We start from the raw sequence: 72,089 nt of genomic DNA on the forward strand, positions 1-72,089 counted from the left end.
CTTGCAGCACCTAGCAGCCACCATGCAACACCATAGCAACCATGTAGCAACGCCTAGCAACCAGCTACCAACACCATTGCAATGCCTAATAACAACATTGCAACCACCTAGCAATGCCTAGCGGCACTACAGCAACCGCCTAGCAGCACCATAGCACCAAAGTAGCAACATCATAGCAATCACCTAGCAGTGCACAGACCAGCCACTTTATTAGTAGCACAGGCTCTTCCTCGGTCAGCAGAATAGGCCCATCTCAAAATTTCTTCAGGAATTTTCGTTTCTAGTTATTATTTATTATGGGCCTATTCATGTAATGAAAGGCCCATATTGTTCTTCACCTAGTAAACTACATTTTGCCAATTTGCGCTGATCCCGTGAAAGGCACGGAGCTCACTTTGGTGCCAAATCGTAGGGCTTACTTAGCTGCACGGATTGACATATAGTTTGTCTCCGTACTGCTTACGGATTGCGTGCAATTGCCTCTCAAAGTCGAAAAAAAAACTTTATTATTATTATGGGCCTATTCATGTAATGAAAGGCCCATATTGTTCTTCACCTAGTAAACTACATTTTGCCAATTTGCGCTGAGCCCGTGAAAGGCACGGAGCTCACTTTGGTGCCAAATCGTAGGGCTTACTTAGCTGCACGGATTGACATATCGTTTGTCTCCGTACTGCTTACGGATTGCGTGCAATTGCCTCTCAAAGTCAAAAAAAAAACTTTATTATTATTATGGGCCTATTCATGTAATGAAAGGCCCATATTGTTCTTCACCTAGTAAACTACATTTTGCCAATTTGCGCTGAGCCCGTGAAAGGCACGGAGCTCACTTTGGTGCCAAATCGTAGGGCTTACTTAGCTGCACGGATTGACATATCGTTTGTCTCCGTACTGCTTACGGATTGCGTGCAATTGCCTCTCAAAGTCGAAAAAAAAACTTTATTATTATGGGCCTATTCATGTAATGAAAGGCCCATATTGTTCTTCACCTAGTAAACTACATTTTGCCAATTTGCGCTGAGCCCGTGAAAGGCACGGAGCTCACTTTGGTGCCAAATCGTAGGGCTTACTTAGCTGCACGGATTGACATATCGATTGTCTCCGTACTTCTTACGGATTGCGTGCAATTGCCTCTCAAAGTCGAAAAAAAAACTTTATTATTATGGGCCTATTCATGTAATGAAAGGCCCATATTGTTCTTCACCTAGTAAACTACATTTTGCCAATTTGCGCTGAGCCCGTGAAAGGCACGGAACTCACTTTGGTGCCAAATCGTAGGGCTTACTTAGCTGCACGGATTGACATATCGTTTGTCTCCGTACTCCTTATAGATTGCGTGCAATCGCCTCTCAAAGTCGAAAAAAAACTTTATTATGGGCCTATTCATGTAATGAAAGGCCCATATTACTCTTCACCTAGTAAATTACATTTTGCCAATTTGCGAGGAGCCCGTGAAAGGCACGGAGCTCACTTTGGTGCCAAATCGTAGGGCTTACCTAGCCGGACGGATTGACATATCGCTTGTCTCCGTCCTCCTTACGGATTGCGTGCAATTGCCTCTCAAAGTCGAAAAAAAACTTTATTATGGGCCTATTCATGTAATGAAAGGCCCATATTGTTCTTCACCTAGTAAACTACATTTTGCCAATTTGCGCTGAGCCCGTGAAAGGCACGGAGCTCACTTTGGTGCCAAATCGTACGGCTTACTTAGCTGCACGGATTGACATATCGTTTGTCTCCGTACTGCTTACGGATTGCGTGCAATTGCCTCTCAAAGTCGAAAAAAAACTTTATTTATTATTATGGGCCTATTCATGTAATGAAAGGCCCATATTGTTCTTCACCTAGTAAACTACATTTTGCCAATTTGTGCTGAGCCCGTGAAAGGCACGGAGCTCACTTTGGTGCCAAATCATAGAGCTTGGTTAGCTGGACGGATTGACATATTGATTGTCTCCGTAATCCTTACGGATTGCGTGCAATTCCCTCTCAAAGTCGAAAAAAAACTTTATTATTTATTATTATTCTTCCGTGATTTTCGGCAATTAATGCGGGTCGTACCGTAGCGTGCAGCCAGGTAATCTATATATCAAAAGTGAGTCCTTCATGGTGTGAGGTGTGCTATTACTTTTCTGCGCAGAATATGTTACCATGGCGACGTTATTCACGTTAAAACACACTTAAAATCCCATAGGAATGCATTGAATGCTAACTTTTACCTAGCATTAGCCTGACTAACCATGTGAATAGTAGTAAGGCGCATCTTTTTACATGGGAGTGAATGGCCCATTGGCTTCAATGCATTTTAGTCAAAGTTGTCCCACTCGGCCAGCGTTCATACCAGAGCAACAAGACTTGGTATTCAACCTTAGGCCTCATCACCCAACACCCCAAGTCCAACACCTTGACCCGCACTCGTCTTTCATCCCTCGTTCTCTCCCATTGACTTCAATGCATTTCAGTCATAGTTTTACCACTCGGCCAGCATTCATACCATAACAACAAGACTCGGTATTCAAGCTTAGGCCTCATCACCCAACACATTAAGACCACCATCTTGACCCGCACTCGTTTTTCATCCCTCGTTCTCTCCCATTGACTTCAATGCATTTCAGTCAAAGTTTTCCCACTGGGCCAGTGTTCATACCACAGCAACAAGGCTCGGAATTCAACCTTAGGCCTCATCACCCAACACCCCAAGTCCAACATCTTGCCCCGCACTCGTCTTTCATCCCTCGTTCTCTCCCATTGGCTTCAATGCATTCCAGTCAAAGTTGTCCCACTCGGCCAGCATTCATACCACAGCAACAAGACTCGGTATTCAACCTTAGGCCTCATCACCCAACACCCCAAGTCCAACATCCTGACCCGCACTCGTCTTTCATCCCTCGTTCTCTCCCATTGACTTCAATGCATTTCAGTCAAAGTTTTCCCACTCGGCCAGCGTTCATGCCACAGCAACAAGACTCGGTATTCAACCTTGGGCCTCATCACCCAACACCCCAAGTCCACCATCCTGACCCGCACTCGTCTTTCATCCCTCGTTCTCTCCCATTGACTTCAATGCATTTCTGTCAAAGTTTCCCTATTTGTCCACTGCTCCTGTCACTGCTACAAGACTAAATAATTAAATCAATAAGTAAAGGCACCTGCTCTTCCTCGGTCAGCAGAATAGGCCCATCTCAAAATTTCATCAGGAATTTTCGTTTCTAGTTATTATTATTATTCTTCCGTAGATTTTCGGCAATTAATGCGGGTCGTACCGTAACGTGCAGCCAGGCAATCTATATATCAAAAGTGAGTCCTTGGTTGTGTGAGGTGTGCTATTACTTTTCTGCGCAGAATATGTTACCATGGCGACGTTATTCACGTTAAAACACACTAAAAATCCCATAGGATTGCATTAAATGCTAACTTTTACCTAGCATTAGCCATGTGAATAGTAGTAAGGCGCATCTTTTTTCATGGGAGTGAATGGCCCATTGGCTTCAATGCATTTTAGTCAAAGTTGACCCACTCGGCCAGCGTTCATACCAGAGCAACAAGACTTGGTATTCAACCTTAGGCCTCATCACCCAACACCCCAAGTCCAACATCTTGACCCGCACTCGTCTTTCATCCCTCGTTCTCTCCCATTGACTTCAATCCATTTCAGTCAAAGTTTTCCTATTCGGCCAGTGTTCATACCACTGCAACAAGACTAGGTATTCAACCTCAGGCCTCATCACCCAACACCCCAAGACCACCATCTTGACCCGCACTCGTCTTTCATCCCTCGTTCTCTCCCATTGACTTCAATGCATTTTGGTCAAAGTATTCCCACTGGGCCAGCGTTCATACCACGGCAACAAGACTCGGTATTTAACCTTAGGCCTCATCACCCCACACCCCAAGTCCAACATCTTGACCCGCACTCGTCTTTCATCCCTCGTTCTCTCCCATTGACTTCAATGCATTTCAATCAAAGTTTTGCCACTTGGCCAGTGTTAATGCCACAGCAACAAGACTTGGTATTACACCTCAGGCATCATCACCAAACACATAGCAACTGCCTAGCAACCACCTAGCAACACCTTAGCAACTACCTACAATTGCATAGCAACACCATAGCAACCATCTAGCTATGCCTAGCAACCAGCTACTGAGACCATAGCAATGCCTTCTGACATCATAGCAACCCACTTGCAGCACCTAGCAACCACCTAGCCATACCATAGCAACCACCTAGAATTGCATAGCAACACCATAGCAACCATCTAGCTATGCCTAGCAACCAGCTACTGAGACCATAGCAACACCTTCTGACATCATAGCAACCCACTTGCAGCACCTTGCAACACCTTGCAACACCTTAGCAACCACCTAGAATTCCATAGCAACACCATAGCAACCATCTAGCTATGCCTAGCAACCAGTTACTGAGACCATAGCAACGCCTTCTGACATCATAGTAACCCAATTGCAGCACCTAGCAACCACCTAGCAACACCTTAGCAACCACCTAGAATTGCATAGCAACACCATAGCAACCATCTAGCTATGCCTAGCAACCAGCTACTGAGACCTTAGCAACGCCTTCTGACATCATAGCAACCGACTTGCAGCACCTAGCAACCACCTAGCAACACCATAGCAACCACCAAAAAATGCATAGCAACACCATAGCAACCATTTAGCTATGCCTAGCAACCAGCTACTGAGACCATAGCAACACCTTCTGAGGCCATAGCAACCACCTTTCAGCAGCTAGTAACCACCTAGCAACACCATAGCAACCACCAAAAAATGCATAGCAACACCATAGCAACCATTTAGCTATGCCTAGCAACCAGCTGCTGAGACCATAGCAAGGCCTTCTGATGCCATTGCAAACACCTTGCAGCACCTAGCAACCACCATGCAACACCATAGCAACCATGTAGCAACGCCTAGCAACCAGCTACCAACACCCTTGCAATGCCTATTAACAACATTGCAACCACCTAGCAATGCCTAGTGGCACTACAGCAACCGCCTAGCAGCACCATAGCACCAAACTAGCAACATCATCGCAATCACCTAGCAGTGCACAGACCAGCCACTTTATTAGTAGCACAGGCTCTTCCTCGGTCAGCAGAATAGGCCCATCTCAAAATTTCTTCAGGAATTTTCGTTTCTAGTTATTTATTATTATTATGGGCCTATTCATGTAATGAAAGGCCCATATTACTCTTCACCTAGTAAACTACATTTTGCCAATTTGCACTGAGACCGTGAAAGGCACGGAGCTCACTTTGGTGCCAAATCGTAGGGCTTACTTAGCTGCACGGATTGACATATCGTTTGTCTCCGTACTGCTTACGGATTGCGTGCAATTGCCTCTCAAAGTCGAAAAAAAACTTTATTATTTATTATTATTATTTATTATTCTTCCGTGATTTTCGGCAATTAATGCGGGTCGTACCGTAGCGTGCAGCCAGGCAAGCTATATGTCAAAAGTGAGTCCTTCATAGTGTGAGGTGTGCTATTACTTTTCTGCGCAGAATATGTTACCATGGCGACGTTATTCACGTTAAAACACACTTAAAATCCCATAGGAATGCATTGAATGCTAACTTTTACCTAGCATTAGCCATGTGAATAGTAGTAAGGCGCATCTTTTTTAATGGGAGTGAATGGCCCATTGACTTCAATGCATTTCAGTCAAAGTTGTCCCACTCGGCCAGCGTTCATACCAGAGCAACAAGACTTGGTATTCAACCTTAGGCCTCATCACCCAACACCCCAAGTCCAACATCTTGACCCGCACTCGTCTTTCATCCCTCGTTCTCTCCCATTGACTTCAATGCATTTCAGTCATAGTTTTCCCACTCGGCCAGCATTCATACCATAACAACAAGACTCGGTATTCAAGCTTAGGCCTCATCACCCAACACATTAAGACCACCATCTTGACCCGCACTCGTTTTTCATCCCTCGTTCTCTCCCATTGACTTCAATGCATTTCAGTCAAAGTTTTCCCACTGGGCCAGTGTTCATACCACAGCAACAAGGCTCGGAATTCAACCTTAGGCCTCATCACCCAACACCCCAAGTCCAACATCTTGCCCCGCACTCGTCTTTCATCCCTCGTTCTCTCCCATTGGCTTCAATGCATTCCAGTCAAAGTTGTCCCACTCGGCCAGCATTCATACCACAGCAACAAGACTCGGTATTCAACCTTAAGCCTCATCACCCAACACCCCAAGTCCAACATCTTGACCCGCACTCGTCTTTCATCCCTCGTTCTCTCCCATTGACTTCAATGCATTTCAGTCAAAGTTTTCCCACTCGGCCAGCGTTCATGCCACAGCAACAAGACTCGGTATTGAACCTTGGGCCTCATCACCCAACACCCCAAGTCCACCATCCTGACCCGCACTCGTCTTTCATCCCTCGTTCTCTCCCATTGACTTCAATGCATTTCTGTCAAAGTTTCATTATTTGGCCACTACTTCTGCCACAGCTACAAGACTGAATAATTAAATCAATAAGTAAAAGCAACAGCTCTTCCTCGGTCAGCAGAATAGGCCCATCTCAAAATTTCTTCAGGAATTTTCGTTTCTAGTTATTATTTATTATTCTTCCGTAGATTTTCGGCAATTAATGCGGGTCGTACCGTAGCGTGCAGCCAGGCAATCTATATATCAAAAGTGAGTCCTTGGTTGTGTGAGGTGTGCTATTACTTTTCTGCGCAGAATATGTTACCATGGCGACGTTATTCACGTTAAAACACATTAAAAATCCCATAGGAATGCATTAAATGCTAACTTTTACCTAGCATTAGCCATGTGAATAGTAGTAAGGCGCATCTTTTTTCATGGGAGTTAATGGCCCATTGGCTTCAATGCATTTCAGTCAAAGTTGTCCCACTCGGCCAGCGTTCATACCACAGCAACAAGACTCGGTATTCAACCTCAGGCCTCATCACCCAACACCCCAAGTCCAACATCTTGACCCGCACTCGTCTTTCATCCCTCGTTCTCTCCCATTGACTTCAATGCATTTCAGTCAAAGTTGTCCCACTCGGCCAGCGTTCATACCACAGCAATAAGACTCGGTATTCAACCACAGGCATCATCACCCAACACCTTAAGACCACCATCCTGACCCGCACTCGTCTTTCATCCCTCGTTCTCTCCCATTGATTTCAATGCATTTCAGTCAAAGTTTTCCCACTCGGCCAGCGTTCATACCACAGCAACAAGACTAGGTATTCAACCTCAGGCCTCATCACCCAACACCCCAAGACCACCATCTTGACCCGCACTCGTCTTTCATCCCTCGTTCTCTCCCATTGACTTCAATGCATTTCTGTCAAAGTTTCATTATTTGGCCAATACTTCTGCCACAGCAACAAGACTAAATAATTAAATCAATAAGTAAAAGCACCAGCTCTTCCTCGGTCAGCAGAATAGGCCCATCTCAAAATTTCTTCAGGAATTTTCGTTTCTAGTTTATTATTATTATTCTTCCGTGATTTTCGGCAATTAATGCGGGTCGTACCGTAGCGTGCAGCCAGGCAATCTATATATCAAAAGTGAGTCCTTGGTTGTGTGAGGTGTGCTATTACTTTTCTGCGCAGAATATGTTACCATAGCGACGTTATTCACGTTTAAACACATTAAAAATCCCATAGGAATGCATTAAATGCTAACTTTTACCTAGCATTAGCCTGACTAACCATGTGAATAGTAGTAAGGCGCATCTTTTTTCATGGGAGTGAATGGCCCATTGACTTCAATGCATTTCAGTCAAAGTTGTCCCACTCGGCCAGCGTTCATACCACAGCAACAAGACTCGGTATACAACCTTAGGCCTCATCACCCAACACCGCAAGTCCAACATCTTGACCCGCACTCGTCTTTCATCCCTCGTTCTCTCCCATTGACTTCAATGCATTTCAGTCAAAATTGTCCCACTCCGCCAGTGTTCATACCACAGCAACAGGACTCGGTATTCAACCTTAGGCCTCATCACCCAACACCCCAAGTCCAACATCTTGACCCGCACTCGTCTTTCATCCCTCGTTCTCTCCCATTGACTTCAATGCATTTCAGTCAAAGTTTTCCCACTGCGCCAGCGTTCATGCCACAGCAACAAGACTCGGTATTCAACCTTAGGCCTCATCACTCAACACCGCAAGTCCAACATCTTGACCCGCACTCGTCTTTCATCCCTCGTTCTCTCCCATTGACTTCAATACATTTCAGTCAAAGTTGTCCCACTCGTCCAGCGTTCATACCACAGCAATAAGACTAGGTATTCAACCACAGGCATCATCACACAACACCTTAAGACCACCATCCTGACCCGCACTCGTCTTTCATCCCTCGTTCTCTCACATTGACTTCAATGCATTTCAGTCAAAGTTTTCCCACTGGGCCAGTGTTCATACCACAGCAACAAGACTCGGTATTATACCGTAGGCCTCATCACTCAACACCACAAGTCCACCATCTTGACCCGCACTCGTCTTTCATCCCTCGTTCTCTCCCATTGACTTCAATGCATTTCAATCAAAGTTTTGCCACTTGGCCAGTGTTAATGCCACAGCAACAAGACTTGGTATTAAACCTCAGGCCTCATCACCAAACACATAGCAACTGCCTAGCAACCACCTAGCAACACCTTAGCAACTACCTACAATTTCATAGCAACACCCTAGCAACCATCTAGCTATGCCTAGCAACCAGCTACTGAGCCCATAGCAACACCTTCTGACAACATAGCAACCACCTAGCAACACCTTAGCAACCACCTAGAATTGCATAGCAACACCATAGCAACCATCTAGCTATGCCTAGCAACCAGCTACTGAGACCATAGCAACGCCTTCTGACATCATTGCAACCCATTTGCAGCACCTAGCAACCACCTAGCAACACCTTAGCAACCACCTAGAATTGCATAGCAACACCATAGCAACCATCTAGCTATGCCTAGAAACCAGCTACTGAGACCTTAGCAACGCCTTCTGACATCATAGCAACCCAATTGCAGCACCTAGCAACCACCTAGCAACACCTTAGCAACCACCTAGAATTCCATAGCAACACCATAGCAACCATCTAGCTATGCCTAGCAACCAGCTACTGTGACCATAGCAACGCCTTCTGACAACATAGCAACCACCTAGCAACACCTTAGCAACCACCTAGAATTGCATAGCAACACCATAGCAACCATCTAGCTATGCCTAGCAACCAGCTACTGAGACCATAGCAACGCCTTCTGACATCATAGCAACCAACTTGCAGCACCTAGCAACCACCTAGCAACACCTTAGCAACCACCTATAATTGCATAGCAACACCATAGCAACCATCTAGCTATGCCTAGCAACCAGCTACTGAGACCATAGCAACGCCTTCTGACAACATAGCAACCACCTAGCAACACCTTAGCAACCACCTAGAATTGCATAGCAACACCATAGCAACCATCTAGCTATGCCTAGCAACCAGCTACTGAGACCATAGCAACGCCTTCTGACATCATAGCAACCCGCTTGCAGCACCTAGCAACCACCTAGCAACACCTTAGCAACCACCTAGAATTGCATAGCAACACCATAGCAACCATCTAGCTATGCCTAGCAACCAGCTACTGAGACCATAGCAACGCCTTCTGACATCATAGCAACCCATTTGCAGCACCTAGCAACCACCTAGCAACACCTTAGCAACCACCTAGAATTGCATAGCAACACCATAGCAACCATCTAGCTATGCCTAGCAACCAGCTACTGAGACCATAGCAACGCCTTCTGACATCATAGCAACCCACTTGCAGCACCTAGCAACCACCTAGCAACACCTTAGCAACCACCTATAATTGCATAGCAACACCATAGCAACCATCTAGCCATGCCTAGCAACCAGCTACTGAGACCATAGCAACGCCTTCTGACATCATAGCAACCAGCTTGCAGCACCTAGCAACCACCTACCGATACCTTAGCAACCACCTAGAATTGCATAGCAACACCATAGCAACCATCTAGCTATGCCTAGCAACCAGCAACTGAGACCATAGCAACGCCATCTGACATCATAGCAACCGACTTGCAGCACCTAGCAACCACCTACCAACACCTTAGCAACCACCTATAATTGCATAGCAACACCATAGCAACCATCTAGCTATGCCTAGCAACCAGCTACTAAGACCTTAGCAACGCCTTCTGACATCATAGCAACCCACTTGCAGCACCTAGCAACCACCTAGCAACACCATAGCAACCACCAAAAAATGCATAGCAACACCATAGCAACCATTTAGCTATGCCTAGCAACCAGCTGCTGAGACCATAGCAAGGCCTTCTGATGCCATTGCAAACACCTTGCAGCACCTAGCAACCACCATGCAACACCATAGCAACCATGTAGCAACGCCTAGCAACCAGCTACCAACACCCTTGCAATGCCTAATAACAACATTGCAACCACCTAGCAATGCCTAGCGGCACTACAGCAACCGCCTAGCAGCACCATAGCACCAAACTAGCAACATCATAGCAATCACCTAGCAGTGCACAGACCAGCCACTTTATTAGTAGCACAGGCTCTTCCTCGGTCAGCATAATAGGCCCATCTCAAAATTTCTTCAGGAATTTTCGTTTCTAGTTATTATTTATTATTATTCTTCCGTGATTTTCGGCAATTAATGCGGGTCGTACCGTAGCGTGCAGCCAGGCAATCTATATATCAAAAGTGAGTCCTTGGTTGTGTGAGGTGTGCTATTACTTTTCTGCGCAGAATATGTTACCATGGCGACGTTATTCACGTTAAAACACACTAAAAATCCCATAGGAATGCATTAAATGCTAACTTTTACCTAGCATTAGCCATGTGAATAGTAGTAAGGTGAATCTTTTTTCATGGGAGTGAATGGCCCATTGACTTCAATGCATTTCAGTCAAAGTTGTCCCACTCGGCCAGCGTTCATACCACAGCAACAAGACTCGGTATTCAACCTTAGGCCTCATCACCCATCACCCCAAGTCCAACATCTTCACCCGCACTCGTCTTTCATCCCTCGTTCTCTCCCATTGACTTCAATGCATTTCAGTCAAAGTTTTCCCACTCGGCCAGCGTATATACTACAGCAACAAGACTCGGTATTCAACCTTAGGCCTCATCACCCAACGCCCCAAGTCCACCATCTTGACCCGCACTCGTCTTTCATCCCTCGTTCTCTCCCTTTGACTTTAATACATTTCAGTCAAAGTTTTCCCACTCGGCCAGCGTTCATACCACAGCAATAAGACTCGGTATTAAACCACAGGCATCATCACACAACACCTTAAGACCACCATCCTGACCCGCACTCGTCTTTCATCCCTCGTTCTTTCCCATTGACTTCAATGCATTTCTGTCAAAGTTTCATTATTTGGCCAATACTTCTGCCACAGCAACAACACTAAATAATTAAATCAATAAGTAAAAGCACCAGCTCTGCCACGGTCAGCGGAATAGGCCCATCTCAAAATTTCTTCAGGAATTTTCGTTTCTAGTTATGGGCCTATTCATGTAATGAAAGGCCCATATTACTCTTCACCTAGTAAACTACATTTTGCCAACTTGCGCTGAGCCCGTGAAAGGCACGGAGCTCACTTTGGTGCCAAATCGTAGGGCCTGCTTAGCTGGACGGATTGACATATCTTTTGTCTCTGTACTCCTTACGGATTGCGTGCAATCGCCTCTCAAACACGAAAAAAAAACTTTATTATTATTATTCTTCCGTGATTTTCGGCAATTAATGCGGGTCGTACCGTAGCATGCAGCCAGGTAATCTATATATCAAAAGTGAGTCCTTCATGGTGTGAGGTGTGCTATTACTTTTCTGCGCAGAATATGTTACCATGGTGACGTTATTCATGTTAAAACACACTAAAAATCCCATAGGAATGCATTGAATGCTAACTTTTACCTAGCATTAGCCTATACCTAACTAACCATGTGAATAGTAGTAAGGATCGTCTTATTTCATGGCAGTGAATGGCCCATTGACTTCAATGCATTTCAGTCAAAGTTGTCCCACTCGGCCAGCGTTCATACCACAGCAACAAGACTCGGTATTCAACCTTAGGCCTCATCACCCAACACCCCAAGTCCAACATCTTGACCCGCACTCGTCTTTCATCCCTCGTTCTCTCCCATTGACTTCAATGCATTTCAGTCAATGTTTTCCCACTCGGCCAGTATTCATTCCACAGCAACAAGACTCGGTATTCAACCTTAGGCCTCATCACCCAACACCCCAAGTCCAACATCTTGCCCCGCACTCGTCTTTCATCCCTCGTTCTCTCCTATTGACTTCAATGCATTTCTGTCAAAGTTTTCCTCCTCGGCCAGCGTTCATACCACAGCAATAACACTCGGTATTCAACTTCAGGCCTCATCACCCAACATCCCAAGTCCAACATCTTGCCCCGCACTCGTCTTTCATCCCTCGTTCTCTCCCATTGACTTCAATGCATTTCAGTCAAAGTTTTCCCACTGGGCCAGCGTTCATACCACGGCAACAAGACTCGGTATTTAACCTTAGGCCTCATCACCCCACACCCCAAGTCCAACATCTTGACCCGCACTCGTCTTTCATCCCTCGTTCTCTCCCATTGACTTCAATGCATTTCAGTCAAACTTGTGCTATTCAGCCACTGTTCATGCCACATCATCAACACTTAATATTAAACCTTAGGCCTCATCACCAAACGCCTACCAGCACCGTAGCAACCACCTAGCGATGCCTAGCAACACCATAGCAACCACCTATAATTACATAGCAACTGCATAGCAACCACATAGCAATGCCTAGCTACCAGCTACTGACACCATAGGAACGCCATCGCACAACCTAGCAACCACCTTGCAGCACCTAGCAACCACCTAGCAACACCATAGCAACCACCTACAATTGCATAGCAACACCATAGCAACCACCTAGCTATGCCTAGCAACCACCTAGCAACCAGCTACTGAGACCATAGCAACGCCATCTGACATCATAGCAACCCACTTGCAGCACCTAGCAACCACCTAGCAACACCTTAGCAACTACCTACAATTTCATAGCAACACCTTAGCAACCATCTAGCTATGCCTAGCAACCAGCTACTGAGCCCATAGCAACACCTTCTGACAACATAGCAACCACCTAGCAACACCTTAGCAACCACCTAGAATTGCATAGCAACACCATAGCAACCACCTAGCTATGCCTAGCAACCACCTAGCAACCAGCTACTGAGACCATAGCAACGCCATCTGACATCATAGCAACCCACTTGCAGCACCTAGCAACCACCTAGCAACACCTTAGCAACTACCTACAATTTCATAGCAACACCTTAGCAACCATCTAGCTATGCCTAGCAACCAGCTACTGAGCCCATAGCAACACCTTCTGACAACATAGCAACCACCTAGCAACACCTTAGCAACCACCTAGAATTGCATAGCAACACCATAGCAACCATCTAGCTATGCCTAGCAACCAGCTACTGAGACCATAGCAACGACTTCTGACATCATAGCAACCCATTTGCAGCACCTAGCAACCACCTAGCAACACCTTAGCAACCACCTAGAATTGCATAGCAACACCATAGCAACCATCTAGCTATGCCTAGCAACCAGCTACTGAGACCTTAGCAACGCCTTCTGAAATCATAGCAACCACCTTGCAGCACCTAGCAACCACCTAGCAACACCTTAGCAACCACCTATAATTGCATAGCAACACCATAGCAACCATCTAGCTATGCCTAGCAACCAGCTACTGAGACCATAGCAACGCCTTCTGACATCATAGCAACCCACTTGCAGCACCTAGCAACCACCTAGCAACACCTTAGCAACCACCTAGAATTGCATAGCAACGCCATAGCAACCATCTAGCTATGCCTAGCAACCAGCAACTGAGACCATAGCAACGCCATCTGACATCATAGCAACCCACTTGCAGCACCTAGCAACCACCTAGCCACACCTTAGCAACCACCTATAATTGCATAGCAACACCATAGCAACCATCTAGCTATGCCTAGCAACCAGCTGCTGAGACCATAGCAAGGCCTTCTGATGCCATTGCAAACACCTTGCAGCACCTAGCAACCACCATGCAACACCTTAGCAACCACCTATAATTGCATAGCAACACCATAGCAACCATCTAGCTATGCCTAGCAACCAGCTACTGAGACCATAGCAACGCCTTCTGACATCATAGCAACCCACTTGCAGCACCTAGCAACCACCTAGCAACACCTTAGCAACCACCTAGAATTGCATAGCAACGCCATAGCAACCATCTAGCTATGCCTAGCAACCAGCAACTGAGACCATAGCAACGCCATCTGACATCATAGCAACCCACTTGCAGCACCTAGCAACCACCTAGCCACACCTTAGCAACCACCTATAATTGCATAGCAACACCATAGCAACCATCTAGCTATGCCTAGCAACCAGCTGCTGAGACCATAGCAAGGCCTTCTGATGCCATTGCAAACACCTTGCAGCACCTAGCAACCACCATGCAACACCTTAGCAACCACCTATAATTGCATAGCAACACCATAGCAACCATCTAGCTATGCCTAGCAACCAGCTACTGAGACCATAGCAACGCCTTCTGACATCATAGCAACCCACTTGCAGCACCTAGCAACCAGCTACCAACACCCTTGCAATGCCTAATAACAACATTGCAACCAGTTAGCAATGCCTAGCGGCACTTCGGTAACCACCTAGCAGCACCGTAGCAACTAACTTGCAAATCTTAGCAATCACCTAGCAGTACACAGACCACCCATTTTATTAGTAGCACAGGCTCTGCCACGGTCAGCGGAATAGGCCCATCTCAAAATTTCTTCAGGAATTTTCGTTTCTAGTTATTATTTATTATTATTCTTCCGTGATTTTCGGCAATTAATGCGGGTCGTACCGTAGCGTGCAGCCAGGCAATCTATATATCAAAAGTGAGTCCTTGGTTGTGTGAGGTGTGCTATTACTTTTCTGCGCAGAATATGTTACCATGGCGACGTTATTCACGTTAAAACACACTTAAAATCCCATAGGAATGCATTGAATGCTAACTTTTACCTAGCATTAGCCTGACTAACCATGTGAATAGTAGTAAGGCGCATCTTTTTTCATGGGAGTGAATGGCCCATTGACTTCAATGCATTTCAGTCAAAGTTGTCCCACTCGGCCAGCGTTCATACCACAGCAACAAGACTCGGTATTCAACCTTAGGCCTCATCACCCAACACCCCAAGTCCAACATCTTGACCCGCACTCGTCTTTCATCCCTCGTTCTCTCCCATTGACTTCAATGCATTTCAGTCAAAGTTGTCCCACTCGGCCAGCGTTCATACCACAGCAACAAGACTAGGTATTCAACCTAAGGCCTCATCACCCAACACCCCAAGTCCACCATCTTGACCCGCACTCGTCTTTCTTCCCTCGTTCTCTCCCATTGGCTTCAATGCATTCCAGTCAAAGTTGTCCCACTCGGCCAGCGTTCATACCACAGCAATAACACTCGGTATTCAACTTCAGGCCTCATCACTCAACTCCTTAAGACCACCATCTTCACCCGCACTCTTCTTTCATCCCTCGTTCTCTCCCATTGACTTCAATGCATTTCAGTCAAAGTTTTCCCACTGGGCCAACGTTTATGCCACAGCAACAAGACTAGGTATTAAACCTTAGGCCTCATCATCCAACACCACAAGTCCAACATGTTGACCCGCACTCGTCTTTCATCCCTCGTTCTTTCCCATTGACTTCAATGCATTTCTGTCAAAGTTTTCCCACTGGGCCAGCGTTCATACCACAGCAACAAGACTCGGTATTCAACCTTAGGCCTCATCACCCAACACCCCAAGTCCACCATCTTGACCCGCACTCGTCTTTCATCCCTCGTTCTCTCCCATTGACTTCAATGCATTTCAATCAAAGTTTTGCCACTTGGCCAGTGTTAATGCCACAGCAACAAGACTTGGTATTACACCTCAGGCCTCATCACCAAACACATAGCAACTGCCTAGCAACCACCTAGCAACACCTTAGCAACTACCTACAATTTCATAGCAACACCTTAGCAACCATCTAGCTATGCCTAGCAACCAGCTACTGAGACCATAGCAACACCTTCTGACATCATAGCAACCCACTTAAAGCACCTAGCAACCACCTAGCAACACCTTAGCAACCACCTTGAATTGCATAGCAACACCATAGCAACCATCTAGCTATGCCTAGCAACCAGCTACTGAGACCTTAGCAACGCCTTCTGACATCATAGCAACCCACTTGCAGCACCTAGCAACCACCTAGCAACACCTTAGCAACCACCTATAATTGCATAGCAACACCATAGCAACCATCTAGCTATGCCTAGCAACCAGCTACTGAGACCATAGCAACGCCTTCTGACATCATAGCAACCAACTTGCAGCACCTAGCAACCACCTAGCAACACCTTAGCAACCACCTATAATTGCATAGCAACACCATAGCAACCATCTAGCTATGCCTAGCAACCAGCTACTGAGACCTTAGCAACACCTTCTGACATCATAGCAATCCACTTGCAGCACCTACCAACCACCTAGCAACACCTTAGCAACCGCCTAGAATTGCATAGCAACACCATAGCAACCATCTAGCTATGCCTAGCAACCAGCTACTGAGCCCATAGCAACACCTTCTGACAACATAGCAACCACCTAGCAACACCTTAGCAACCACCTAGAATTGCATAGCAACACCATAGCAACCACGTAGCAACACCTAGCAACCAGCTACCAACACCGTTGCAATGCCTAATAACAACATTGCAACCACCTAGCAATGCCTAGCGCCACTTCAGCAACCGCCTAGAAGCACCATAGCACCGAACTAGCAACATCATAGCAATCACCTAGCAGTGCACAGACCACCCATTTTATTAGTAGCACAGGCTCTACCACGGTCAGCGGAATAGGCCCATCTCAAAATTTCTTCAGGAATTTTCGTTTCTAGTTATTTATTATTATTCTTCCGTGATTTTCGGCAATTAATGCGGGTCGTACCGTAGCGTGCAGCCAGGCAATCTATATATCAAAAGTGAGTCCTTGGTTGTGTGAGGTGTGCTATTACTTTTCTGCGCAGAATATGTTACCATGGCGACGTTATTCACGTTAAAACACACTTAAAATCCCATAGGAATGCATTGAATGCTAACTTTTACCTAGCATTAGCCTGACTAACCATGTGAATAGTAGTAAGGCCGCATCTTTTTTCATGGGAGTGAATGGCCCATTGACTTCAATGCATTTCAGTCAAAGTTGTCCCACTCGTTATTTATTATTATTCTTCCGTGATTTTCGGCAATTAATGCGGGTCGTACCGTAGCGTGCACCATAGCAACCATCTAGCTATGCCTAGCAACCAGCAACTGAGACCATAGCAACGCCATCTGACATCATAGCAACCGACTTGCAGCACCTAGCAACCACCTACCAACACCTTAGCAACCACCTATAATTGCATAGCAACACCATAGCAACCATCTAGCTATGCCTAGCAACCAGCTACTGAGACCTTAGCAACGCCTTCTGACATCATAGCAACCCACTTGCAGCACCTAGCAACCACCTAGCAACACCATAGCAACCACCAAAAAATGCATAGCAACACCATAGCAACCATTTAGCTATGCCTAGCAACCAGCTGCTGAGACCATAGCAAGGCCTTCTGATGCCATTGCAAACACCTTGCAGCACCTAGCAACCACCATGCAACACCATAGCAACCATGTAGCAACGCCTAGCAACCAGCTACCAACACCCTTGCAATGCCTAATAACAACATTGCAACCACCTAGCAATGCCTAGCGGCACTACAGCAACCGCCTAGCAGCACCATAGCACCAAACTAGCAACATCATAGCAATCACCTAGCAGTGCACAGACCAGCCACTTTATTAGTAGCACAGGCTCTTCCTCGGTCAGCATAATAGGCCCATCTCAAAATTTCTTCAGGAATTTTCGTTTCTAGTTATTATTTATTATTATTCTTCCGTGATTTTCGGCAATTAATGCGGGTCGTACCGTAGCGTGCAGCCAGGCAATCTATATATCAAAAGTGAGTCCTTGGTTGTGTGAGGTGTGCTATTACTTTTCTGCGCAGAATATGTTACCATGGCGACGTTATTCACGTTAAAACACACTAAAAATCCCATAGGAATGCATTAAATGCTAACTTTTACCTAGCATTAGCCATGTGAATAGTAGTAAGGTGAATCTTTTTTCATGGGAGTGAATGGCCCATTGACTTCAATGCATTTCAGTCAAAGTTGTCCCACTCGGCCAGCGTTCATACCACAGCAACAAGACTCGGTATTCAACCTTAGGCCTCATCACCCATCACCCCAAGTCCAACATCTTCACCCGCACTCGTCTTTCATCCCTCGTTCTCTCCCATTGACTTCAATGCATTTCAGTCAAAGTTTTCCCACTCGGCCAGCGTATATACTACAGCAACAAGACTCGGTATTCAACCTTAGGCCTCATCACCCAACGCCCCAAGTCCACCATCTTGACCCGCACTCGTCTTTCATCCCTCGTTCTCTCCCTTTGACTTTAATACATTTCAGTCAAAGTTTTCCCACTCGGCCAGCGTTCATACCACAGCAATAAGACTCGGTATTAAACCACAGGCATCATCACACAACACCTTAAGACCACCATCCTGACCCGCACTCGTCTTTCATCCCTCGTTCTTTCCCATTGACTTCAATGCATTTCTGTCAAAGTTTCATTATTTGGCCAATACTTCTGCCACAGCAACAACACTAAATAATTAAATCAATAAGTAAAAGCACCAGCTCTGCCACGGTCAGCGGAATAGGCCCATCTCAAAATTTCTTCAGGAATTTTCGTTTCTAGTTATTTATTATTATTCTTCCGGGATTTTCGGCAATTAATGCGGGTCGTACCGTAGCGTGCAGCCAGGCAATCTATATATCAAAAGTGAGTCCTTGGTTGTGTGAGGTGTGCTATTACTTTTCTGCGCAGAATATGTTACCATGGCGACGTTATTCACGTTAAAACACACTTAAAATCCCATAGGAATGCATTGAATGCTAACTTTTACCTAGCATTAGCCTGACTAACCATGTGAATAGTAGTAAGGCCGCATCTTTTTTCATGGGAGTGAATGGCCCATTGACTTCAATGCATTTCAGTCAAAGTTGTCCCACTCGTTATTTATTATTATTCTTCCGTGATTTTCGGCAATTAATGCGGGTCGTACCGTAGCGTGCAGCCAGGCAATCTATATATCAAAAGTGAGTCCTTGGTTGTGTGAGGTGTGCTATTACTTTTCTGCGCAGAATATGTTACCATGGCGACGTTATTCACGTTAAAACACACTTAAAATCCCATAGGAATGCATTGAATGCTAACTTTTACCTAGCATTAGCCTGACTAACCATGTGAATAGTAGTAAGGCGCATCTTTTTTCATGGGAGTGAATGGCCCATTGACTTAAATGCATTTCAGTCAAAGTTGTCCCACTCGGCCAGCGTTCATACCACAGCAACAAGACTCGGTATTCAACCTTAGGCCTCATCACCCAACACCCCAAGTCCAACATCTTGACCCGCACTCGTCTTTCATCCCTCGTTCTCTCCCATTGACTTCAATGCATTTCAGTCAAAGTTGTCCCACTCGGCCAGCGTTCATACCACAGCAACAAGACTAGGTATTCAACCTAAGGCCTCATCACCCAACACCCCAAGTCCACCATCTTGACCCGCACTCCTCTTTCTTCCCTCGTTCTCTCCCATTGGCTTCAATGCATTCCAGTCAAAGTTGTCCCACTCGGCCAGCGTTCATACCACAGCAATAACACTCGGTATTCAACTTCAGGCCTCATCACTCAACTCCTTAAGACCACCATCTTCACCCGCACTCTTCTTTCATCCCTCGTTTATTATTATTATTCTTCCGTGATTTTCGGCAATTAATGCGGGTCGTACCGTAGCGTGCAGCCAGGCAATCTATATATCAAAAGTGAGTCCTTCATGGTGTGAGGTGTGCTATTACTTTTCTGCGCAGAATATGCTACCATGGCAACGTTATTCACATTAAAACACACTTAAAATCCCATAGGAATGCATTGAATGCTAACTTTTACCTAGCATTAGCCTGACTAACCATGTGAATAGTAGTAAGGCGCATCTTTTTTCATGGGAGTTAATGGCCCATTCACTTCCATGCATTTCAGTCAAAGTGGTCCCACTCGACCAGCGTTCATACCACAGCAACAAGACTCGGTATTCAACCTTAGGCCTCATTACCCAACACCCCAAGTCCACCATCTTGACCCACACTCGTCTTTCATCCCTCGTTCTCTCCCATTGACTTCAATGCATTTCAGTCAAAGTTGTCCCACTCCGCCAGTGTTCATACCACAGCAACAGGACTCGGTATTCAACCTTAGGCCTCATCACCCAACACCCCAAGTCCACCATCTTGACCCGCACTCGTCTTTCATCCCTCGTTCTCTCACATTGACTTCAATGCATTTCAATCAAAGTTTTGCCAACTAGCCAGTGTTAATGCCACAGCAACAAGACTTGGTATTCAACCTTAGGCCTCATCACTCAACACCTTAAGACCACCATCTTCACCCGCACTCGTCTTTCATCCCTCGTTCTCTCCCATTGACTTCAATGCATTTTAGTCAAAGTTTTCCCACTGGGCCAGCGTTCATGCCACAGCAACAAGACTCGGTAATCAACCTTAGGCCTCATCACCCAACACCCCAAGTCCAACATCTTGACCCGCACTCGTCTGTCATCCCTCGTTCTCTCCCATTGACTTCAATGCATTTCAATCAAAGTTTTGCCAATTAGCCAGTGTTAATGCCACAGCAACAAGACTTGGTATTCAACCTCAGGCCTCATCACCAAACACCTAGCAACTGCCTAGCAACCACCTAGCAACACCTTAGCAACTACCTACAATTTCATAGCAACACCTTAGCAACCATCTAGCTATGCCTAGCAACCAGCTACTGAGCCCATAGCAACACCTTCTGACAACATAGCAACCACCTAGAATTGCATAGCAACACCATAGCAACCATCTAGCTATGCCTAGCAACCAGCTACTGAGACCATAGCAACGCCTTCTGACATCATAGCAACCCATTTCCAGCACCTAGCAACCACCTAGCAACACCTTAGCAACCACCTAAAATTGCATAGCAACACCATAACAACCATCTAGCTATACCTAGCAACCAGCTACTGAGACCTTAGCAACGCCTTCTGACATCATAGCAATCCACTTGCAGCACCTACCAACCACCTAGCAACACCTTAGCAACCGCCTAGAATTGCATAGCAACACCATAGCAACCATCTAGCTATGCCTAGCAACCAGCTACTGAGACCTTAGCAACGCCTTCTGACGCCATAGCAAACACCTTGCAGCACCTAGCAACCACCATGCAACACCATAGCAACTGCCTAGCAATCACCTAGCAACACCTTAGCAACTACCTACAATTTCATAGCAACACCTTAGCAACCATCTAGCTATGTCTAGCAACCAGCTACTGAGCCCATAGCAACACCTTCTGACAACATAGCAACCACCTAGCAACACCTTAGCAACCACCTAGAATTGCATAGCAACACCATAGCAACCATCTAGCTATGCCTAGCAACCAGCTACTGAGACCATAGCAATGCCTTCTGACATCATAGCAACCCGCTTGCAGCACCTAGCAACCACCTAGCAACACTTTAGCAACCACCTAGAATTGCATAGCAACACCATAGCAACCATCTAGCTATGCCTAGCAACCATCTAGCAACCAGCTACTGACACCATAGCAACGCCTTCCGACACCATAGCAACCACCTAGCAACACCTTAGCAACCATCTAAAATTGCATAGCAACACCATAGCAACCACCTAGCTATGCCTAGTAACCACCTAGCAACCAGCTACTGAGACCATAGCAACGCCTTCCGACACCATAGCAACCACCTAGCAACACCATAGCAACCACCGAAAATTGCATAGCAACACCATAGCAACCATCTAGCTATGCCTAGCAACCAGCTACTAAGACCATAGCGACGCCTTCTGACATCATAGCAACCACCTTGCAGCAGCTAGCAACCACCTAGCAACACCATAGCAACCACCAAAAAATGCATAGCAACACCATAGCAACCATTTAGCTATGCCTAGCAACCAGCTGCTGAGACCATAGCAAGGCCTTCTGATGCCATTGCAAACACCTTGCAGCACCTAGCAACCACCTAGCAACACCTTAGCAACCACCTAGAATAGCATAGCAACACCATAGCAACAATCTAGCTATGCCTAGCAACCAGCTACTGAGTCCATGGCAATGCCTTCTGACACCATAGTAACCACCTTGCAGCACCTAGCAACCACCTAGCAACACCTTAGCAACCACCTAGAATTGCATAGCAACACCATAGCAACCATCTAGCTATGCCTAGCAACCAGCTACTGAGACCATTGCAACACCTTCTGATGCCATAGCAAACACCTTGCAGCACCTAGCAACCACCATGCAACACCATAGCAACCACCTATAATTGCATAGCAACAACATAGCAACCACGTAGCAATGCCTAGCATCCAGCTACCAACACACCTGCAATGCCTAATAACAACATTGCAACCACCTAGCAATGCCTAGCGGCACTTCGGTAACCACCTAGCAGTACCGTAGCAACTAATTTGCAAATCTTAGCAATCACCTAGCAGTACACAGACGAGCCATTTTAATAGTAGCACAGGCTATTCCACAGTCAGCGGAATAGGCCCATCTCAAAATTTCTTCAGGAATTTTCGTTTCTAGTTATGGGCCTATTCATGTAATGAAAGGCCCATATTGTTCTTCACCTAGTAAACTACATTTTGCCAATTTGCGCTGATCCCGTGAAAGGCACGGAGCTCACTTTGGTGCCAAATCGTAGGGCTTACTTAGCTGCACGGATTAACATATCGTTTGTCTCCGTACTGCTTACGGATTGCGTGCAATTGCCTCTCAAAGTCGAAAAAAAAACTTTATTATTATTATTTATTTATTATTCTTCCGTGATTTTCGGCAATTAATGCGGGTCGTACCGTAGCGTGCAGCCAGGCAATCTATATATCAAAAGTGAGTCCTTGGTTGTGTGAGGTGTGCTATTACTTTTCTGCGCAGAATATGTTACCATGGCGACGTTATTCACGTTAAAACACACTTAAAATCCCATAGGAATGCATTGAATGCTAACTTTTACCTAGCATTAGCCATGTGAATAGTAGTAAGGCGCATCTTTTTTAATGGGAGTGAATGGCCCATTGGCTTCAATGCATTTCAGTCAAAGTTGTCCCACTTGGCCAGCGTTCATACCAGAGCAACAACACTTGGTATTCAACCTTTGGCCTCATCACCCAACACCCCAAGTCCAACATCTTGACCCGCACTCGTCTTTCATCCTTCGTTCTCTCCCATTGACTTCAATGCATTTCAGTCAAAGTTTTCCCACTGGGCCAGCGTTCATACCACAGCAACAAGACTCGGTATTCAACCTTAGGCCTCATCACCGAACACCCCAAGTCCACCATCTTGACCCACACTCGTCTTTCATCCCTCGTTCTCTCCCATTGACTTCAATACACTTTAGTCAAAGTTTTCCTACTCGGCCAGTGTTCATACCACAGCAACAAGACTAGGAATTCAACCTTAGGCCTCATCACCAAACACCTTAAGACCACCATCTTCACCCACACTCGTCTTTCATCCCTCGTTCTCTCCCATTGACTTCAATGCATTTCAGTCAAAGTTTTCCCACTCGGCCAGTGTTCATACCACAGCAATAAGACTGGGTATTCAACCTCAGGCCTCATCACTCAACACCCCAAGTCCACCATCTTGACCCGCACTCGTCTTTCATCCCTCGTTCTCTCCCATTGACTTCAATGCATTTCAGTCAAAGTTTTCCCACTCGGCCAGTGTTCATACCACAGCAATAAGACTTGGTATTCAACCTCAGGCCTCATCACCAAACACCTAGCAACTGCCTAGCAACCACCTAGCAACACCTTAGCAACTACCTACAATTTCATAGCAACACCTTAGCAACCATCTAGCTATGCCTAGCAACCAGCTACTGAGCCCATAGCAACACCTTCTGACAACATAGCAACCACCTAGCAACACCTTAGCAACCACCTAGAATTGCATAGCAACAGCATAGCAACCATCTAGCTATGCCTAGCAACCAGCTACTGAGACCATAGCAACGCCTTCTGACATCATAGCAACCCGCTTGCAGCACCTAGCAACCACCTAGCAACACCATAGCAACCATCTAGCTATGCCTAGCAACCAGCTACTGAGACCATAGCAACGACTTCTGACATCATAGCAACCCACTTGCAGCACCTAGCATCCACCTAGCAACACCTTAGCAACCACCTAGAATTGCATAGCAACACCATAGCAACCATCTAGCTATGCCTAGCAACCAGCTACTGAGACCATAGCAACACCTTCTGAGGCCATAGCAAGCACCTTTCAGCAGCTAGTAACCACCTAGCAACACCATAGCAACCACCAAAAAATGCATAGCAACACCATAGCAACCATTTAGCTATGCCTAGCAACCAGCTGCTGAGACCATAGCAAGGCCTTCTGATGCCTTTGCAAACACCTTGCAGCACCTAGCAGCCACCATGCAACACCATAGCAACCATGTAGCAACGCCTAGCAACCAGCTACCAACACCATTGCAATGCCTAATAACAACATTGCAACCACCTAGCAATGCCTAGCGGCACTACAGCAACCGCCTAGCAGCACCATAGCACCAAAGTAGCAACATCATAGCAATCACCTAGCAGTGCACAGACCAGCCACTTTATTAGTAGCACAGGCTCTTCCTCGGTCAGCAGAATAGGCCCATCTCAAAATTTCTTCAGGAATTTTCGTTTCTAGTTATTATTTATTATGGGCCTATTCATGTAATGAAAGGCCCATATTGTTCTTCACCTAGTAAACTACATTTTGCCAATTTGCGCTGATCCCGTGAAAGGCACGGAGCTCACTTTGGTGCCAAATCGTAGGGCTTACTTAGCTGCACGGATTGACATATAGTTTGTCTCCGTACTGCTTACGGATTGCGTGCAATTGCCTCTCAAAGTCGAAAAAAAAACTTTATTATTATTATGGGCCTATTCATGTAATGAAAGGCCCATATTGTTCTTCACCTAGTAAACTACATTTTGCCAATTTGCGCTGAGCCCGTGAAAGGCACGGAGCTCACTTTGGTGCCAAATCGTAGGGCTTACTTAGCTGCACGGATTGACATATCGTTTGTCTCCGTACTGCTTACGGATTGCGTGCAATTGCCTCTCAAAGTCGAAAAAAAAACTTTATTATTATTATGGGCCTATTCATGTAATGAAAGGCCCATATTGTTCTTCACCTAGTAAACTACATTTTGCCAATTTGCGCTGAGCCCGTGAAAGGCACGGAGCTCACTTTGGTGCCAAATCGTAGGGCTTACTTAGCTGCACGGATTGACATATCGTTTGTCTCCGTACTGCTTACGGATTGCGTGCAATTGCCTCTCAAAGTCGAAAAAAAAACTTTATTATTATGGGCCTATTCATGTAATGAAAGGCCCATATTGTTCTTCACCTAGTAAACTACATTTTGCCAATTTGCGCTGAGCCCGTGAAAGGCACGGAGCTCACTTTGGTGCCAAATCGTAGGGCTTACTTAGCTGCACGGATTGACATATCGATTGTCTCCGTACTTCTTACGGATTGCGTGCAATTGCCTCTCAAAGTCGAAAAAAAAACTTTATTATTATGGGCCTATTCATGTAATGAAAGGCCCATATTGTTCTTCACCTAGTAAACTACATTTTGCCAATTTGCGCTGAGCCCGTGAAAGGCACGGAACTCACTTTGGTGCCAAATCGTAGGGCTTACTTAGCTGCACGGATTGACATATCGTTTGTCTCCGTACTCCTTATAGATTGCGTGCAATCGCCTCTCAAAGTCGAAAAAAAACTTTATTATGGGCCTATTCATGTAATGAAAGGCCCATATTACTCTTCACCTAGTAAATTACATTTTGCCAATTTGCGCTGAGCCCGTGAAAGGCACGGAGCTCACTTTGGTGCCAAATCGTAGGGCTTGATTAGCTGGACGAATTGACATATCGTTTGTCTCCAGGCTCCTTACGGATTGCGTGCAATTCCCTCTCAAAGTGGAAAAAAAAACTTTATTATTATTTATTATTCTTCCGTGATTTTCGGCAATTAATGCGGGTCGTACCGTAGCGTGCAGCCAGGCAAGCTATATATCAAAAGTGAGTCCTTCATGGTGTGAGGTGTGCTATTACTTTTCTGCGCAGAATATGTTACCATGGCGACGTTATTCAGGTTAAAACAAACTTAAAATCCCATAGGAATGCATTGAATGCTAACTTTTACCTAGCATTAGCCTGACTAACCATGTGAATAGTAGTAAGGCGCATCTTTTTTCATGTGAGTGAATGGCCCATTGACTTCAATGCATTCCAGTCAAAGTTGTCCCACTCGGCCAGCGTTCATACCACAGCAACAAGACTTGGTATTCAACCTTAGGCCTCATCACCCAACACCCCAAGTCCAACATCTTGACCCGCACTCGTCTTTCATCCCTCGTTCTCTCCCATTGACTTCAATGCAATTTAGTCAAAGTTTTCCTACTCGGCCAGGGTTTATGCCACAGCAATAAGACTCGGTATTCAACCTCAGGCATCATCACCCAACACCATAAGACCCCCATCCTGGCCCGCACTCATCTTTCATCCCTCGTTCTCTCCCATTGACTTCAATGCATTTCAATCAAAGTTTTGCCACTTAGCCAGTGTTAATGCCACAGCAACCAGACTTGGTATTAAACCTCAGGCCTCATCACCAAACACCTAGCAACTGCCTAGCAACCACCTAGCAACACCTTAGCAACTACCTACAATTTCATAGCAACACCATAGCAACCATCTAGCTATGCCTAGCAACCAGCTACTGAGACCATAGCAACACCTTCTGAGAACATAGCAACCACCTAGCAACACCTTAGCAACCACCTAGAATTGCATAGCAACACCATAGCAACCATCTAGCTATGCCTAGCAACCAGCTACTGAGACCATAGCAACGCCTTCTGACATCATAGCAACCCACTTGCAGCACCTAGCAACCACCTAGCATCACCTTAGCAACCACCTAGAATTGCATAGCAACACCATAGCAACCATCTAGCTATGCCTAGCAACCAGCTACTGAGACCTTAGCAACACCTTCTGACAACATAGCAACCACCTAGCAACACCTTAGCAACCACCTACAATTGCATAGCAACACCATAGCAACCATTTAGCTATGCCTAGCAACCAGCTACTGAGACCATAGCAACGCCTTCTGACATCATAGCAACCCACTTGCAGCACCTAGCAACCAGCTAGCAACACCATAGCAACCACCTAGAATTGCATAGCAACCATCTAGCTATGCCTAGCAACCAGCTACTGAGACCTTAGCAACGCCTTCTGACATCATAGCAACCCACTTGCAGCACCTAGCAACCACCTAGCAACACCTTAGCAACCACCTAGAATTGCATAGCAACACCATAGCAACCATCTAGCTATGCCTAGCAACCAGCTACTGAGACCATAGCAACGCCTTCTGACATCATAGCAACCCACTTGCAGCACCTAGCAACCACCTAGCAACACCTTAGCAACCACCTATAATTGCATAGCAACACCATATCAACCATCTAGCTATGCCTAGCAACCAGCTACTGAGACCTTAGCAACACCTTCTGACAACATAGCAACCACCTAGCAACACCTTAGCAACCACCTACAATTGCATAGCAACACCATAGCAACCATTTAGCTATGCCTAGCAACCAGCTACTGAGACCATAGCAACGCCTTCTGACATCATAGTATCCCACTTGCAGCACCTAGCAACCAGCTAGCAACACCATAGCAACCACCTAGAATTGCATAGCAACCATCTAGCTATGCCTAGCAACCAGCTACTGAGACCTTAGCAACGCCTTCTGACATCATAGCAACCCACTTGCAGCACCTAGCAACCACCTAGCAACACCTTAGCAACCACCTAGAATTGCATAGCAACACCATAGCAACCATCTAGCTATGCCTAGCAACCAGCTACTGAGACCATAGCAACGCCTTCTGACATCATAGCAACCCACTTGCAGCACCTAGCAACCACCTAGCAACACCTTAGCAACCACCTATAATTGCATAGCAACACCATATCAACCATCTAGCTATGCCTAGCAACCAGCTACTGAGACCTTTGCAACACCTTCTGACAACATAGCAACCACCTAGCAACACCTTAGCAACCACCTACAATTGCATAGCAACACCATAGCAACCATTTAGCTATGCCTAGCAACCAGCTACTGAGACCATAGCAACGCCTTCTGACATCATAGTATCCCACTTGCAGCACCTAGCAACCAGCTAGCAACACCATAGCAACCACCTAGAATTGCATAGCAACCATCTAGCTATGCCTAGCAACCAGCTACTGAGACCTTAGCAACGCCTTCTCACATCATAGCAACCCACTTGCAGCACCTAGCAACCACCTAGCAACACCTTAGCAACCACCTAGAATTGCATAGCAACACCATAGCAACCATCTAGCTATGCCTAGCAACCAGCTACTGAGATCATAGCAACGCCTTCTGACATCATAGCAACCCACTTGCAGCACTTAGCAACCACGTAGAATTGCATAGCAACACCATAGCAACCATCTAGGTATGCCTAGCAACCAGCTACTGAGACCATAGCAACGCCTTCTGACATCATAGCAACCCACTTGCAGCACCTAGCAACCACCTAGCAACACCTTGGCAACCACCTAGAATTGCATAGCAACACCATAGCAACCATCTAGCTATGCCTAGCAACCAGCTACTGAGACCTTAGCAACGCCTTCTGACATCATAGCAACCACCTTGCAGCACCTAGCAACCACCTAGCAACACCTTAGCAACCAGCTATAATTGCATAGCAACCATCTAGCTATGCCTAGCAACCAGCTACTGAGACCATAGCAACGCCTTCTGACATCATAGCAACCCGCTTGCAGCACCTAGCAACCACCTAGCAACACCTTAGCAACCACCTAGAATTGCATAGCAACACCATAGCAACCATCTAGCTATGCCTAGCAACCAGCTGCTGAGACCATAGCAAGGCCTTCTGATGCCATTGCAAACACCTTGCAGCACCTAGCAACCACCATGCAACACCATAGCAACCATGTAGCAACGCCTAGCAACCAGCTACCAACACCCTTGCAATGCCTAATAACAACATTGCAACTAGCTAGCAATGCCTAGCGGCACTTCGGTAACCACCTAGCAGCACCGTAGCAACTAACTTGCAAATCTTAGCAATCACCTAGCAGTACACAGACCACCCATTTTATTAGTAGCACAGGCTCTGCCACGGTCAGCGGAATAGGCCCATCTCAAAATTTCTTCAGGAATTTTCGTTTCTAGTTATGGGCCTATTCATGTAATGAAAGGCCCATATTACTCTTCACCTAGTAAATTACATTTTGCCAATTTGCGCTGAGCCCGTGAAAGGCACGGAGCTCACTTTGGTGCCAAATCGTAGGGCTTACTTAGCTGCACGGATTGACATATCGTTTGTCTCCGTACTGCTTACGGATTGCGTGCAATTGCCTCTCAAAGTCGAAAAAAAAACTTTATTATTATTTATTTATTATGGGCCTATTCATGTAATGAAAGGCCCATATTACTCTTCACCTAGTAAATTACATTTTGCCAATTTGCGCTGAGCCCGTGAAAGGCACGGAGCTCACTTTGGTGCCAAATCGTAGGGCTTACTTAGCTGCACGGATTGACATATCATTTGTCTCCGTACTGCTTACGGATTGCGTGCAATTGCCTCTCAAAGTCGAAAAAAAAACTTTATTATTATTTATTATGGGCCTATTCATGTAATGAAAGGCCCATATTGTTCTTCACCTAGTAAACTACATTTTGCCAATTTGCGCTGAGCCCGTGAAAGGCATGGAGCTCACGTTGGGGCCAAATCGTAGGGCTTACCTTGCCGGACGGATTGACATATCGTTTGTCTCCGTACTGCTTACGGATTGCGTGCAATTCCCTCTCAAAGTGGAAAAAAAACTTTATTATTTATTATGGGCCTATTCATGTAATGAAAGGCCCATATTACTCTTCACCTAGTAAACTACATTTTGCCAACTTGCGCTGAGCCCGTGAAAGGCACGGAGCTCACTTTGGTGCCAAATCGTAGGGCCTGCTTAGCTGGACGGATTGACATATCTTTTGTCTCTGTACTCCTTACGGATTGCGTGCAATCGCCTCTCAAACACGAAAAAAAAACTTTATTATTATTATTCTTCCGTGATTTTCGGCAATTAATGCGGGTCGTACCGTAGCATGCAGCCAGGTAATCTATATATCAAAAGTGAGTCCTTCATGGTGTGAGGTGTGCTATTACTTTTCTGCGCAGAATATGTTACCATGGTGACGTTATTCATGTTAAAACACACTAAAAATCCCATAGGAATGCATTGAATGCTAACTTTTACCTAGCATTAGCCTATACCTAACTAACCATGTGAATAGTAGTAAGGATCGTCTTATTTCATGGCAGTGAATGGCCCATTGACTTCAATGCATTTCAGTCAAAGTTGTCCCACTCGGCCAGCGTTCATACCACAGCAACAAGACTCGGTATTCAACCTTAGGCCTCATCACCCAACACCCCAAGTCCAACATCTTGACCCGCACTCGTCTTTCATCCCTCGTTCTCTCCCATTGACTTCAATGCATTTCAGTCAATGTTTTCCCACTCGGCCAGTATTCATTCCACAGCAACAAGACTCGGTATTCAACCTTAGGCCTCATCACCCAACACCCCAAGTCCAACATCTTGCCCCGCACTCGTCTTTCATCCCTCGTTCTCTCCTATTGACTTCAATGCATTTCTGTCAAAGTTTTCCTCCTCGGCCAGCGTTCATACCACAGCAATAACACTCGGTATTCAACTTCAGGCCTCATCACCCAACATCCCAAGTCCAACATCTTGCCCCGCACTCGTCTTTCATCCCTCGTTCTCTCCCATTGACTTCAATGCATTTCAGTCAAAGTTTTCCCACTGGGCCAGCGTTCATACCACGGCAACAAGACTCGGTATTTAACCTTAGGCCTCATCACCCCACACCCCAAGTCCAACATCTTGACCCGCACTCGTCTTTCATCCCTCGTTCTCTCCCATTGACTTCAATGCATTTCAGTCAAACTTGTGCTATTCAGCCACTGTTCATGCCACATCATCAACACTTAATATTAAACCTTAGGCCTCATCACCAAACGCCTACCAGCACCGTAGCAACCACCTAGCGATGCCTAGCAACACCATAGCAACCACCTATAATTACATAGCAACTGCATAGCAACCACATAGCAATGCCTAGCTACCAGCTACTGACACCATAGGAACGCCATCGCACAACCTAGCAACCACCTTGCAGCACCTAGCAACCACCTAGCAACACCATAGCAACCACCTACAATTGCATAGCAACACCATAGCAACCACCTAGCTATGCCTAGCAACCACCTAGCAACCAGCTACTGAGACCATAGCAACGCCATCTGACATCATAGCAACCCACTTGCAGCACCTAGCAACCACCTAGCAACACCTTAGCAACTACCTACAATTTCATAGCAACACCTTAGCAACCATCTAGCTATGCCTAGCAACCAGCTACTGAGCCCATAGCAACACCTTCTGACAACATAGCAACCACCTAGCAACACCTTAGCAACCACCTAGAATTGCATAGCAACACCATAGCAACCACCTAGCTATGCCTAGCAACCACCTAGCAACCAGCTACTGAGACCATAGCAACGCCATCTGACATCATAGCAACCCACTTGCAGCACCTAGCAACCACCTAGCAACACCTTAGCAACTACCTACAATTTCATAGCAACACCTTAGCAACCATCTAGCTATGCCTAGCAACCAGCTACTGAGCCCATAGCAACACCTTCTGACAACATAGCAACCACCTAGCAACACCTTAGCAACCACCTAGAATTGCATAGCAACACCATAGCAACCATCTAGCTATGCCTAGCAACCAGCTACTGAGACCATAGCAACGACTTCTGACATCATAGCAACCCATTTGCAGCACCTAGCAACCACCTAGCAACACCTTAGCAACCACCTAGAATTGCATAGCAACACCATAGCAACCATCTAGCTATGCCTAGCAACCAGCTACTGAGACCTTAGCAACGCCTTCTGAAATCATAGCAACCACCTTGCAGCACCTAGCAACCACCTAGCAACACCTTAGCAACCACCTATAATTGCATAGCAACACCATAGCAACCATCTAGCTATGCCTAGCAACCAGCTACTGAGACCATAGCAACGCCTTCTGACATCATAGCAACCCACTTGCAGCACCTAGCAACCACCTAGCAACACCTTAGCAACCACCTAGAATTGCATAGCAACGCCATAGCAACCATCTAGCTATGCCTAGCAACCAGCAACTGAGACCATAGCAACGCCATCTGACATCATAGCAACCCACTTGCAGCACCTAGCAACCACCTAGCCACACCTTAGCAACCACCTATAATTGCATAGCAACACCATAGCAACCATCTAGCTATGCCTAGCAACCAGCTGCTGAGACCATAGCAAGGCCTTCTGATGCCATTGCAAACACCTTGCAGCACCTAGCAACCACCATGCAACACCTTAGCAACCACCTATAATTGCATAGCAACACCATAGCAACCATCTAGCTATGCCTAGCAACCAGCTACTGAGACCATAGCAACGCCTTCTGACATCATAGCAACCCACTTGCAGCACCTAGCAACCAGCTACCAACACCCTTGCAATGCCTAATAACAACATTGCAACCAGTTAGCAATGCCTAGCGGCACTTCGGTAACCACCTAGCAGCACCGTAGCAACTAACTTGCAAATCTTAGCAATCACCTAGCAGTACACAGACCACCCATTTTATTAGTAGCACAGGCTCTGCCACGGTCAGCGGAATAGGCCCATCTCAAAATTTCTTCAGGAATTTTCGTTTCTAGTTATGGGCCTATTCATGTAATGAAAGGCCCATATTGTTCTTCACCTAGTAAACTACATTTTGCCAATTTGCGCTGAGCCCGTGAAAGGCACGGAGCTCATTTTGGTGCCAAATCGTAGGGCCTGCTTAGCTGGACGGATTGACATATCTTTTGTCTCTGTACTCCTTACGGATTGCGTGCAATCGCCTCTCAAACACGAAAAAAAAACTTTATTATTATTATTCTTCCGTGATTTTCGGCAATTAATGCGGGTCGTACCGTAGCATGCAGCCAGGTAATCTATATATCAAAAGTGAGTCCTTCATGGTGTGAGGTGTGCTATTACTTTTCTGCGCAGAATATGTTACCATGGTGACGTTATTCATGTTAAAACACACTAAAAATCCCATAGGAATGCATTGAATGCTAACTTTTACCTAGCATTAGCCTATACCTAACTAACCATGTCAATAGTAGTAAGGATCGTCTTATTTCATGGCAGTGAATGGCCCATTGACTTCAATGCATTTCAGTCAAAGTTGTCCCACTCGGCCAGCGTTCATACCACAGCAACAAGACTCGGTATTCAACCTTAGGCCTCATCACCCAACACCCCAAGTCCAACATCTTGACCCGCACTCATTTTTCATCCCTCGTTCTCTCCCATTGACTTCAATGCATTTCAGTCAAAGTTTTCCTACTCGGCCAGCGTTCATACCACAGCAACAAGACTCGATATTCAACCTTAGGCCTCATCACCCAACAACCCAAGACCACCATCCTGACCCGCACTCGTCTTTCATCCCTCGTTCTCTCCCATTGACTTCAATGCATTTCAGTCTAAGTTGTCCCACTCGGACAGCGTTCATACCACAGCAACAACACTCGGTATTCAACCTTAGGCCTCATCACCCAACACCCCAAGTCCAACATCTTGCCCCGCACTCGTCTTTCATCCCTCGTTCTCTCCCATTGACTTCAATGCATTTCAGTCAAAGTTGTCCCACTCGGCCAGCGTTCATACCACAGCAACAAGACTCAGTATTCAATCTTAGGCCTCATCACCCAACACCCCAAGTGTACCATCTTGACCCGCACTCGCCTTTCATCCCTCGTTCTCTCCCATTGACTTCAATGTATTTCAATCAAAGTTTTGCCACTTGGCCAGTGTTAATGCCACAGCAACAAGACTTGGTATTACACCTCAGACCTCACCATCAAACACATAGCAACTGCCTAGCAACCACCTAGCAACACCTTAGCAACTACCTACAATTTCATAGCAACACCTTAGCAACCATCTAGCTATGCCTAGCAACCAGCTACTGAGCCCATAGCAACACCTTCTGACAACATAGCAACCACCTAGCAACACCTTAGCAACCACCTAGAATTGCATAGCAACACCATAGCAACCATCTAGCTATGCCTAGCAACCAGCTACTGAGACCATAGCAACTCCATCTGACATCATAGCAACCCACTTGCAGCACCTAGCAACCACCTAGCAACACCTTAGCAACCACCAATAATTCCATAGCAACACCATAGCAACCATCTAGCTATGCCTGGCAACCAGCTACTGAGCCCATAGCAACACCTTCTGACAACATAGCAACCACCTAGCAACACCTTAGCAACCACCTATAATTCCATAGCAACACCATAGCAACCATCTAGGTATGCCTAGCAACCAGCTACTTAGACCTTAGCAACACCTTCTGAGGCCATAGCAACCACCTTTCAGCAGCTAGTAACCACCTAGCAACACCATAGCAACCACCAAAAAATGCATAGCAACACCATACCAACCATTTAGCTATGCCTAGCAACCAGCTGCTGAGACCATAGCAAGGCCTTCTGATGCCATTGCAAACACCTTGCAGCACCTAGCAACCACCATGCAACACCATAGCAACCATATAGCAACGCCTAGCAACCAGCTACCAACACCCTTGCAATGCCTAATAACAACATTGCAACCACCTAGCAATGCCTAGCGGCACTACAGCAACCGCCTGGCAGCACCATAGCACCAAACTAGCAACATCATAGCAATCACCTAGCAGTGCACAGACCAGCCACTTTATTAGTAGCACAGGCTCTTCCTCGGTCAGCAGAATAGGCCCATCTCAAAATTTCTTCAGGAATTTTCGTTTCTAGTTATTATTTATTATTCTTCCGTAGATTTTCGGCAATTAATGCGGGTCGCACCGTATCGAGTAGCCAGGCAAGCTATATGTCAAAAGTGAGTCCTTCATGGTGTGAGGTGTGCTATTACTTTTCTGCACAGAATATGTTACCATGGCAACGTTATTCACGTTAAAACACACGAAAAATCCCATAGGAATGCATTAAATGCTAACTTTTACCTAGCATTAGCCATGTGAATAGTAGTAAGGTGCATCTTTTTTCATGGGAGTGAATGGCCCATTGGCTTCAATGCATTTCAGTCAAAGTTGTCCCACTCGGCCAGCGTTCATACCACAGCAACAAGACTCGGTATTCAACCTCAGGCCTCATCACCCAACACCCCAAGTCCAACATCTTGACCAGCACTCGTCTTTCATCCCTCGTTCTCTCCCATTGACTTCAATGCATTTCAGTAAAAGTTTTCCCACTGGGCCAGCGTTCATAACACAGCAACAAGACTCGGTATTCAACCTTAGGCCTCATCACCCAACACCCCAAGTCCACCATCTTGACCCGCACTCATCTTTCATCCCTCGTTATTATTTATTATTCTTCCGTAGATTTTCGGCAATTAATGCGGGTCGTACCGTATCGAGCAGCCAGGCAAGCTATATGTCAAAAGTGAGTCCTTCATGGTGTGAGGTGTGCTATTATTTTTCTGTGCAGAATATGTTACCATGGCGACGTTATTCACGTTAAAACACACTAAAAATCCCATAGGAATGCATTAAATGCTAACTTTTACCTAGCATTAGCCATGTGAATAGTAGTAAGGCGCATCTTTTTTCATGGGAGTGAATGGCCCATTGGCTTCAATGCATTTCAGTCAAAGTTGTCCCACTCGGCCAGCGTTCATACCACAGCAACAAGACTCGGTATTCAACCTCAGGCCTCATCACCCAACACCCCAAGTCCAACATCTTGACCCGCACTCGTCTTTCATCCCTCGTTCTCTCCCATTGACTTCAATGCATTTCAGTCAAAGTTGTCCCACTCGGCCAGCGTTCATACCACAGCAACAAGACTCGGTATTCAACCTCAGGCCTCATCACTCAACACCCCAAGTCCATCATCTTCACCCGCACTCGTCTATCATCCCTCGTTCTCTCCTATTGACTTCAATGAATTTCAGTCAAAGTTTTCCCACTCGGCCAGCGTTCATACCACAGCAACAAGACTAGGTATTCAACCTTAGGCCTCATCACGCAACACCTTAAGTCCGCCATCTTGACCCGCACTCGTCTTTCATCCCTCGTTCTCTCCCATTGACTTCAATGCATTTCAATCAACGTTTTGCCACTTGGCCAGTGTTAATGGCACAGCAACAAGACTTGGTATTAAACCTCAGGCCTCATCACCAAACACATAGCAACTGCCTAGCAACCACCTAGCAACACCTTAGCAACTACCTACAATTTCATAGCAACACCTTAGCAACCATCTAGCTATGCCAAGCAACCAGCTACTGAGACCTTAGCAACACCTTTTGACATCATAGCAACCAACTTGCAGCACCTAGCAACCACCTAGCAACACCTTAGCAACCACCTTGAATTGCATAGCAACACCATAGCAACCATCTAGCTATGCCTAGCAACCAGCTACTGAGACCTTAGCAACGCCTTCTGACATCATAGCAACCCACTTGCAGCACCTAGCAACCACCTAGCAACACTTTAGTAACCACCTACAATTGCATAGCAACACCATAGCAACCATCTAGCTATGCCTAGCAACCAGCTACTGAGACCTTAGCAACGCCTTCTGACATCATAGCAACCCACTTGCAGCACCTAGCAACCACCTAGCAACACCTTAGCAACCACCTAGAATTGCATAGCAACACCATAGCAACCATCTAGCTATGCCTAGCAACCAGCTACTGAGCCCATAGCAACACCTTCTGACAACACAGCAACCACCTAGCAACACCTTAGCAACCACCTAGAATTGCATAGCAACACCATAGCAACCATCTAGCTATGCCTAGCAACCAGCTACTGAGACCATAGCAACGCCTTCTGACATCATAGCAACCCACTTGCAGCACCTAGCAACCACCTAGCAACACCTTAGCAACCACCTATAATTGCATAGCAACACCATAGCAACCATCTAGCTATGCCTAGCAACCAGCTACTGAGACCTTAGCAACGCCTTCTGACATCATAGCAACCTACTTGCAGCACCTAGCAACCACCTAGCAACACCTTAGCAACCACCTATAATTGCATAGCAACACCATAGCAGCCATCTAGCTATGCCTAGCAACCAGCTACTGAGACCATAGCAACGCCTTCTGACATCATAGCAACCAACTTGCAGCACCTAGCAACCACCTAGCAACACCTTAGCAACCACCTATAATTGCATAGCAACACCATAGCAACCATCTAGCTATGCCTAGCAACCAGCTACTGAGACCTTAGCAACGCCTTCTGACATCATAGCAATCCACTTGCAGCACCTACCAACCACCTAGCAACACCTTAGCAACCGCCTAGAATTGCATAGCAACACCATAGCAACCATCTAGCTATGCCTAGCAACCAGCTACTGAGACCTTAGCAACGCCTTCTGACGCCATAGCAAACACCTTGCAGCACCTAGCAACCACCATGCAACACCATAGCAACTGCCTAGCAATCACCTAGCAACACCTTAGCAACTACCTACAATTTCATAGCAACACCTTAGCAACCATCTAGCTATGTCTAGCAACCAGCTACTGAGCCCATAGCAACACCTTCTGACAACATAGCAACCACCTAGCAACACCTTAGCAACCACCTAGAATTGCATAGCAACACCATAGCAACCATCTAGCTATGCCTAGCAACCAGCTACTGAGACCATAGCAACGCCTTCTGACATCATAGCAACCCGCTTGCAGCACCTAGCAACCACCTAGCAACACTTTAGCAACCACCTAGAATTGCATAGCAACACCATAGCAACCATCTAGCTATGCCTAGCAACCATCTAGCAACCAGCTACTGACACCATAGCAACGCCTTCCGACACCATAGCAACCACCTAGCAACACCTTAGCAACCATCTAAAATTGCATAGCAACACCATAGCAACCACCTAGCTATGCCTAGTAACCACCTAGCAACCAGCTACTGAGACCATAGCAACGCCTTCCGACACCATAGCAACCACCTAGCAACACCATAGCAACCACCGATAATTGCATAGCAACACCATAGCAACCATCTAGCTATGCCTAGCAACCAGCTACTAAGACCATAGCGACGCCTTCTGACATCATAGCAACCACCTTGCAGCAGCTAGCAACCACCTAGCAACACCATAGCAACCACCAAAAAATGCATAGCAACACCATAGCAACCATTTAGCTATGCCTAGCTACCAGCTACAGAGACCATAGCAACACCTTCTGAGGCCATAGCAACCACCTTTCAGCAGCTAGTAACCACCTAGCAACACCATAGCAACCACCAAAAAATGCATAGCAACACCATAGCAACCATTTAGCTATGCCTAGCAACCAGCTGCTGAGACCATAGCAAGGCCTTCTGATGCCATTGCAAACACCTTGCAGCACCTAGCAACCACCTAGCAACACCTTAGCAACCACCTAGAATAGCATAGCAACACCATAGCAACAATCTAGCTATGCCTAGCAACCAGCTACTGAGTCCATAGCAATGCCTTCTGACACCATAGTAACCACCTTGCAGCACCTAGCAACCACCTAGCAACACCATAGCAACCACCAAAAAATGCATAGCAACACCATAGCAACCATTTAGCTATGCCTAGCTACCAGCTACTGAGACCATAGCAAGACCTCCTTATGCCATAGCAAACACCTTGCAGCACCTAGCAACCACCATGCAACACCATAGCAACCACGTAGCAACACCTAGCAACCAGCTACCAACACCGTTGCAATGCCTAATAACAACATTGCAACCACCTAGCAATGCCTAGCGCCACTTCAGCAACCGCCTAGAAGCACCATAGCACCGAACTAGCAACATCATAGCAATCACCTAGCAGTGCACAGACCACCCATTTTATTAGTAGCACAGGCTCTTCCACGGTCAGCGGAATAGGCCCATCTCAAAATTTCTTCAGGAATTTTCGTTTCTAGTTATTTATTATTATTATTCTTCCGTGATTTTCGGCAATTAATGCGGGTCGTACCGTAGCGTGCAGCCAGGCAAGCTATATATCAAAAGTGAGTCCTTCATGGTGTGAGGTGTGCTATTACTTTTCTGCGCAGAATATGTTACCATGGCGACGTTATTCACGTTAAAACACACTTAAAATCCCATAGGAATGCATTAAATGCTAACTTTTACCTAGCATTAGCCATGTGAATAGTAGTAAGGCGCATCTTTTTTCATGGGAGTGAATGGCCCATTGACTTCAATGCATTTCAGTCAAAGTTGTCCCACTCGGCCAGCGTTCATACCACAGCAACAAGACTCGGTATTCAACCTCAGGCCTCATCACCCAACACCCCAAGTCCACCATCTTGACCCGCACTCGTCTTTCATCCCTCGTTCCCTCCCATTGACTTCAATGCATTTCAGTCAAAGTTTTCCCATTCGTCCAGCGTTCATACCACTGCAACAAGACTTCATATTCACCCTTAGGCCTCATCACCCAACGCCCCAAGTCCACCATCTTGACCCGCACTCGTCTTTCATCCCTCGTTCCCTCCCATTGACTTCAATGCATTTCAGTCAAAGTTTTCCCATTCGGCCAGCGTTCATACCACAGCAACAAGACTCGGTATTCAACCTCAGGCCTCATCACCCAACACCCCAAGTCCAACATCTTGACCCGCACTCGTCTTTCATCCCTCGTTCTCTCCCATTGACTTCAATGCATTTCAGTCAAAGTTGTTCCACTCGGCCAGCGTTCATACCAGAGCAACAAGACTTGGTATTCAACCTTAGGCCTCATCACCCAACACCCCAAGTCCAACATCTTGACCCGCACTCGTCTTTCATCCCTCGTTCTCTCCCATTGACTTCAATGCATTTCAGTCAGTTTTCCCACTGGGCCAGCGTTCATACCACAGCAACAAGACTCGGTATTCAACCTCAGGCCTCATCACCCAACACCCCAAGTCCAACATCTTGACCCGCACTCGTCTTTCATCCCTCTTTCTCTCCCATTGACTTCAATGCATTTCAGTCAAAGTTGTCCCACTCGGCCAGCGTTCATACCACAGCAACAAGACTTGGTATTCAACCTCAGGCCTCATCACCAAACACCTAGCAACTGCCTAGCAACCACCTAGCAACACCTTAGCAACTACCTAGAATTGCATAGCAACACCATAGCAACCATCTAGCTATGCCTAGCAACCAGCTACTGAGACCATAGCAACGCCTTCTGACTTCATAGCAACCCACTTGCAGCACCTAGCAACCACCTAGCAACTCCTTAGCAACCACCTATAATTGCATAGCAACACCATAGCAACCATCTAGCTATGCCTAGCAACCAGCTACTGAGACCATAGCAACGCCTTCTGACATCATAGCAACCCACTTGCAGCACCTAGCAACCACCTAGCAACACCTTAGCAACCACCTAGAATTGCATAGCAACACCATAGCAACCATCTAGCTATGCCTAGCAACCAGCTACTGAGACCATAGCAACGCCTTCTGACATCATAGCAACCCGCTTGCAGCACCTAGCAACCACCTAGCAACACCTTAGCAACCACCTAGAATTGCATAGCAACACCATAGCAACCATCTAGCTATGCCTAGCAACCAGCTACTGAGACCATAGCAACGCCTTCTGACATCATAGCAACCCACTTGCAGCACCTAGCAACCACCTAGCAACACCTTAGCAACCACCTAGAATTGCATAGCAACACCATGGCAACCATCTAGCTATGCCTAGCAACCAGCTACTGAGACCATAGCAACGCCTTCTGACATCATAGCAACCCACTTGCAGCACCTAGCAACCACCTAGCAACACCTTAGCAACCACCTAGAATTGCATAGCAACACCATAGCAACCATCTAGCTAAGCCTAGCAACCAGCTACTGAGACCATAGCAACGCCTTCTGACATCATTGCAACCCACTTGCAGCACCTAGCAACCACCTAGCAACACCTTAGCAACCACCTAGAATTGCATAGCAACACCATAGCAACCATCTAGCTATGCCTAGCAACCAGCTACTGAGACCTTAGCAACGCCTTCTGACATCATAGCAACCCACTTGCAGCACCTAGCAACCACCTAGCAACACCATAGCAACCACCAAAAAATGCATAGCAACACCATAGCAACCATTTAGCTATGCCTAGCAACCAGATACTGAGACCATAGCAACACCTTCTGACATCATAGCAACCAACTTGCAGCACCTAGCAACCACCTAGCAACACCATAGCAACCACCAAAAAATGCATAGCAACACCATAGCAACCATTTAGCTATGCCTAGCAACCAGACACTGAGACCATAGCAACACCTTCTGAGGCCATAGCAACCACCTTTCAGCAGCTAGTAACCACCTAGCAACACCATAGCAACCACCAAAAAATGCATAGCAACACCATAGCAACCACATAGCAATGCCTAGCAACCAGCTACCAACACACTTGCAATGCCTAATAACAACATTGCAACCACCTAGCGATGCCTAGCGGCACTTCGGTAACCACGTAGTAGCACCGTAGCAACTAACTTGCAAATCTTAGCAATCACCTAGCAGTACACAGACCAGCCATTTTATTAGTAGCACAGGCTCTTCCACGGTCAGCGGAATAGGCCCATCTCAAAATTTCTTCAGGAATTTTCGTTTCTAGTTTATTATTATTATTATTCTTCCGTGATTTTCGGCAATTAATGCGGGTCGTACCGTAGCGTGCAGCCACGCAATCTATATATCAAAAGTGAGTCCTTCATGGTGTGAGGTGTGCTATTACTTTTCTGCGCAGAATATGTTACCATGGCGACGTTATTCACGTTAAAACACACTTAAAATCCCATAGGAATGCACTGAATGCTAACTTTTACCTAGCATTAGCCATGTGAATAGTAGTAAGGCGCATCTTTTTCCATGGGAGTGAATGGCCCATTGACTTCAATGCATTTCAGTCAAAGTTGTCCCACTCGGCCAGCGTTCATACCAGAGCAACAAGACTCGGTATTCAACCTTAGGCCTCATCACCAAACGCCCCAAGTCCACCATCTTGACCCGCACTCATCTTTCATCCCTCGTTCTCTCCCATTGACTTCAATGCATTTCAGTCAAAGTTTTCCTATTCGGCCAGCGTTCATACCACTGCAACAAGACTAGGTATTCAACCTCAGACCTCATCACCCAACACCCCAACACCACCATCTTGACCCGCACTCGTCTTTCATCCCTCGTTCCCTCCCATTGACTTCAATGCATTTCAGTCAAAGTTTTCCCATTAGTCCAGCGTTCATACCACTGCAACAAGACTTCATATTCACCCTTAGGCCTCATCACCCAACGCCCCAAGTCCACCATCTTCACCCGCACTCGTCTTTCATCCCTCGTTCCCTCCCATTGACTTCAATGCATTTCAGTCAAAGTTTTCCCATTAGTCCAGCGTTCATACCACTGCAACAAGACTTCATATTCACCCTTAGGCCTCATCACCCAACGCCCCAAGTCCATCATCTTCACCCGCACTCGTCTATCATCCCTCGTTCTCTCCTATTGACTTCAATGCATTTCAGTCAAAGTTTTCCCACTCGGCCAGCGTTCATACCACAGCAACAAGACTCGATATTCAACCTTTGGCCTCATCACCCAACACCTTCAGACCACCATCCTGACCCGCACTCGTCTTTCATCCCTCGTTCTCTCACATTGACTTCAATGCATTTCAGTCAAAGTTCTCCTACTCGGCCAGTGTTCACGCCACAGCAATAACACTCGGTATTAAACTTTAGGCCTCATCACCAAACACCTTAAGACCCCCATCCTGACCCGCACTCGTCCTTCATCCCTCGTTCTCTCACATTGACTTCAATGCATTTCTGTCAAAGTTTCATTATTTGGCCAATACTTCTGCCACAGCAACAAGACTAAATAATTAAATCAATAAGTAAAAGCACCAGCTCTTCCTCGGTCAGCAAAATAGGCCCATCTCAAAATTTCTTCAGGAATTTTCGTTTCTAGTTATTATTATTATTCTTCCGTAGATTTTCGGCAATTAATGCGGGTCGTACCGTAACATGCAGCCAGGCAATCTATATATCAAAAGTGAGTCCTTGGTTGTGTGAGGTGTGCTATTACTTTTCTGCGCAGAATATGTTACCATGGCGACGTTATTCACGTTAAAACACACTAAAAATCCCATAGGAATGCATTAAATGCTAACTTTTACCTAGCATTAGCCATGTGAATAGTAGTAAGGCGCATCTTTTTTCATGGGAGTGAATGGCCCATTGGCTTCAATGCATTTCAGTCAAAGTTGTCCCACTCGGCCAGCGTTCATACCACAGCAACAAGACTCGGTATTCAACCTTAGGCCTCATCACCCAACACCCCAAGTCCACCATCTTGACCCGCACTCGTCTTTCATCCCTCGTTCTCTCCCATTGACTTCAATACATTTTAGTCAAAGATTTCCTACTCGGCCAGTGTTCATACCACAGCAACAAGACTAGGAATTCAACCTTAGTCCTCATCACCAAACACCTTAAGACCACCATCTTCACCCGCACTCGTCTTTCATCCCTCGTTCTCTCCCATTGACTTCAATGCATTTCAGTCAAAGTTTTCCCACTGGGCCAACGTTTATGCCACAGCAACAAGATTCGGTATTCAACCTTAGGCCTCATCACCCAACACCACAAGTCCAACATCTTGACCCACACTCGTCTTTCATCCCTCGTTCTTTCCCATTGACTTCAATGCATTTCAGTCAAAGTTGTCCCTCTCGGCCAGCGTTCATACCACAGCAACAAGACTCGGTATTCAACCTTAGGCCTCATCACCCAACACCCCAAGTCCATCATCTTGACCCGCACTCGTCTTTCATCCCTCGTTCTCTCCCATTGACTTCAATGCATTTCAATCAAACTTGTGCTATTCAGCCACTGTTCATGCCACATCATCAACACTTAATATTCAACCTTAGGCCTCATCACCAAACGCCTAGCAGCACTGTAGCAACCACCTAGCGATGCCTAGCAACACCATAGCAACCACCTATAATTACATAGCAACTGCATAGCAACCACATAGCAACGCCTAGCTACCAGCTACTGACACCATAGGAACGCCATCCCACAACCTAGCAACCACCTTGCAGCACCTAGCAACCACCTAGCAACACCATAGCAACCACCTAGAATTGCATAGCAACACCATAGCAACCATCTAGCTATGCCTAGCAACCAGCTACTGAGAACATAGCAACGCCTTCTGACATCATAGCAACCCACTTGCAGCACCTAGCAACCACCTAGCAACACCTTAGCAACCACCTAGAATTGCATAGCAACACCATAGCAACCATCTAGCTATGCCTAGCATCCAGCTACTGAGACCTTAGCAACGCCTTCTCACATCATAGCAACCCACTTGCAGCACCTAGCAACCACCTAGCAACACCTTAGCAACCACCTACAATTGCATAGCAACACCATAGCAACCATCTAGCTATGCCTAGCAACCAGCTACTGAGACCTTAGCAACGCCTTCTGACATCATAGCAACCACCTAGCAACACCTTAGCAACCACCTAGAATTGCATAGCAACACCATAGCAACCATCTAGCTATGCCTAGCAACCAGCTACTGAGACCATAGCAACGCCTTCTGACATCATAGCAACCCACTTGCAGCACCTAGCAACCACCTAGCAACACCTTAGCAACCACCTAGAATTGCATAGCAACACCATAGCAACCATCTAGCTAAGCCTAGCAACCAGCTACTGAGACATTAGCAACGCCTTCTGACATCATAGCAACCCACTTGCAGCACCTAGCAACCACCTAGCAACACCTTAGCAACCACCTAGAATTGCATAGCAACACCATAGCAACCATCTAGCTATGCCTAGCAACCAGCTACTGAGACCTTAGCAACGCCTTCTGACATCTTAGCAACCCACTTGCAGCACCTAGCAACCACCTAGCAACACCATAGCAACCACCTAGAATTGCATAGCAACACCATAGCAACCATCTAGTTATTATTTATTATTCTTCCGTGATTTTCGGCAATTAATGCGGGTCGTACCGTAGCGTGCAGCCAGGCAGTCTATATATCAAAAGTGAGTCCTTGGTTGTGTGAGGTGTGCTATTACTTTTCTGCGCAGAATATGTTACCATGGCGATGTTATTCACGTTCAAACACACTTAAAATCCCATAGGAATGCATTGAATGCTAACTTTTACCTAGCATTAGCCTGACTAACCATGTGAATAGTAGTAAGGCGCATCTTTTTTCATGGGAGTGAATGGCCCATTGGTTTCAATGCATTCCAGTCAAAGTTGTCCCACTCGGCCAGTATTCATACCACAGCAACAAGACTCGGTATTCAACCTTAGGCCTCATCACCCAACACCCCAAGTCCAACATCTTGACCCGCACTCGTCTTTCATCCCTCGTTCTCTCCCATTGGCTTCAATGCATTCCAGTCAAAGTTGTCCCACTCGGCCAGTATTCATACCACAGCAACAAGACTCGGTATTCAACCTTAGGCCTCATCACCCAACACCACAAGTACAACATCTTGCCCCGCACTCGTCTTTCATCCCTCGTTCTCTCCTATTGACTTCAATGCATTTCTGTCAAAGTTTTCCTACTCGGCCAGCGTTCATACCACAGCAATAACACTCAGTATTCAACTTCAGGCCTCATCACTCAACTCCTTAAGACCACCATCTTCACCCGCACTCGTCTTTCATCCCTCGTTCTCTCCCATTGACTTCAATGCATTTCAGTCAAAGTTTTCCCACTGGGCCAACGTTTATGCCACAGCAACAAGACTCGGTATTAAACCTTAGGCCTCATCATCCAATACCACAAGTCCAACATCTTGACCCGCACTCGTCTTTCATCCCTCGTTCTTTCCCATTGACTTCAATGCATTTCAGTCAAAGTTTTCCCACTGGGCCAGCGTTCATGCCACAGCAACAAGACTCGGTATTCAACCTTAGGCCTCATCACCCAACGCCCCAAGTCCACCATCTTGACCCGCACTCGTCTTTCATCCCTCGTTCTCTCCCATTGACTTCAATGCATTTCAGTCAAAGTTTTCCCACTGGGCCAGTGTTCATACCACAGCAACAAGACTCGGTATTATACCGTAGGCCTCATCACTCAACACCGCAAGTCCAACATCTTGACCCGCACTCGTCTTTCATCCCTCGTTCTCTCCCATTGACTTCAATGCATTTCAGTCAAAGTTTTCCAACTAGGCCAGCATTCATACCACAGCAACAAGACTCGGTATTCAACCTTAGGCCTCATCACCCAACACCCCAAGTCCACCATCTTGACCCGCACTCGTCTTTCATCCCTCGTTCTCTCCCATTGACTTCAATGCATTTCAGTCAAAGTTGTCCCACTCGGCCAGCGTTCATACCACAGCAACAAGACTCGGTATTCAACCTTAGGCCTCATCACCCAACACCCCAAGTCCAACATCTTGACCCGCACTCGTCTTTCATCCCTCGTTCTCTCCCATTGACTTCAATGCATTTCAGTCAAAGTATTCCAACTAGGCCAGCGTTCATACCACAGCAACAAGACTTGGTATTCAACCTCAGGCCTCATCACCCGACGCCCCAAGTCCCCCATCTTGACCCGCACTCGTCTTTCATCCCTCGTTCTCTCCCATTGACTTCAATGCATTTCAGTCAAAGTTGTCCCACTCGGCCAGCGTTCATACCACAGCAACAAGACTCGGTATTCAACCTCAGGCCTCATCACCCAACACCCCAAGTCCAACATCTTGACCCGCACTCGTCTTTCATCCCTCATTCTCTCCCATTGACTTCAATGCATTTCAGTCAAAGTTTTCCAACTAGGCCAGCGTTCATACCACAGCAACAAGACTTGGTATTCAACCTCAGGCCTCATCACCCGACGCCCCAAGTCCCCCATCTTGACCCGCACTCGTCTTTCATCCCTCGTTCTCTCCCATTGACTTCAATGCATTTCAGTCAAAGTTGTCCCACTCGGCCAGCGTTCATACCACAGCAACAAGACTCGGTATTCAACCTCAGGCCTCATCACCCAACACCCCAATTCCAACATCTTGACCCGCACTCGTCTTTCATCCCTCGTTCTCTCCCATTGACTTCAATGCATTTCAGTCAAAGTTGTCCCACTCGGCCAGCGTTCATACCACAGCAACAAGACTCGGTATTCAACCTCAGGCCTCATCACCCAACACCTCAAGTCCAACATCTTGACCCGCACTCGTCTTTCATCCCTCGTTCTCTCCCATTGACATCAATGCATTTCAGTCAAAGTTGTCCCACTCGGCCAGCGTTCATACCACAGCAACAAGACTTGGTATTCAACCTCAGGCCTCATCACCAAACACCTAGCAACTGCCTAGCAACCACCTAGCAACACCTTAGCAACTACCTAGAATTGCATTGCAACACCATAGCAACCATCTAGCTATGCCTAGCAACCAGCTACTAAGACCATAGCAACGCCTTCTGACATCATAGCAACCCACTTGCAGCACCTAGCAACCACCTAGCAACACCTTAGCAACCACCTAGAATTGCATAGCAACACCATTGCAACCATCTAGCTATGCCTAGCAACCAGCTACTGAGAACATAGCAACGCCTTCTGACATCATAGCAACCCGCTTGCAGCACCTAGCAACCACCTAGCAACACCTTAGCAACCACCTAGAATTGCATAGCAACACCATAGCAACCATCTAGCTATGCCTAGCAACCAGCTACTGAGACCATAGCAACGCCTTCTGACATCATAGCAACCCACTTGCAGCACCTAGCAACCACCTAGCAACACCTTAGCAACCACCTAGAATTGCATAGCAACACCATAGCAACCATCTAGCTATGCCAAGCAACCAGCTACTGAGACCATAGCAACGCCATCTGACATCATAGCAACCCACTTGCAGCACCTAGCAACCACCTAGCAACACCTTAGCAACCACCTAGAATTGCATAGCAACACCATAGCAACCATCTAGCTATGCCTAGCAACCAGCTACTGAGACCATTGCAACGCCTTCTGACATCATAGCAACCCACTTGCAGCACCTAGCAACCACCTAGCAACACCTTAGCAAACACCTAGAATTGCATAGCAACACCATAGCAACCATCTAGCTATGCCTAGCAACCAGCTACTGAGACCATAGCAACGCCTTCTGACATCATAGCAACCAACTTGCAGCACCTAGCAACCACCTAGCAACACCTTAGCAACCACCTAGAATTGCATAGCAACACCATAGCAACCATCTAGCTATGCCTAGCAACCAGCTACTGAGACCATAGCAACGCCTTCTGACATCATAGCAACCCACTTGCAGCACCTAGCTACCACCTAGCAACACCTTAGCAAACACCTAGAATTGCATAGCAACACCATAGCAACCATCTAGCTATGCCTAGCAACCAGCTACTGAGACCATAGCAACGCCTTCTGACATCATAGCAACCCACTTGCAGCACCTAGCAACCACCTAGCAACACCATAGCAACCATCTAGCTATGCCTAGCAACCAGCTACTGAGACCATAGCAACGCCTTCTGACATCATAGCAACCCGCTTGCAGCACCTAGCAACCACCTAGCAACACCTTAGCAACCACCTACAATTGCATAGCAACACCATAGCAACCATCTAGCTATGCCTAGCAACCAGCTACTGAGACCATAGCAACGCCTTCTGACATCATAGCAACCCACTTGCAGCACCTAGCAACCACCTAGCAACTCCTTAGCAACCACCTACAATTGCATAGCAACACCATAGCAACCATCTAGCTATGCCTAGCAACCAGCTACTGAGACCATAGCAACGCCTTCTGACATCATAGCAACCCACTTGCAGCACCTAGCAACCACCTAGCAACACCTTAGCAAACACCTACAATTGCATAGCAACACCATAGCAACCATCTAGCTATGCCTAGCAACCAGCTACTGAGACCATAGCAACGCCTTCTGACATCATAGCAACCCACTTGCAGCACCTAGCAACCACCTAGCAACACCTTAGCAAACACCTACAATTGCATAGCAACACCATAGCAACCATCTAGCTATGCCTAGCAACCAGCTACTGAGACCATAGCAACGCCTTCTGACATCATAGCAACCCACTTGCAGCACCTAGCAACCACCTAGCAACACCTTAGCAAACACCTAGAATTGCATAGCAACACCATAGCAACCATCTAGCTATGACTAGCAACCAGCTACTGAGACCATAGCAACGCCTTCTGACATCATAGCAACCCACTTGCAGCACCTAGCAACCACCTAGCAACACCTTAGCAACCACCTAGAATTGCATAGCAACACCATAGCAACCATCTAGCTATGCCTAGCAACCAGCTACTGAGACCATAGCAACGCCTTCTGACATCATAGCAACCACCTAGCAACACCATAGCAACCATCTAGCTATGCCTAGCAACCAGCTACTGAGACCATAGCAATGCCTTATGACACCATAGCAACCACCTAGCAACACCATAGCAACCACCAAAAAATGCATAGCAACACCATAGCATCCATTTAGATATGCCTAGCGACCAGCTACTGAGACCATTGCAACACCTTCTGATGCCATAGCAAACACCTTGCAGCACCTAGCAACCACCATGCAACACCATAGCAATCACCTATAATTGCATAGCAACAACATAGCAACCACGTAGCAATGCCTAGCAACCAGCTACCAACACACTTGCAATGCCTAATAACAACATTGCAACCACCTATCAATGCCTAGCGGCACTTCGGTAACCACCTAGCAGCACCGTAGCAACTAATTTGCAAATCTTAGCAATCACCTAGCAGTACACAGACGAGCCATTTTAATAGTAGCACAGGCTCTTCCACAGTCAGCGGAATAGGCCCATCTCAAAATTTCTTCAGGAATTTTCGTTTCTAGTTATTATTTATTATTCTTCCGTAGATTTTCGGCAATTAATGCGGGTCGTACCGTAGCGTGCAGCCAGGCAATCTATATATCAAAAGTGAGTCCTTGGTTGTGTGAGGTGTGCTATTACTTTTCTGCGCAAAATATGTTACCATGGCGACGTTATTCACGTTAAAACACAATAAAAATCCCATAGGAATGCATTAAATGCTAACTTTTACCTAGCATTAGCCATGTGAATAGTAGTAAGGCGCATCTTTTTTCATGGGAGGGAATGGCCCATTGGCTTCAATGCATTTCAGTCAAAGTTGTCCCACTCGGCCAGCGTTCATACCACAGCAACAAGACTTGGTATTCAACCTCAGGCCTCATCACCAAACACCTAGCAACTGCCTAGCAACCACCTAGCAACACCTTAGCAACTACCTAGAATTGCATAGCAACACCATAGCAACCATCTAGCTATGCCTAGCAACCAGCTACTGAGACCATAGCAACGCCTTCTGACATCATAGCAACCCACTTGCAGCACCTAGCAACCACCTAGCAACACCTTAGCAACCACCTAGAATTGCATAGCAACACCATAGCAACCATCTAGCTATGCCTAGCAACCAGCTACTGAGACCATAGCAACGCCTTCTGACATCATAGCAACCCACTTGCAGCACCTAGCAACCACCTAGCAACACCTTAGCAACCACCTAGAATTGCATAGCAACAGCATAGCAACCATCTAGCTATGCCTAGCAACCAGCTACTGAGACCATAGCAACGCCTTCTGACATCATAGCAACCCACTTGCAGCACCTAGCAACCACCTAGCAACACCTTAGCAACCACCTAGAATTGCATAGCAACACCATAGCAACCATCTAGCTATGCCTAGCAACCAGCTACTGAGACCATAGCAATGCCTTATGACACCATAGCAACCACCTAGCAACAGCTAGCAACCACCTAGCAACACCATAGCAACCACCAAAAAATGCATAGCAACACCATAGCATCCATTTAGATATGCCTAGCGACCAGCTACTGAGACCATTGCAACACCTTCTGATGCCATAGCAAACACCTTGCAGCACCTAGCAACCACCATGCAACACCATAGCAATCACCTATAATTGCATAGCAACAACATAGCAACCACGTAGCAATGCCTAGCAACCAGCTACCAACACACTTGCAATGCCTAATAACAACATTGCAACCACCTATCAATGCCTAGCGGCACTTCGGTAACCACCTAGCAGCACCGTAGCAACTAATTTGCAAATCTTAGCAATCACCTAGCAGTACACAGACGAGCCATTTTAATAGTAGCACAGGCTCTTCCACAGTCAGCGGAATAGGCCCATCTCAAAATTTCTTCAGGAATTTTCGTTTCTAGTTATTATTTATTATTCTTCCGTGATTTTCGGCAATTAATGCGGGTCGTACCGTAGCGTGCAGCCAGGCAATCTATATATCAAAAGTGAGTCCTTGGTTGTGTGAGGTGTGCTATTACTTTTCTGCGCAGAATATGTTACCATGGCGACGTTATTCACGTTAAAACACATTAAAAATCCCATAGGAATGCATTAAATGCTAACTTTTACCTAGCATTAGCCTGACTAACCATGTGAATAGTAGTAAGGCGCATCTTTTTTCATGGGAGTGAATGGCCCATTGACTTCAATGCATTTCAGTCAAAGTTGTCCCACTCGGCCAGCGTTCATACCACAGCAACAAGACTCGGTATTGGACCTTAGGCCTCATCACCCAACACCGCAAGTCCAACATCTTGACCCGCACTCGTCTTTCATCCCTCGTTCCCTCCCATTGACTTCAATGCATTTCAGTCAAAGTTGTCCCACTGGGCCAGCGTTCATACCACAGCAACAAGACTCGGTATTCAACCTTAGGCCTCATCACACAACACCTTAAGACCACCATCCTGACCCGTACTCGTCTTTCATCCCTCGTTCTCTCCTATTGACATCAATGCATTTCTGTCAAAGTTTCCCTATTTGTCCACTGCTCCTCTCACTGCTACAAGACTAAATAATTAAATCAATAAGTAAAGGCACCTGCTCTTCCTCGGTCAGCAGAATAGGCCCATCTCAAAATTTCTTCAGGAATTTTCGTTTCTAGTTTATTATTATTATTCTTCCGTGATTTTCGGCAATTAATGCGGGTCGTACCGTAGCGTGCAGCCAGGCAATCTATATATCAAAAGTGAGCCCTTGGTTGTGTGAGGTGTGCTATTACTTTTCTGCGCAGAATATGTTACCATAGCGACGTTATTCACGTTTAAACACATTAAAAATCCCATAGGAATGCATTAAATGCTAACTTTTACCTAGCATTAGCCTGACTAACCATGTGAATAGTAGTAAGGCGCATCTTTTTTCATGGGAGTGAATGGCCCATTGACTTCAATGCATTTCAGTCAAAGTTGTCCCACTCGGCCAGCGTTCATACCACAGCAACAAGACTCGGTATACAACCTTAGGCCTCATCACCCAACACCGCAAGTCCAACATCTTGACCCGCACTCGTCTTTCATCCCTCGTTCTCTCCCATTGACTTCAATGCATTTCAGTCAAAGTTGTCCCACTCCGCCAGTGTTCATACCACAGCAACAGGACTCGGTATTCAACCTTAGGCCTCATCACCCAACACCCCAAGTCCAACATCTTGACCCGCACTCGTCTTTCATCCCTCGTTCTCTCCCATTGACTTCAATGCATTTCAGTCAAAGTTTTCCCACTGCGCCAGCGTTCATGCCACAGCAACAAGACTCGGTATTCAACCTTAGGCCTCATCACTCAACACCGCAAGTCCAACATCTTGACCCGCACTCGTCTTTCATCCCTCGTTCTCTCCCATTGACTTCAATACATTTCAGTCAAAGTTGTCCCACTCGTCCAGCGTTCATACCACAGCAATAAGACTAGGTATTCAACCACAGGCATCATCACACAACACCTTAAGACCACCATCCTGACCCGCACTCGTCTTTCATCCCTCGTTCTCTCACATTGACTTCAATGCATTTCAGTCAAAGTTTTCCCACTGGGCCAGTGTTCATACCACAGCAACAAGACTCTGTATTATACCGTAGGCCTCATCACTCAACACCACAAGTCCACCATCTTGACCCGCACTCGTCTTTCATCCCTCGTTCTCTCCCATTGACTTCAATGCATTTCAATCAAAGTTTTGCCACTTGGCCAGTGTTAATGCCACAGCAACAAGACTTGGTATTAAACCTCAGGCCTCATCACCAAACACATAGCAACTGCCTAGCAACCACCTAGCAACACCTTAGCAACTACCTACAATTTCATAGCAACACCTTAGCAACCATCTAGCTATGCCTAGCAACCAGCTACTGAGCCCATAGCAACACCTTCTGACAACATAGCAACCACCTAGCAACACCTTAGCAACCACCTAGAATTGCATAGCAACACCATAGCAACCATCTAGCTATGCCTAGCAACCAGCTACTGAGACCATAGCAACGCCTTCTGACATCATTGCAACCCATTTGCAGCACCTAGCAACCACCTAGCAACACCTTAGCAACCACCTAGAATTGCATAGCAACACCATAGCAACCATCTAGCTATGCCTAGAAACCAGCTACTGAGACCTTAGCAACGCCTTCTGACATCATAGCAACCCAATTGCAGCACCTAGCAACCACCTAGCAACACCTTAGCAACCACCTAGAATTCCATAGCAACACCATAGCAACCATCTAGCTATGCCTAGCAACCAGCTACTGTGACCATAGCAACGCCTTCTGACAACGTAGCAACCACCTAGCAACACCTTAGCAACCACCTAGAATTGCATAGCAACACCATAGCAACCATCTAGCTATGCCTAGCAACCAGCTACTGAGACCATAGCAACGCCTTCTGACATCATAGCAACCAACTTGCAGCACCTAGCAACCACCTAGCAACACCTTAGCAACCACCTATAATTGCATAGCAACACCATAGCAACCATCTAGCTATGCCTAGCAACCAGCTACTGAGACCATAGCAACGCCTTCTGACAACATAGCAACCACCTAGCAACACCTTAGCAACCACCTAGAATTGCATAGCAACACCATAGCAACCATCTAGCTATGCCTAGCAACCAGCTACTGAGACCATAGCAACGCCTTCTGACATCATAGCAACCCGCTTGCAGCACCTAGCAACCACCTAGCAACACCTTAGCAACCACCTAGAATTGCATAGCAACACCATAGCAACCATCTAGCTATGCCTAGCAACCAGCTACTGAGACCATAGCAACGCCTTCTGACATCATAGCAACCCATTTGCAGCACCTAGCAACCACCTAGCAACACCTTAGCAACCACCTAGAATTGCATAGCAACACCATAGCAACCATCTAGCTATGCCTAGCAACCAGCTACTGAGACCATAGCAACGCCTTCTGACATCATAGCAACCCACTTGCAGCACCTAGCAACCACCTAGCAACACCTTAGCAACCACCTATAATTGCATAGCAACACCATAGCAACCATCTAGCCATGCCTAGCAACCAGCTACTGAGACCATAGCAATGCCTATTGACATCATAACAACCCACTTGCAGCACCTAGCAACCACCTAGCAACACCTTAGCAACCACCCAGAATTGCATAGCAACACCATAGCAACCATCTAGCTATGCCTAGCAACCAGCTACTGAGACCATAGCAATGCTTTATGACACCATAGCAACCACCTTGCAACAGCTAGCAACCACCTACGAACACCATAGCAACCACCAAAAAATGCATAGCAACACCATAGCAACCATTTAGTTATGCCTAGCAATCAGCTACTGAGGCCATAGCAACGCCTTCTGATGCCATAGCAAACACCTTGCAGCACCTAGCAACCACCTATAATTGCATAGCAACAACATAGCAACCACGTAGCAATGCCTAGCAACCAGCTACCAACACACTTCCAATGCCTAATAACAACATTGCAACCACCTAGCAATGCCTAGCGGCACTTCGGTAACCACCTAGCAGCACCGTAGCAACTAACTTGCAAATCTTAGCAATCGCCTAGCAGTACACAGACCACCCATTTTATAAGTAGCACAGGCTCTTCCACGGTCAGCGGAATAGGCCCATCTCAAAATTTCTTCAGGAATTTTCGTTTCTAGTTATGGGCCTATTCATGTAATGAAAGGCCCATATTACTCTTCACCTAGTAAATTACATTTTGCCAATTTGCGCTGAGCCCGTGAAAGGCACGGAGCTCACTTTGGTGCCAAATCGTAGGGCTTACTTAGCTGCACGGATTGACATATCATTTGTCTCCGTACTGCTTACGGATTGCGTGCAATTGCCTCTCAAAGTCGAAAAAAAAACTTTATTATTATTTATTTATTATTATTATTATTCTTCCGTGATTTTCGGCAATTAATGCGGGTCGTACCGTAGCGTGCAGCCACGCAATCTATATATCAAAAGTGAGTCCTTCATGGTGTGAGGTGTGCTATTACTTTTCTGCGCAGAATATGTTACCATGGCGACGTTATTCACGTTAAAACACACTTAAAATCCCATAGGAATGCACTGAATGCTAACTTTTACCTAGCATTAGCCATGTGAATAGTAGTAAGGCGCATCTTTTTCCATGGGAGTGAATGGCCCATTGACTTCAATGCATTTCAGTCAAAGTTGTCCCACTCGGCCAGCGTTCATACCAGAGCAACAAGACTCGGTATTCAACCTTAGGCCTCATCACCAAACGCCCCAAGTCCACCATCTTGACCCGCACTCATCTTTCATCCCTCGTTCTCTCCCATTGACTTCAATGCATTTCAGTCAAAGTTTTCCTATTCGGCCAGCGTTCATACCACTGCAACAAGACTAGGTATTCAACCTCAGACCTCATCACCCAACACCCCAACACCACCATCTTGACCCGCACTCGTCTTTCATCCCTCGTTCCCTCCCATTGACTTCAATGCATTTCAGTCAAAGTTTTCCCATTAGTCCAGCGTTCATACCACTGCAACAAGACTTCATATTCACCCTTAGGCCTCATCACCCAACGCCCCAAGTCCACCATCTTCACCCGCACTCGTCTTTCATCCCTCGTTCCCTCCCATTGACTTCAATGCATTTCAGTCAAAGTTTTCCCACTGGCCTAGCATTCATACCACAGCAACAAGACTCGGTATTCAACCTCAGGCCTCATCACCCAACATCCCAAGTCCACCATGTTGACCCGCACTCGTCTTTCATCCCTCGTTCTATCCCATTGACTTCAATGCATTTCAGTCAAAGTTGTCCCACTGGGCCAGCGTTCATACCACAGCAACAAGACTCGGTATTCAACCTTAGGCCTCATCACACAACACCTTAAGACCACCATCCTGACCCGTACTCGTCTTTCATCCGTCGTTCTCTCCTATTGACATCAATGGATTTCTGTCAAAGTTTCCCTATTTGTCCACTGCTCCCCTCACTGCTACAAGACTAAATAATTAAATCAATAAGTAAAGGCACCTGCTCTTCCTCGGTCAGCAGAATAGGCCCATCTCAAAATTTCTTCAGGAATTTTCGTTTCTAGTTATGGGCCTATTCATGTAATGAAAGGCCCATATTACTCTTCACCTAGTAAACTACATTTTGCCAATTTGTCCTGAGCCCGTGAAAGGCACGGAGCTCATTTTGGTGCCAAATCGTAGGGCTTACTTAGCTGCACGGATTGACATATCGTTTGTCTCCGTACTCTTTACGGATTGCGTGCAGTTGGCTCTCAAAGTGGAAAAAAAAACTTTATTATTATTTATTTATTATGGGCCTATTCATGTAATGAAAGGCCCATATTGTTCTTCACCTAGTAAACTACATTTTGCCAATTTGCGCTGAGCCCGTGAAAGCCACGGAGCTCACTTTGGTGCCAAATCGTAGGGCTTACTTAGCTGCACGGATTGACATATCGTTTGTCTCCGTACTGCTTACGGATTGCGTGCAATTGCCTCTCAAAGTCGAAAAAAAAACTTTATTATTATTATTATTATTCTTCCGTGATTTTCGGCAATTAATGCGGGTCGTACCGTAGCGTGCAGCCAGGCAATCTATATATCAAAAGTGAGTCCTTGGTTGTGTGAGGTGTGCTATTACTTTTCTGCGCAGAATATGTTACCATGGCGACGTTATTCACGTTAAAACACACTTAAAATCCCATAGTAATGCATTGAATGCTAACTTTTACCTAGCATTAGCCTGACTAACCATGTGAATAGTAGTAAGGCGCATCTTTTTTCATGGGAGTGAATGGCCCATTGACTTCAATGCATTTCAGTCAAAGTTGTCCCACTCGGCCAGCGTTCATACCACAGCAACAAGACTCGGTATTCAACCTTAGGCCTCATCACCCAACACCCCAAGTCCAACATCTTGTTATGGGCCTATTCATGTAATGAAAGGCCCATATTGTTCTTCACCTAGTAAACTACATTTTGCCAATTTGCGCTGAGCCCGTGAAAGGCATGGAGCTCACGTTGGGGCCAAATCGTAGGGCTTACCTTGCCGGACGGACTGACATATCGTTTGTCTCCGTACTGCTTACGGATTGCGTGCAATTCCCTCTCAAAGTGGAAAAAAAACTTTATTATTTATTATTTATTATTATTATTCTTCCGTGATTTTCGGCAATTAATGCGGGTCGTACCGTAGCGTGCAGCCAGGCAAGCTATATATCAAAAGTGAGTCCTTCATGGTGTGAGGTGTGCTATTACTTTTCTGCGCAGAATATGTTACCATGGCGACATTATTCACGTTAAAACACACTTAAAATCCCATAGGAATGCATTAAATGCTAACTTTTACCTAGCATTAGCCATGTGAATAGTAGTAAGGCGCATCTTTTTTCATGGGAGTGAATGGCCCATTGACTTCAATGCATTTCAGTCAAAGTTGTCCCACTCGGCCAGCGTTCATACCACAGCAACAAGACTCGGTATTGAACCTTAGGCCTCATCACCCAACACCTCAAGTCCAACATCTTGACCCACACTCGTCTTTCATCCCTCGTTCTCTCCCATTGACTTCAATGCATTTCAGTCAAAGTTGTCCCACTCGGCCAGCGTTCATGCCACAGCAACAAGACTCGGTATTCAACCTTAGGCCTCATCACCCAACACCCCAAGTCCAACATCTTGACCCGCACTCGTCTTTCATCCCTCGTTCTCTCCCATTGACTTCAATGCATTTCAGTCAAAGTTGTCCCACTCGGCCAGCGTTCATGCCACAGCAACAAGACTCGTTATTCAACCTTAGGCCTCATCACCCAACACTCCAAGTCCAACATCTTGCCCCGCACTAGTCTTTCATCCCTCGTTCTCTCCCATTGACTTCAATGCATTTCAGTCAAAGTTTTCCCACTGGGCCAGCGTTCACACCACAGCAACAAGACTCGGTATTCAACCTTAGGCCTCATCACCCAACACCCCAAGTCCACCATCTTGACCCGCACTCGTCTTTCATCCCTCGTTCTCTCCCATTGACTTCAATGCATTTCAATCAAAGTTTTGCCAATTAGCCAGTGTTAATGCCACAGCAACAAGACTTGGTATTCAACCTCAGGCCTCATCACCAAACACCTAGCAACTGCCTAGCAACCACCTAGCAACACCTTTGCAACTACCTACAATTTAATAGCAACACCTTAGCAACCATCTAGCTATGCCTAGCAACCAGCTACTGAGCCCATAGCAACACCTTCTGACAACATAGCAACCACCTAGCAACACCTTAGCAACCACCTAGAATTGCATAGCAACACCATAGCAACCATCTAGCTATGCCTAGCAACCAGCTACTGAGACCATAGCAACGCCTTCTGACATCATAGCAACCCACTTGCAGCACCTAGCAACCACCTAGCAACACCTTAGCAACCACCTAGAATTGCATAGCAACACCATAGCAACCATCTAGCTATGCCTAGCAACCAGCTACTGAGACCATAGCAACGCCTTCTGACATCATAGCAACCCACTTGCAGCACCTAGCAACCACCAAGCAACACCTTAGCAACCACCTAGAATTGCATAGCAACACCATAGCAACCATCTAGCTATACCTAGCAACCAGCTACTGAGACCATAGCAACGCCTTCTGACATCATAGCAACCCACTTGCAGCACCTAGCAACCACCTAGCAACACCTTAGCAAACACCTATAATTGCATAGCAACACCATAGCAACCATCTAGCTATGCCTAGCAACCAGCTACTGAGACCATAGCAACGCCATCTGACATCATAGCAACCCACTTGCAGCACCTAGCAACCACCTAGCAGCACCATAGCAACCACCAAAACATGCATAGCAACACCATAGCAACCATCGAGCTATGCCTAGCAACCAGCTACTGAGACCATAGCAACGCCTTCTGACATCATAGCAACCCACTTGCAGCACCTAGCAACCACCTAGCAACACCTTAGCAACCATCTATAATTGCATAGCAACACCATAGCAACCATCTAGATATGCCTAGCAACCAGCTACTGAGACCATAGCAACGCGTTCTGACATCATAGCAACCAACTTGCAGCACCTAGCAACCACCTAGCAACACCTTAGCAACCACCTAGAATTGCATAGCAACACCATAGCAACCATCTAGCTATGCCTAGCAACCAGCTACTGAGACCATAGCAACGCCTTCTGACATCATAGCAACCCGCTTGCAGCACCTAGCAACCACCTAGCAACAGCTTAGCAGCCACCTAGAATTGCATAGCAACACCATAGCAACCATCTAGCTATGCCTAGCAACCAGCTACTGAGACCATAGCAACGCCTTCTGACATCATAGCAACCCACTTGCAGCACCTAGCAACCACCTAGCAACACCTTAGCAACCACCTAGAATTGCATAGCAACACCATAGCAACCATCTAGCTATGCCAAGCAACCAGCTACTGAGACCATAGCAACGCCTTCTGACATCATAGCAACCCACTTGCAGCACCTAGCAACCACCTAGCAACACCTTAGCAACCACTTAGAATTGCATAGCAACACCATAGCAACCATCTAGCTATGCCTAGCAACCAGCTACTGAGACCATAGCAACGCCTTCTGGCACCTAGCAACCACCTAGCAACACCTTAGCAACCACCTAGAATTGCATAGCAACACCATAGCAACCATCTAGCTATGCCTAGCAACCAGCTACTGAGACCATAGCAACGCCTTCTGACATCATAGCAACCCACTTGCAGCACCTAGCAACCACCATGCAACACCATACCAACCACCTATAATTGCATAGCAACACCATAGCAACCATCTAGCTATGCCTAGCAACCAGCTACTGAGAGCATAGCAACGCCTTCTGACATCATAGCAACCCACTTGCAGCACCTAGCAACCACCTAGCAACACCTTAGCAACCACCTAGAATTGCATAGCAACACCATAGCAACCACCTAGCTATGCCTAGCAACCAGCTACTGAGACCATAGCAACGCCTTCTGACATCATAGCAACCCGCTTGCAGCACCTAGCAACCACCTAGCAACACCTTAGCAACCACCTATAATTGCATAGCAACACCATAGCAACCATCTAGCTATGCATAGCAACCAGCTACTGAGACCATAGCAACACCTTCTGACAACATAGCAACCACCTAGCAACACCTTAGCAACCACCTATAATTGCATAGCAACACCATAGCAACCATCTAGCTATGCATAGCAACCAGCTACTGAGACCATAGCAACACCTTCTGACAACATAGCAACCACCTAGCAACACCTTAGCAACCACCTATAATTGCATAGCAACAACATAGCAACCACGTTGCAATGCCTAATAACAACATTGCAACCACCTAGCAATGCCTAGCGGCACTTCGGTAACCACCTAGCAGCACGTTAGCAACTAATTTGCAAATCTTAGCAATCACCTAGCAGTACACAGACGAGCCATTTTAATAGTAGCACAGGCTCTTCCACAGTCAGCGGAATAGGCCCATCTCAAAATTTCTTCAGGAATTTTCGTTTCTAGTTATTATTTATTATTCTTCCGTAGATTTTCGGCAATTAATGCGGGTCGTACCGTATCGAGTAGCCAGGCAAGCTATATGTCAAAAGTGAGTCCTTCATGGTGTGAGGTGTGCTATTACTTTTCTGCGCAGAATATGTTACCATGGCGACGTTATTCACTTTAAAACACACGAAAAATCCCATAGGAATGCATTAAATGCTAACTTTTACCTAGCATTAGCCATGTGAATAGTAGTAAGGCGCATCTTTTTTCATGGGAGTTGTCTTAAAATGGATGAGAGAGGGATATAGGGCTCTCGAAGGAACAAACAGGCACGCTTAGGTTCACTCAAATACACTTTAATAAGTAATACAAAATGATCTCACATTAACACCAATACTGAGCTATCATATTGAAGGCAATGCAAAATAACTCGTACTACAACGGATATCAAATAATATATATCTTATAGCTAATAACATTAGGTGCAAAGGTTTGAATATATATATAGAAAAGAAGCAATTATACATAAAAGAAGCAAGGAAACATAGAAAGTTACGAAATATCACAAGCGGCGATAATTTACTCGCAACAATCAATAGAAAGCAGAAGCAGTTGCAAAGCTATTTACACTCGGACGTGCTATCATCACCCACCTTCACACATGGACTGGGGAGCCCTTTCAGTCCTGGCAGGAGACCAACACGTGAGTTCCGAGAAAGTGCCGGGCGATGCGCGCTCTATCCCACGGCTGAACTCCGGTCAGTACTGGGTTCTCCCCCTTCATTTATACTAAATTTAGAGTTGCGTGTGGGCAGGGGGTAAGCTGGCCAGGCTCACCCCTTCCCCCCAGGCAATATATGGTGTTCCAATTCCCCCTTTTGTCCGAGTGATTCTGCTTGCGATAACATACTTCAATGGGCGTCCTGGCGCCAGGTGTCTTTGCGCGACACCTCCCTGTTCCCCCCTAAAGGCAATATAGGGTGCTGTATACCGACCCCCCACCCTATCTCCCGAAACCAAGATAAGCATCCTGCATGCCGATCTAATGGCCCAGATGAGCATCCTGGCTTCTTTTATGAGCCCAAGTTATTTACGGCAAAATTAGGTTTTACAGGGGATCGGTAAATAACTTGTTCGTGCAGTGTAGTGACATTTGGGGTGAATCATGGACGATTGATCCAAATTTCAGGATGATTAGTCCACACGCGATCAGAATTAATCCATAATTATAACTTAATATTATAGTAAAAAGGATTAATTCCATATCACGTGGGTGACGTAATTGTCTGTGAATTTATCCTAATACAGGAGTGAATGGCCCATTGGCTTCAATGCATTTCAGTCAAAGTTGTCCCACTCGGCCAGCGTTCATACCACAGCAACAAGACTCGGTATTCAACCTCAGGCCTCATCACCCAACACCCCAAGTCCAACATCTTGACCCGCACTCGTCTTTCATCCCTCGTTCTCTCCCATTGACTTCAATGCATTTCAGTCAAAGTTGTCCCACTCGGCCAGCGTTCATACCACAGCAACAAGACTCGGTATTCAACCTCAGGTCTCATCACCCAACACCCCAAGTCCAACATCTTGACCCGCACTCGTCTTTCATCCCTCGTTCTCTCCCATTGACTTCAATGCATTTCAGTCAAAGTTGTCCCACTCGGCCAGCGTTCATACCACAGCAACAAGACTCGGTATTCAACCTCAGGCCTCATCACCCAACACCCCAAGTCCAACATCTTGACCCGCACTCGTCTTTCATCCCTCGTTCTCTCCCATTGACTTCAATGCATTTCAGTCAAAGTTGTCCCACTCGGCCAGCGTTCATACCACAGCAACAAGACTCGGTATTCAACCTCAGGCCTCATCACCCAACACCCCAAGTCCAACATCTTGACCCGCACTCGTCTTTCATCCCTCGTTCTCTCCCATTGACTTCAATGCATTTCAGTCAAAGTTGTCCCACTCGGCCAGCGTTCATACCACAGCAACAAGACTCGGTATTCAACCTCAGGCCTCATCACCCAACACCCCAAGTCCAACATCTTGACCCGCACTCGTCTTTCATCCCTCGTTCTCTCCCATTGACTTCAATGCATTTCAGTCAAAGTTGTCCCACTCGGCCAGCGTTCATACCACAGCAACAAGACTCGGTATTCAACCTCAGGCCTCATCACCCAACACCCCAAGTCCAACATCTTGACCCGCACTCGTCTTTCATCCCTCGTTCTCTCCCATTGACTTCAATGCATTTCAGTCAAAGTTGTCCCACTCGGCCAGCGTTCATACCACAGCAACAAGACTCGGTATTCAACCTCAGGCCTCATCACCCAACACCCCAAGTCCAACATCTTGACCCGCACTCGTCTTTCATCCCTCGTTCTCTCCCATTGACTTCAATGCATTTCAGTCAAAGTTGTCCCACTCGGCCAGCGTTCATACCAGAGCAACAAGACTCGGTATTCAACCTTAGGCCTCATCACCCAACACCCCAAGTCTAACATCTTGACCCGCACTCGTCTTTCATCCCTCGTTCTCTCCCATTGACTTCAATGCATTTCAGTCAAAGTTTTCCCACTCGGCCAGCGTACATACTACAGCAACAAGACTCGGTATTCAACCTTAGGCCTCATCACCCAACGCCCCAAGTCCACCATCTTGACCCGCACTCGTCTTTCATCCCTCGTTCTCTCCCATTGCCTTCAATGCATTTCATTCAAAGTTGTCCCACTCGGCCAGCGTTCAAACCACAGCAACAAGACTTGGTATTCAACCTTAGGCCTCATCACCCAACGCCCCAAGTCCACCATCTTGACCCGCACTCGTCTTTCATCCCTCGTTCTCTCCCATTGACTTCAATGCATTTTGGTCAAAGTTTTCCAACTCGGCCAGCGTTCATACCACAGCAACAAGACTTGGAATTCAACCTCAGGCCTCATCATCCAACACCCCAAGTCCAACATCTTGACCCGCACTCGTCTTTCATCCCTCGTTCTCTCCCATTGACTTCAATGCATTTCAGTCAAAGTTTTCCCACTTGGCCAGCATTCATAACACAGCAACAAGACTCGTTATTCTACCTTTGGCCTCATCACGCAACACCTTAAGTCCGCCATCTTGAGCCGCACTCGTCTTTCATCCCTCGTTCTCTCCCATTGACTTCAATGCATTTCAATCAACGTTTTGCCACTTAGCCAGTGTTAATGGCACAGCAACAAGACTTGGTATTAAACCTCAGGCCTCATCACCAAACACATAGCAACTGCCTAGCAACCACCTAGCAACACCTTAGCAACTACCTACAATTTCATAGCAACACCTTAGCAACCATCTAGCTATGCCAAGCAACCAGCTACTGAGACCTTAGCAACGCCTTCTGACATCATAGCAACCAACTTGCAGCACCTAGCAACCACCTAGCAACACCTTAGCAACCACCCAGAATTGCATAGCAACACCATGAAAACCATTTAGCTATGCCTAGCAACCAGCTACTGAGACCATAGCAACGCCTTCTGACATCATAGCAACCCGCTTGCAGCACCTAGCAACCACCTAGCAACACCTTAGCAACCACCTATAATTGCATAGCAACAACATAGCAACCATCTAGCTATGCCTAGCAACCAGCTACTGAGACCATAGCAACACCTTCTGACAACATAGCAACCACCTAGCAACACCTTAGCAACCATCTATAATTGCATAGCAACACCATAGCATCCATCTAGATATGCCTAGCAACCAGCTACTGAGACCATAGCAACGCGTTCTGACATCATAGCAACCCACTTGCAGCACCTAGCAACCACCTAGCAACACCTTAGCAACCACCTAAAATTGCATAGCAACACCATAGCAACCATCTAGCTATGCCTAGCAACCAGCTACTGAGACCATAGCAACGCCTTCTGACATCATAGCAACCCGCTTGCAGCACCTAGCAACCACCTATAATTGCATAGCAACACCATAGCAACCATCTAGCTATGCCTAGCAACCAGCTACTGAGACCATAGCAACACCTTCTGACAACATAGCAACCACCTAGCAACACCTTAGCAACCATCTATAATTGCATAGCAACACCATAGCAACCATCTAGATATGCCTAGCAACCAGCTACTGAGACCATAGCAACGCGTTCTGACATCATAGCAACCCACTTGCAGCACCTAGCAACCACCTAGCAACACCTTAGCAACCACCTAGAATTGCATAGCAACACCATAGCAACCATCTAGCTATGCCTAGCAACCAGCTACTGAGACCATAGCAACGCGTTCTGACATCATAGCAACCCACTTGCAGCACCTAGCAACCACCTAGCAACACCTTAGCAACCACCTAAAATTGCATAGCAACACCATAGCAACCATCTAGCTATGCCTAGCAACCAGCTACTGAGACCATAGCAACACCTTCTGACAACATAGCAACCACCTAGCAACACCTTAGCAACCATCTATAATTGCATAGCAACACCATAGCAACCATCTAGATATGCCTAGCAACCAGCTACTGAGACCATAGCAACGCGTTCTGACATCATAGCAACCCACTTGCAGCACCTAGCAACCACCTAGCAACACCTTAGCAACCACCTAGAATTGCATAGCAACACCATAGCAACCATCTAGCTATGCCTAGCAACCAGCTACTGAGACCATAGCAACGCGTTCTGACATCATAGCAACCCACTTGCAGCACCTAGCAACCACCTAGCAACACCTTAGCAACCACCTAAAATTGCATAGCAACACCATAGCAACCATCTAGCTATGCCTAGCAACCAGCTACTGAGACCATAGCAACGCCTTCTGACATCATAGCAACCCGCTTGCAGCACCTAGCAACCACCTATAATTGCATAGCAACACCATAGCAACCATCTAGCTATGCCTAGCAACCAGCTACTGAGACCATAGCAACCCCTTCTGACAACATAGCAACCACCTAGCAACACCTTAGCAACCATCTATAATTGCATAGCAACACCATAGCAACCATCTAGATATGCCTAGCAACCAGCTACTGAGACCATAGCAACGCGTTCTGACATCATAGCAACCAACTTGCAGCACCTAGCAACCACCTAGCAACACCTTAGCAACCACCTAGAATTGCATAGCAACACCATAGCAACCATCTAGCTATGCCTAGCAACCAGCTACTGAGACCATAGCAACCACTTCTGACAACATAGCAACCACCTAGCAACACCTTAGCAACCATCTATAATTGCATAGCAACACCATAGCAACCATCTAGATATGCCTAGCAACCAGCTACTGAGACCATAGCAACGCGTTCTGACATCATAGCAACCAACTTGCAGCACCTAGCAACCACCTAGCAACACCTTAGCAACCACCTAGAATTGCATAGCAACACCATAGCAACCATCTAGCTATGCCTAGCAACCAGCTACTGAGACCATAGCAACGCCTTCTGACATCATAGCAACCCGCTTGCAGCACCTAGCAACCACCTAGCAACACCTTAGCAACCAGCTATAATTGCATAGCAACACCTTAGCAACCATCAAGCTATGCCTAGCAACCAGCTACTGAGACCATAGCAACACCTTCTAACAACATAGCAACCACCTAGCAACACCTTAGCAACCATCTATAATTGCAAAGCAACACCATAGCAACCATCTAGATATGCCTAGCAACCAGCTACTGAGACCATAGCAACGTGTTCTGACATCATAGCAACCCACTTGCAGCACCTAGCAACCACCTAGCAACACCTTAGCAACCACCTATAATTGCATAGCAACACCATAGCAACCATCTAGCTATGCCTAGCAACCAGCTACTGAGACCATTGCAACGCCTTCTGACATCATAGCAACCCGCTTGCAGCACCTAGCAACCACCTAGAATTGCATAGCAACACCATAGCAACCATCTAGCTATGCCTAGCAACCAGCTACTGAGACCATAGCAACGCCTTCTGACATAGCAACCAGCTTGCAGCACCTAGCAACCACCTAGCAACACCATAGCAACCATCTAGCTATGCCTAGCAACCAGCTACTGAGACCATAGCAATGCCTTATGACACCATAGCAACCACCTAGCAACAGCTAGCAACCACCTAGCAACACCATAGCAACCACCAAAAAATGCATAGCAACACCATAGCAACCATTTAGATATGCCTAGCGACCAGCTACTGAGACCATTGCAACAGCTTCTGATGCCATAGCAAACACCTTGCAGCACCTAGCAACCACCATGCAACAACATAGCAACCACCTTTAATTGCATAGCAACAACATAGCAACCACGTAGCAATGCCTAGCAACCAGCTACCAACACACTTGCAATGCCTAATAACAACATTGCAACCACCTAGCAATGCCTAGCGGCACTTCGGTAACCACCTAGCAGCACCGTAGCAACTAACTTGCAAATCTTAGCAATCGCCTAGCAGTACACAGACCACCCATTTTATAAGTAGCACAGGCTCTTCCACGGACAGCGGAATAGGCCCATCTCAAAATTTCTTCAGGAATTTTCGTTTCTAGTTATTATGGGCCTATTCATGTAATGAAAGGCCCATATTGTTCTTCACCTAGTAAACTACATTTTGCCAATTTGCGCTGAGCCCGTGAAAGGCACGGAGCTCATTTTGGTGCCAAATCGTAGGGCCTGCTTAGCTGGACGGATTGACATATCTTTTGTCTCTGTACTCCTTACGGATTGCGTGCAATCGCCTCTCAAACACGAAAAAAAAACTTTATTATTATTATTCTTCCGTGATTTTCGGCAATTAATGCGGGTCGTACCGTAGCATGCAGCCAGGTAATCTATATATCAAAAGTGAGTCCTTCATGGTGTGAGGTGTGCTATTACTTTTCTGCGCAGAATATGTTACCATGGTGACGTTATTCATGTTAAAACACACTAAAAATCCCATAGGAATGCATTGAATGCTAACTTTTACCTAGCATTAGCCTATACCTAACTAACCATGTCAATAGTAGTAAGGATCGTCTTATTTCATGGCAGTGAATGGCCCATTGACTTCAATGCATTTCAGTCAAAGTTGTCCCACTCGGCCAGCGTTCATACCACAGCAACAAGACTCGGTATTCAACCTTAGGCCTCATCACCCAACACCCCAAGTCCAACATCTTGACCCGCACTCATTTTTCATCCCTCGTTCTCTCCCATTGACTTCAATGCATTTCAGTCAAAGTTTTCCTACTCGGCCAGCGTTCATACCACAGCAACAAGACTCGATATTCAACCTTAGGCCTCATCACCCAACAACCCAAGACCACCATCCTGACCCGCACTCGTCTTTCATCCCTCGTTCTCTCCCATTGACTTCAATGCATTTCAGTCTAAGTTGTCCCACTCGGACAGCGTTCATACCACAGCAACAACACTCGGTATTCAACCTTAGGCCTCATCACCCAACACCCCAAGTCCAACATCTTGCCCCGCACTCGTCTTTCATCCCTCGTTCTCTCCCATTGACTTCAATGCATTTCAGTCAAAGTTGTCCCACTCGGCCAGCGTTCATACCACAGCAACAAGACTCAGTATTCAATCTTAGGCCTCATCACCCAACACCCCAAGTGTACCATCTTGACCCGCACTCGTCTTTCATCCCTCGTTCCCTCCCATTGACTTCAATGCATTTCAGTCAAAGTTTTCCCATTCGTCCAGCGTTCATACCACTGCAACAAGACTTCATATTCACCCTTAGGCCTCATCACCCAACGCCCCAAGTCCACCATCTTGACCCGCACTCGTCTTTCATCCCTCGTTCTCTCCCATTGACTTCAATGCATTTCAGTCAAAGTTTTCCTATTCGGCCAGCGTTCATACCACTGCAACAAGACTAGGTATTCAACCTCAGGCCTCATCACCCAACACCCCAACACCACCATCTTGACCCGCACTCGTCTTTCATCCCTCGTTCCCTCCCATTGACTTCAATGCATTTCAGTCAAAGTTTTCCCATTCGTCCAGCGTTCATACCACTGCAACAAGACTTCATATTCACCCTTAGGCCTCATCACCCAACGCCCCAAGTCCACCATCTTGACCCGCACTCGTCTTTCATCCCTCGTTCCCTCCCATTGACTTCAATGCATTTCAGTCAAAGTTTTCCCACTGGGCCAGCATTCATACCACAGCAACAAGACTCGGTATTCAACCTCAGGCCTCATCACCCAACATCCCAAGTCCACCATGTTGACCCGCACTCGTCTTTCATCCCTCGTTCTATCCCATTGACTTCAATGCATTTCAGTCAAAGTTGTCCCACTGGGCCAGCGTTCATACCACAGCAACAACACTCGGTATTCAACCTTAGGCCTCATCACACAACACCTTAAGACCACCATCCTGACCCGTACTCGTCTTTCATCCGTCGTTCTCTCCTATTGACATCAATGCATTTCTGTCAAAGTTTCCCTATTTGTCCACTGCTCCTCTCACTGCTACAACACTAAATAATTAAATCAATAAGTAATGGCACCTGCTCTTCCTCGGTCAGCAGAATAGGCCCATCTCAAAATTTCTTCAGGAATTTTCGTTTCTAGTTATGGGCCTATTCATGTAATGAAAGGCCCATATTGTTCTTCACCTAGTAAACTACATTTTGCCAATTTGCGCTGAGCCCGTGAATGGCACGGAGCTCACTTTGGTGCCAAATCGTAGGGCTTACTTAGCTGCACGGATTGACATATCGTTTGTCTCCGTACTGCTTACGGATTGCGTGTAATTCCCTCTCAAAGTCGAAAAAAAAACTTTATTATTATTTATTTATTTATTATTCTTCCGTAGATTTTCGGCAATTAATGCGGGTCGTACCGTAACATGCAGCCAGGCAAGCTATATGTCAAAAGTGAGTCCTTGGTTGTGTGAGGTGTGCTATTACTTTTCTGCGCAGAATATGTTACCATGGCGACGTTATTCACGTTAAAACACACTAAAAATCCCATAGGAATGCATTAAATGCTAACTTTTACCTAGCATTAGCCATGTGAATAGTAGTAAGGCGCATCTTTTTTCATGGGAGTGAATGGCCCATTGGCTTCAATGCATTTCAGTCAAAGTTGTCCCACTCGGCCAGCGTTCATACCACAGCAACAAGACTCGGTATTCAACCTCAGGCCTCATCACCCAACACCCCAAGACCACCATCTTGACCCGCACTCGTCTTTCATCCCTCGTTCTCTCCCATTGACTTCAATGCATTTCAGTCAATGTTTTCCTACTCGGCCAGTGTTCATACCACAGCAACAAGACTCGGTATTATACCGTAGGCCTCATCACTCAACACCGCAAGTCCAACATCTTGACCCGCACTCGTCTTTCATCCCTCGTTCTCTCCCATTCACTTCAATACATTTCAGTCAAAGTTTTCCCACTCGGCCAGCGTTCATACCACAGCAATAAGACTCAGTATTCAACCACAGGCATCATCACACAACACCTTAAGACCACCATCATGACCCGCACTCGTCTTTCATCCCTCGTTCTCTCCCATTGACTTCAATGCATTTCAGTCAAAGTTTTCCCACTGGGCCAGTGTTCATACCACAGCAACAAGACTCGGTATTCAACCTTAGGCCTCATCACCCAACACCTTAAGACCACCATCTTGACCCGCACTCGTCTTTCATCCCTCGTTCTCTCCCATTGACTTCAATGCATTTCAGTCAAAGTTTTCCCACTGGGCCAGCGTACATACTACAGCAACAAGACTCGGTATTCAACCTCAGGCCTCATCACCCAACGCCCCAAGTCCACCATCTTGACCCGCACTCGTCTTTCATCCCTCGTTCTCTCCCATTGACTTCAATAGATTTTAGTCAAAGTTTTCCTACTCGGCCAGGGTTTATGCCACAACAATAAGACTCGGTATTAAACCTCAGGCACCATCACCCAACACCTTAAGACCCCCATCCTGACCCGCACTCGTCCTTCATCCCTCGTTCTCTCACATTGACTTCAATGCATTTCTGTCAAAGTTTCATTATTTGGCCAATACTACTGCCACAGCAACAAGACTAAATAATTAAATCAATAAGTAAAAGCACCAGCTCTTCCAAGGTCAGCGGAATAGGCCCATCTCAAAATTTCTTCAGGAATTTTCGTTTCTAGTTTATTATTATTATTCTTCCGTGATTTTCGGCAATTAATGCGGGTCGTACCGTAGCGTGCAGCCAGGCAATCTATATGTCAAAAGTGAGTCCTTGTTTGTGTGAGGTGTGCTATTACTTTTCTGCGCAGAATATGTTACCATGGCGACGTTATTCACGTTAAAACACACTAAAAATCCCATAGGAATGCATTAAATGCTAACTTTTACCTAGCATTAGCCATGTGAATAGTAGTAAGGCGCATCTTTTTTCATGGGAGTGAATGGCCCATTGACTTCAATGCATTTCAGTCAAAGTTGTCCCACTCG

Source organism: Paramormyrops kingsleyae, chromosome 1 (genome assembly GCF_048594095.1).
Source record: "Paramormyrops kingsleyae isolate MSU_618 chromosome 1, PKINGS_0.4, whole genome shotgun sequence".
NCBI classification, from domain to species: Eukaryota; Metazoa; Chordata; class Actinopteri; order Osteoglossiformes; family Mormyridae; genus Paramormyrops; species Paramormyrops kingsleyae.